Source organism: Delphinus delphis, chromosome 17 (assembly GCF_949987515.2).
Source record: "Delphinus delphis chromosome 17, mDelDel1.2, whole genome shotgun sequence".
Taxonomy (NCBI): domain Eukaryota; kingdom Metazoa; phylum Chordata; class Mammalia; order Artiodactyla; family Delphinidae; genus Delphinus; species Delphinus delphis.
The window spans coordinates 45,138,815-45,210,903 of record NC_082699.1 but is presented as its reverse complement, the minus strand read 5'-3'; the positions used below and the strand labels follow the sequence as shown (position 1 = coordinate 45,210,903).

The window sequence follows — 72,089 nt, the reverse complement described above, 5'->3', positions numbered from 1 at the left end:
TTCACTTTAATTCAATGAAGGATGAGCAGTAATCACTATGTTTTTTTAGTTATTCTGTTGTATATCTTTCTTTAAATAACTTAGTACTATACATGGAAATCCAAATACACACACTAAATAAATTAGGAAAGTTGTCCTCTCTCTCTCTCTTTTTTTTTTTTTAATGAAGAGTGACTTTTGTTTTCCTAAAAACCTAATACCCTTTGAAGCTGGGAAGAAGCACTTCAGAATTCCTTTAAAGGTAAACTCCCTCAAATACTTATTTGGTGTTTTTTAAACATGTACCTAATAAGTCAAAAAAATTAAAAATATAGAAAAGATGCTATACAAATGGCAAGTAAGCACATGAAAAAATGCTCAGCATCATTAGTCATTAGAGAAATGCATTTTAAAACCACAATGAGATAGCCCTACACACTCACTAGAGTGGCTGTAATTAAAGAGACTGACGACACTGTTTCCAAGGATATAGAACAACTGAAACTTTCATACATTTCTTGTGAAAATAGTACAGCCACTTTAGAAAGCAGTTTGGCGGTGTCTTATAAAATTACACATACACCTACCATAGGACCCTTCAATTCCACTCCTAGATATTTACCCAAGAGGAATGAAAGCAGATGTCCACACAAAAATGGGTACGTCAGTGTTCACAGCAGCTTTCTCCGTAATAGCCAAAACCAAAAAAGCAACCAGATGTCCAGCAATGGGTGAACAGATGAGGAGACCATGGTCTATTCATGCAATGGAATACTATTCAGTAATAACAGGGAATGAACTAAATAGAGCCACAAAAATTTGCCCAGCTGATTTTTGGCAAAGGTGCAAAAGCAATTCAATGGAGGAAGGATACCTTTCTTAAAAAAAAAAAAAAAATGATGCTAGAGCAATTGGACATCTATAGGCAAAAAAGAAAATTGAATCTCAAACTAGAGTCATAGAATCCACAACAAGTATACGGAATAGGTAACAATTTTAGGACTATTTATGCCACTGCTAGCTAGGATTACTTTTTAAAAAAATATAAATTTATTTATTTATTTAGGCTGTGTTAGTTTTGTGAGAATTCATATATAAAGCACTGAGCACACAAGTTGGCACCTATTAGGTATCCAATTAATTTGTTGCTGCGCGCGGGCTTTCTCTAGTTGTGGCGAGCAGGGGCTACTTTTTGTTGTGGTGCACGGGCTTCTCATTGCGGTGGCTTCTCTTGTTGTGGAGCATGGGCTCTAGGCGTGCGGGCTTCAGTAGTTGTGGCACGCGGGCTCAGTAGTTGTGGCTCGTGGGCTCTAGAGCACAAGCTCAGTAGTTGTGACTCACAGGCTTAGTTGCTCCACGGCCTGTGGGATCTTCCCAGACCAGAGCTCAAACCCGTGACCCCTGCATTGGCAGGCGGATTCTTAACCACTGCACCACCAGGGAAGTCCCTAGGATTACTTTTTTTTTTTTTTTGAATTTTATTTTATTTATTTTTTTGTACAGCAGGTTCTTATTAGTTACCCATTTTATACATATTAGTGTATATATGTCAATCCCAATCTTTTGACTACAAATGATAGACACTCTGAACTAGCAGGGGCTTAATCTCATTAACAAAAACAACAAAAATGCAGGTTAGGGGTAGTACAGCAGTTCCGAGAAGTTCTGAGAGCCCCACGCTCCTTCTGCTTGTCTGCTCCACTTTTCTTGGTATTCTGCCTCAGTCCAGGTTGGCTTACCTAGCGCTCACTATGTCCACACTCTGGCCAGCAGGAAGGGGAAGGGACAAAGCAGTGAGCATCCTTTCCCTTTCTGGATACTTCCCAGAAGTCTCACATCAAACATCTCCTTACATGTCTTGGCCATTACAAGGCCCACCTGGGTGGGTGGTAAGAAATGTGGTCTTTTTTCCAGGGAACATTGTGCCCAGCAGAATATGAGAAATTCTATTACTGTTTCTAGAAGAAAGCAAGAAGATGTATTGGAGAAAACTTGCAGACTCTTCCACAGGCCACATTTACATTTGTTTCTTCAATGGTTCTCAAGTCTCTCTCTTCTTGAAAAGTATGAACAAAAAATATGACTTTTCTATAAAAATATAAAATACCCAACACTCTAGGAAGGGTGAGAGGGAGGGAGACGCAAGAGGGAAGAGATATGGGAACATATATATATGTATGGCTGATTTACTTTGTTATAAAGCAGAAACTAACACACCATTGTAAAGCAATTATACTCCAATAACGATGTTAAAAAATAACCAAACACTGGAAATGGCCCAGATGTCCTTCAACAGATGAATGGGTCAAACAAACTCTGGTACACCCATACCATGGAATACTACTCAGCAATGAAAAGGAATGAACTATTGATACTTGTAACAGCTTGGATGCATCTCAAGGGGATTATCTCAAGATTATGCTAAGTGAAAAAAAAGCTAATTCCCAACAACTTCATACTATATGATTCCATTTACGTAACACTTTGAAATGACAAAATTTTAGTAATGGAGAACAGATTAGTGGTTGTCAGGGGTGAAAAAGGAGGTGGGGATACAGGAGAGAAATGGATATAGTTATAAAAGGGCAACAGGATCCCTCCTGTGATGGAACTGTTCTGTAACTTAACTTTAGGGGTAGACAGAGGAAACCATGTATGTGATAAATGGTATAGAATTAACACACACACACACAAATGAGTACAAGTAAAGCTGGAAAACCTGAATAAGATCTGCAGATTGTATCAGTGTCAATATGGTAGTCAATATATTATACTATAGTTTTATAAGATGTTATCATTGGGGGAACCGGATAAAGGGTGCAAGGTATCTCTCTGTATTATTTCTTAAAACTGTATGTGAATCTAATATTATCTCAATAAAAATTTCAATTAAAAAAACACCCAACACTCATTAATTGGCTCATCATCCATTCAATAAACATACTTTCTTTTTTCAAGAAACTGTGTTAGATGCTAAATCATTAAGATAAAAACACACTCAAGGGGAAAAATATCCCTCATGATTAGTAGCAAAAAACAAAACAAAACAAAAAAACCAAAACCCTTACTATTGATCTGTAGTTTCTTTAAGAATACCTGGTTGTTGTTGTTGTTGTTTTAATGTTTATTTATTTATTTTCTTATTAGTCATCCATTTTATACACATCAGTGTATACATGTCAAACCCAGTCTCCCAATTCATCTCACCACCACCCCCACCCACCACCGCTTTCCCCCCCGTAGTGTCCATACGTTTGTTCTCTACATCTGTGTCTCAATTTCTGTCCTGCAAACTGGTTCATCTGTACCATTTTTCTAGGTTCCACATATATGCGTTAATATACGATATTTGTTTTTCTCTTTCTGACTTACTTCCCTCAGTCTCTAGATGCATCCACATCTCTACAAATGATCCAATTTCATTCCTTTTTATGGCCGAGTAATATTCCATTGTATATATGTACCACATCTTCTTTATCCATTCATCTGTCGATGGGCATTTAGGTTGCTTCCATGACCTGGCTATTGTAAATAGTGCTGCAATGAACATTGAGGTGCATGACTCTTTTTGAATTATGGTTTTCTCTGGATATATGCCCAGTAGTGGGATTGCTGGGTCATATGGTAGTTCTATTTTTAGTTTTATAAGGAACCTCCATACTGTTCTCCAGAGTGGCTGTATCAATTACATTCCCACCAACAGTGCAAGAGGGTTCCCTTTTCTCCACACCCTCTCCAGCATTTGTTGTTTGTAGATTTTCTGATGATGCCCATTCCAACTGGTGTGAGGTGATACCTCACTGTAGTTTTGATTTGTATTTCTCTAATAATTAGTGATGTTGAGCAGGTTTTCATGTGCTTCTTGGCCATCTGTATGTCTTCTATGGAGAAATGTCTATTTAGGTCTTCTGCCCATTTTTGGATTGGGTTGTTTGTTTTTTTAATATTGAGCTGCATGAGCTATTTATATATGTTGGAGATTAATCCTTTGTCTGATGATTCATTTGCAAATATTTTCTCCCATTCTGAGGGCTGTCTTTTCGTCTTGTTTATGGTTTCCTTTGCTGTACAAAAGCTTTTAAGTTTCATTAGGTCCCATTTGTTTATTTTTGTTTTTATTTCCATTACTCTAGGAGGTGGATCAAAAAATATCTTGCTGTGATTTATGTCAAAGAGTGTTCTTCCTATGTTTTCCTCTAAGAGTTTTATAGTGCCCAGTCTTACATTTAGGTCTCTAATCCATTTGGAGTTTATTTTTGTGTATGGTGTTAGGGAGTGTTCTAATTTCCTTCTTTTACATGTAGCTGTCCAGTTTTCCCAGCACCACTTATTGAAGAGACTGTCTTTTCTCCATTGCATATCCTTGCCTCCTTTGTCATAGATTAATTGACCATAGGTGTGTGGGTTTATATCTGGGCTTTCTATCCTGTTCCATTGATCTATGTTTCTGCTTTTGTGCCAGTACCATATTGTTTTGATTACTGTAGCTTTGTAGAATAGTCTGAAGTTAAAAAAAAAGTTCTATAAAATTGATCTAACCAACAAGGGATTAAATTTTGGCTTTTAAAGAATATTAGGTTTTTTTGTTATAATACAATCCTTTGTTTATTTGTATATTTTTCAAAAATAGACTTGAAGGTGATATTTTAATTCTAATAGCCATTTTTAAGTTTATGTTTTGAGTCTGTCCCCTGAATAAAGTAAATATTTTTAAAATGACAAGGTCCTTTTTATGTTCAATATTTATATGTAACTGGATTATCCAGGACTTGTTTCTCTTCTCCTTTGATTCCCCTACCTCATTTCATCACTAACCAAATCTCTCCTGGGGTCCTCTGCAGAGAAATGGACATAAAGTAAATTTACTCAGTTTTTCTTAATAAAGAAATACTTCCTAGTATTTCTGGGTTTAAATAAATACTGAGAGTGTGTTTATCAGTGAATTTCATTTATTCATGTTATTATTCATATGTAGCAATATCAGTAGTCTCCAAAATGCTATTCTCTTTTAAAAATCCATTTATTTATTCATTATTCCTCCATTCAACCAGTCTTTATCAATTGCCTACAAAGAGGTAGCTAATATATTTGTCTTTCCCACAAAAATATGACTCTATTGTGGTCTAGAAGTTTCCATCTTTCCACTCTCAGCACCTGTTACATGTGGTATTTAAGTAGTTATTCAATAAACATCTGTTCAGAATGAAAGAATAAATGTGGTCTTTCCAGAACCCAGATCTGTTGATGTTGTTCTGTTTCCTAAAGACAATGAAGACAATCCATGATGATGTTGAGTGTTTCACTGACATTCCAGAATCCCCTGGTTCTGATATTATTTACTTGCCCTTCCAAAAAGGCCCTTGAGATGTTTCAGCAAAGGAGAACATTAGGGTACCATACGGAAGGCCTGTCCTAGAATGCATTCTCCATTCTCCGTCTCTCTGCAGCAGATGTTGGCGCTTTTCCTGCATTTATATTTCCCTCTATTCTCAGTCAAGTACAGCTCTCGCTTCTCCCTGACCTCTGACTCTCAACTTACTCTAATAAAACAATCAAGTCTTCTTTGTCGGCAGTTCAGGTTTGATTGTTCTTTCTAAAGCTTGACCTTTGTACTGTTTCTAATCCCTACCTTCTCATATATGTAGCCGCTGCCTAGCAGATGCGCTTTGATTTATTTATGCCACTTGCATGCATAAGCTATTGCTAGCTGCAAAGCTGTGATAGGAAAGTCACAAAAGGAAGGTGACCTCATCTTATAAATTGCTTAGATAGATCTTTTGGCCAATGGTGGTTTAGAGAAACTGTTCAACACATGTGCCCTTTCCTTCTACTGGTCCCTTACCAATTTAAATGTTCCTGCAGTTGTTACTTATTCAGTTTTTAATTGACCAAGCCTGAAGCCTGCTGACTATACTAACCTGACTGAAAAATCAATGTTTAACAAATAAGTGAGGCGTTAACTGTATGAAAGTTAGTCATGTCAAAAACACACATCTTGACTGCCCAAAATAACCATCTCATGTCCTATAGAGTGGGTTTGGTTTAAATTTCCTATCTAGTCGCTGAAATATTGAAATATTTCAGGGATTCCTGAGGATTTCATGGTTAAGAAAGTGTGTGAACTCCTCCGAAAAATAATTTCAAGTTGAGAGTAATTGCCCCAGAGGAAAGAGCAGGGAAACTAGAATACAGAAATTCTGCTCTTAGGTCCAGAAAAATTTTATATCAGGTCCTGGGAAAACTGCCAGAAATTCACATTGCCCTTGATGCCTTTTCCAGATGCCTAAAGGGGGGAATTTTTATTTTAAGTCTTCTGATATATATGCATTCTTATTGTATTTTCAACCCTTAATGAATTCCACATGTTCCCTTTGCTTATTCTTGGGTACTCAGGACTGAAATACAGGCCAGAAGGGGACAAATTTTTCTTCTGACCTTTCCACTCCATGATTGCTTTTGAATTGTAAATGATACACTTTTGAAACTGTGAGTTCCCAGCTGCTTCCATCTTGCTCAAACCGTTATCAAATGGTGGCAATCTCCAAAAGATGATCAGACATGGTGGTACCTGTACCTTTTTTCATTTTGCTTTGTACATATGAGTACCTCTCATATAAAATGATTCCTGAATTCAGAAGACATTTCTGGTAAATATCATAAGCCAGCACCTTCATTTCTGCACCACTAATCTCAATGGTAAGTTCCAAAAGTTATTTTAATGCTTAACACCAAATTAAGGTTTTTACCTTTGCTTACAAAATATAAAAATATAATATATTAAAAAATATAATTGTTCAAGAGGATGAGAAGACAAGCCACAGACTGGGAGAAAATATTTGTAAATGACTGATAAAGGACTGTTATCCAAAATATACAAATAACTCTTAGAACTCAACAATGAGAAGACAACTGGATTAAAAAATTGACCAAAGACCTTAACAGGCACCTCATCAGAGAAGACATACAGGTGGCAAATAAGCATATGGAAAGATGCTCCACATCATATGTCATTGGGGAAATGCAAATTCAAAGAACAATGAGATAACACTACCCACCTACTAAAATGGCCAAAATCTAGAACACTGACAGCATCAAATGCTGATAAGGATGTAGAGCAACAGGAACTATCATTCATTGCTGGCAGGAATGCAAAATGGTATAGTCGTTTGGAAGACAGTTTAGTGGTTTCTTACAAAACTAAACATACTTTGACCATACAATCCAGCAATGGCACTCCTTGGTGTTTACTCAAAGGAGGTGAAAACTAATGTCTGCACAAAAATCTGCACATGAATGTTTATAGCAGCTTTATTCATAATTATCCAAACCTGGAAGCAACAAAGATGTCCTTTGGTAGGTGAATGGGTGTATCACAGTTTTGTGGTATATCCAGACAATTAAATATTATTCAGCCCTGAAAAAGAAAAGAAAAGAAAATCCAGGGAACTTCCCTGGTGGGCCAGTGGTTAAGACTCCATGCTTCCATTGCAGTGGGTGAGGGTTCAATACCTGGTCAGGGAACTAAGATCCCACATGCCGTGGGGCATGGCCAAAAAAAAAAAGAAAAGAAAATCCATGGAGGAAAGCCATGAAAAGACATGGAGGAATCTTAAATGTATATCACTAAGTGAAAGAAGCCAATGTGAAAAGGTGCTACTGTATAATTCCAACTATATGACATTCTGGGAAAGGGAAAACTATGGAGACAGTAAAATGATCAGTGGTTACTGTGGGTTGCAGGGAGAGATGAATAGATGGAGCAGAGAATTTTTAGGTGAAACTACAGTTTTTAGTGAAACTACCCCATATGACACTTTAATGATGGATATATATCATCATACATTTGCCCAAACCCATCGAATGGACAACACCCAGAGTGAACCCAAAGGTACACCTGAAACTTTGGCTGATAATGATTTGTAAATGTATTTTAACAAAATACCACTCAATTTTAACAAATCAATTTTATCAGTTTTAACAAATATCCCACTCTGGTGGGAGATGTCAAAAATAGGGGAAGCTATGCAGAAGGGGGTGCTGGGGCTATATGAAAATGTCTGTACCTTCCTCTCAATTTTGCTGTGAACCTAAAATAAATTCTGCTGGATGGCTTCCCTGGCGGCGCAGTGGTTGAGAGTCCGCCTGCCGATGCAGGGGACACGGGTTCGTGCCCCGGTCTGGGAAGATCCCACATGCCACGGAGCGGCTGGGCCCGTGAGCCATGGCCGCTGAGCCTGTGCGTCCGGAGCCTGTGCTCCGCAACGGGAGAGGCCACAACAGTGAGAGGCCCGCGTACTGCAAAAAAAAAAAAAAAAAATTCTACTGGAGACTGCAACAGGAGACTTAAATGTTAAGATGTTAAAATGGTGCCAAGCTACAATCTTTGCTACAATGGTTCCCATTTTGCCATTAAAATATCATGAAAAAGTTTTTGAAAAATAAGAGTCAGCCATTTGCAAGGGGCATTTCCACTGACTACAGTGCAGAGGAAACTAAACCAAGAAACTTTGTCATGAATACTTGATCCTCTGAGAAAGAAGAGCAAAATGGGTACGAAGAAGTTAAGCCTTCACACTGTTATTCAGTCAGAATCTCCAAATCCCAGGAGAAGGCACAGTAGAATTACAGAGGACCAGGGAGGCAGGGGTGGCTGGTTACAGAATGTGATGGATAGACCCCTGGCATAAGGGGCTGCAGATAAAGCATCGTGGGGAAGCATGCTGACAGCCTTCAGCATTTAAGATTGTAGTTTTTCCATTTATCACAGCTGATTAAAGAAGAACCCCAGATAGCCTCTGATTCTTGTCAACATAAATTCTCCTCCTTGCAGACAACTGAACAATGGGTCAGGGGAAGATCCTGTCGTGGCGGTTCCTCAACAGGTGATAAATGTAAATGTCTGCAGGATTCCAGCATTTGGGTAGGTGAGTGTGTTCCTGCACTCTCCCTACCACTTTAGATCTGTTTTCAAGACGATGGTCAAGAGAAGCAGAGGAAATTTCATCTGCCAGTTGGCCAACTCTGAGACTGGAAGGAACTTCCCTTATTGACATGTAATAGGAAAACAATCACCACCCCATCATAGGATCGAAAAAAACTCTATAGCACAAGGAAACAGAGTGCTATCTGAAGACTCCAAAGAAGAGTATACAACCGAAGATGATTTACTATAGGAAAAGAAAACTTCAGAAAATGTCTCTTTGTGTACTTAATAGGATGTGGGGAGATATGGTATCTATCAGTCACTGGTAAGGTAAAAAATGTAAGGAAGCTAAAAATTTCACTGTGGAATTAAAAATGCCATTGGAGGCAAAAAAGCAAAATTGACTCTGCTGATGAGCAAATCAGTCATGTATAGGATGAATATGAGTTTTTCGGGGAACCTTCCTCACTTCTCCATGGACAGTGCTCACAGCTCTGATTTCTCAAAACACAATCTGCTTACCTTTACAAGCCCTTACTTCACTGTGCTTCACTGTAATTGCATTCGGTGTTTGGCTCTGTCCCTAGACTGTGTGCTCCTTCAGGGAGGGAGCACGATCCATGCATTTTTACCCCTCCAGTGCAGCATCATCTCTGACCAGTGGGCCCTAGTTAAGTGCCTGATGAAGGGATGAAATGAGAGTTCACAGTTGACTTGGCTTTCTTATTGGTTTACATTTTTGTTTTTTTAATCAGCATGCAAAAAACCCAGTCTGTGACCAAAGTATCATAGAACACAGGGCTAGAGTCTGGGATGTGGGGATACAGTTAAAAGGTACGGACTGAAAGTGTTTTTTGGAAAAATAAGGCTAAAGTAGTAGACAACAGAATGAGGATGGCATCAAGTAAATAGTAAATTAAAAGGTAAAGTAGTGAGACTCAGATTAATTTACTTTTAATTTATTTATTATCTTTGGCTGTGTTGGGTCTTCGTTGCTGCGCGCGGGCTTTCTTCTAGTTGCGGCAAGTGGGAGCTACTCTTCGTTGTGGTGTGCATGTGGGATCTATACCTTATATATATTATAGATATATATTATACTTAATTATCCTTATTATAATATATATGATATTATGTATTTTATATACATAGTGTCTAGCAGCATTCCCTGCTAACTTAGCTGTTATTATTCATTTGTAGATGGATATATCTGATGTCTCTGCTCTTCAAAGGGTTGTGAATATAAAATGAAACCATATATTTAAAACGTCTTTGAAAAGTATGTGGGATCTTCCCAGACCAGGGCTCGAACCTATGTTCCCTGCATTGGCAGGTGGATTCTTAACCACTGTGCCACCAGGGAAGTCCCTTAGATTGATTTAGAATTGAGTAAATGTTACTTTCTTAAGGTCATGCTAAAAGTCAATAGATTAGTCGCAAATACATAAAATATCTTTTATCACAAGATCAGGTTCCCTTTTCTTACTCTCTCACTTCTTTTCCCTCCCAACCCCCTTTTTTCTTTCCCATTTTCTCTTTTAAAAAAATCTTTACCATGCTTTGGATTTGCCAATGACATCTACAGACATTATAGTGCTAGCTCTTATAACAGATAAATCCTAAATCTCAGTGGCTTAAAAAAGAGAAGATATCCCTCAATAAAGTCCAAAATGTTCAAGGCCGACTTTCATAGACTTTCAGGGACTCAGGCTCCTTTCATTTTACAGTCCCTCTCCTCTAAATCCTTGAAATCCTCTCCATTTCAGGTGGCAAAGAGAGGTGCGTTAAGGGACCTAATAAAGGTTCAAACAGGGAGGTTTTTATGGACCAAGGCCACAAGTGAAGCACATCACTTTGGTCACATCCTATTAGTTACTGATCAGGCTCGTGGCCACACCCAATTGCAAGGGAGACTGGGCAATGGAGTCCAGCTGAGGCTCTGAGAGAGAAAAATAGGCTTGGTGAATAACTAGTCTGCCTCTACCACAAACTCTAGGCTGTTATTCCAACAATAGATAATTGTGATATAGAGCACTATGTGTAGCTCTCTCCTTACTCTATCTCTTACTTATTCTTGCAATAATCTGATGGAATTGGATATTAGTATGTCCAATTTAGTAGCCTAAGGTCATGTAGCTCTGAATGACAAACGAAAATTTGTATCCCATTCTGACTCCAAAGCCCACTGCACTATGTTGCATTTCTACAATTAAAGCATAATGTTGAAGTGAGATTATAACCTGACTGAATTGTGATTAAGCTTAAAAGATCATGTAACTGCCACATCATCAATAGAGTCCATCCTGTGAGATGTTTTTCCAATTAAAACGATGGACTTACACTAATTCACCTGAACGCTTTCCCATTTTAATGTATAACATAGATCTGAGGAGATCTTTGCAGTCTCTTGTACAGGAATGGAGCAATAATCACTGTCCTACCACTTACGGCTCCTTTGCGCTAACATACTAACAAAGTTGCATTTCCAGAGTGAACACCTTTATACCTCATACTTTTTAAAGATTTTTTAAATATATGGTTTCATTTTATATTCACAACCCTTTGAAGAGCAGATACATCAGATATATCCATCTACAAATGAATAATAATAGCTAAGTTAGCAGGGAATGCTGCTAGACACTATGTATATAAAATACATAATATTGTATATATTATAATAAGGATAATTAAGTATAATATATATCTATAATATACATCACTTATACATTATTATATTATACATATGTATATCTTTCACATTTTAAGATACTCATATAATTGCTTATATGATACCTTTATTATACATTTATATATGTATATATATGTATGTGTATACATATATCTTCATTTATTTATTTTAAAAAATATTTATCTATGCATTGGGCTGCACTGGGTCTTAGTTGTGGCATGCGGTATCTTTAGTTGCAGCCTGTGGGATCTAGTTCCCTGACCAGGGATCAAACCCCGGTCCCCAGCACTGGGAGCACAGAGTCTTAGCCAGTGGACCACCAGGCAAGTCCCCTATATATGTCTTCATTTAATCCTCAACACCATTTAATGAGTTAAGTGTTTTTATTACCAGTATTTTATTGATGGGGATATCAAGGCACAGAAGGTTAAGCAACTTGATGGAGGCAACAGAGTTGAGCAGTGAAGAAAATAAAAACAGGTTAGGCTACTACTCAAAGTCTCTAGTAATTGTCCTAGAGTTCAAGTTCATAGGTTCTATTTCTTCGTTTTCAATGATCCTTGCCATATATTATTCCTGTTCCTCACAATACGTATCAATTGGGGCTTTCATGACATTCCCTATCCTTGCTCCCCTGCAACTCATTACACTTTATTCAATGAGCATGTTGATCTGAGTATGTAAAACCTAATAGCTCCTGTCGTTTCACCAAAAAGCCTTGCTGTTTAAAGCAGGAGGCAAAAACCTAACTTAGCTGTTTCCTAAGGTAAATCCACAACTTATTTATGTAGAGAAATCCCTAAACTTCCTCTAAAACAAACGGCATATATTCTATCTAGACATGTATTTGAGATATTAAAGAAACATCAGTTTTTTTGGGGGGTGGGGAGCACGTGGTTTACAGGATCTCAGCTCCCCGACCAGGGATTGAACCCAGGTCATGGCAGTGAAAGCCTGGAATCCTAACCACTAGGCCACCAGGAACTCCCATCAATTTCCTTTTAAGAAAGATGTTTTAAACCTAGTATCTTCTGTCAAATTTCTGGTGCCTAGAACAAAACTGGAGACAAAAAAAATTTTTTTTTAAGAAATCTTTTGAAATATTAGTCATTTTAAGTGAGTCACTCCCTAAAAGAATTTGCTTGGGAGTCAAAGAAAGGTGACTTTAATATCCCAGAAACAAAACCCTGATCAATTTGTTCATCCATTCAGCCTACTATGACTCTGTTCCGATGGGGAAAATAAAAAGCACTGAAATTGAACCGGTCACTGGAAAACTCTCTTCCTGGTTTATCTTTCACTATATAAATGCCAGTTGGAACTTCAGGCAAAACGTCATTTGTAGAACAGTCTTGTGGCACAGACACTGTATCCATCATACAGAACAAGACAAGGTGCTCGGAAGAACCAGGTGCTGGACGAAGGAGGAAACATTTTATGTGTCTGCTACCGGTAAGTTCAATCCTCTGCGGAACTTGAGGCTGAACTCCTGTGAGGCTCCACTCCTGTGAGGCTCCTTTGTCAGCTGTGCCTAAAGCAGGGCCCTAGTAAGTGCTCAGTAAAGAGATGTTGGAAAAGTCAATGAGGCCAAGATGGAGTTTACACATGGGTAGTAGAAGAGCTCTGAGTTCTATAAACTCCAGACGACTTTTGCAACTGGTTTTGCAGGTCAACCAGGCACTAATCTCTTCTAAGCTCTAATACATTTAAAGGAACACGGATCAGGGACATTTCACACTGTGAATTCATCTCTTAGAACTTCCTTAAATTGACTGGGTGGAGGCCCTACCGTTTTAGGTTGGCACGTTAATGCGGCACCTGCAATTTCCGCCCTTCTCTTTCCTCTCTTCCTGGCTCCCGGTCCCTGCTCCTCGCCCTGCCTGCGGCCCACCGCCAGCTGGGTCAATCCGGGCCCCGGGAACCTCCGAGTCCCTAAAACCTTGCTTCAGGAGAAAATACGTAATCATCATTACGTTTTAAACCACTGCAGCATGAGGTCTTTAAGTGAAAGCTTTATTTGGACACAAAAATGTAACCTACGAGAAACGAGGCAATACGGTCAAACCTCTTTCTTTGCCTCCCTTCTTGTTAAGGCCTCCCCGGCCACCTCAAAGCCTCCATCTAAGGAAGCTGTCTTTTCCCCTCGGAGGTTGTAGGCTTTCTGAGAGCCTCCTTCCAGGCCTCAGCTCCGCCCGCCCGCCCCACCTCAGCCCCACTTCGCGCCCACCCATTGTCCCCTCGCAGCTGTCACTGCGCGCTGATCCCCAAATTCCGATTGGAAAACCATCCCGTCGCTCAGCCCACCCTCTGGGACCGGACGCCTCACTCTCTGCCGAGCCTTAAAAGGCCTCCGGCCGCTTTCCCCGAGCCAGCAGGTAAAGCCGCGGCGGCGGAAGGGAGAAAGGGAGGGGCCGCGCGCCCCGGTCGCCCCGCCCGGCGTGGGGGAGCGGCGGGCTAGCAGGCTAGCGCGCCACCACGCCCCTACCCGACCCTCTGACCGCGCCCTCCCACTACCCCAAGTCCCCATCAGGATGCTAGCGCCGCGGAGCCGCTCTCGTAATCCCGCCCCTCGGATGGCCCCGGGGGCAGCTACCACCGCGAAACACGGAGGGCGGGGCGGGCCAGGCGGCTGGGAGGTGGTGGTGGGGGAGGATGTGAAAGGTCCCGGATGTTGCTGAACGGGAGCCCCTTCTAGAGGGAGTAACTGGCGCAGGCGCAGAAGGATCGCACGAAAAGCTACGGTGGGGGTGGGGAGAAATTTCCTCCTGTCTGGTTTAGAAGAGTGAGCCGGCGGAGGTAGCGGGGGGATCCGAAGGGAAGGCGAGTAAGGGGTGGGGGTATTGGTGGCCAGGAGAAAAAAAAAAAAAGAGCTTCCTGTTCAGGCGCACTCAGGACAGGAGTAGAAAAGCTGGAAGCCGAGCGGGCTGGGGAGGAGTGTTGGGAACGGAGAGGACGCGCGCTCCTCCGCTCGCCCTCTAGTGCGGGCGGGCAGGACGGCCCCACGCTGGGGAGCGGCGGTTGCTCTGGGCCCCCTGAGCTGTGGGCACCAATCAACGGTTGCCATAGCAGCGTTTGACGTCATCGTGCGTGTGGCGCCCCTGCTGCCGGGGCTGGTGATTGGAGGAAACCCCGTGTCTGCGGAGCGGCTGTAGCCTGTGAGCAGCGAGATCCAGGGACAGAGTCTCAGCCTCGCCGCTGCCGCCCAGAGACCGCTGAGCCCCGTCCGTCCGTCGCCACCCACTCCGGACACAGGTAAGGGATCCGGCCGCCGCCGCCTCGCCCGGCTCCTTCCTGTCCCCGGCCAGCCTTCCGAAAGCGCGGGGGCCGTCCCCGCTCCGCATCCCTTCAGCCCCACTCGCCCGGCGGGAGCGGCGCTGGGCTGAGGCGGAGTCTCCTCAGGCGGAGACGGGCGGCGGCTTCTCTTCCGCTGGATTCGGGCGGGCGGCTAGCGGCTGCTTCGGGCTACTTGCTTCCGCATCGGCCGCGATGAGCGCCCGGCCCCGGTCCCGGCCCCCTCAGTGGGAAGGGCGCCCACACGCCAGATCCCCGGGACCCGCCCGGTCGCCGGTTCCTGGCCGGCCGAGGCACCGCCGGCTGCGATCCTTTCCCACCCGCGCCCCCGAAGCTCCCTTTTCAGCGCCTCCCCGCTGCTCGCTTCCGCCCGAGATAATGACTCGGCGGCTGCGGGCATTGCACTGGCGCAGGTGAGGCCGCCCCCTCCCCGCCGCCTCCCCCCTCCCCTGCCTCTCCCGCCCGCTCCTCGGCGCAGCCTCCGCGCCCCGCGCTGCGGTGGCGGCACCCAGCCCTCCCCCACCCGGGTGGCGGCGCGGCGGGAGGCCCGGGCACCGGGCTGCGAGCCGAGGCGGCCCGGAAGCGCCCGCCAGGTAGACCTGGGCGAGGCTGCACTTCGGCCGAGTCGGCTCCGGGGTGGGGCTCGCCCGCGACCCAGAGCCGAATTTCCTGGGTTCCGCGGCGGGGGTACTTGAATATTCCTGGCGGGGTGGGGGATGGGCTGGCTTTCTATGTCCGGGTGGAGGGGGGCTGGAAACCCAGGTAGGGATGAGGATGGGGAAGACGGTGGGCCGCGCGTCTCGCTCGTTCCCGCGGGGGCTGGAACTGAAGGGTCCTGGTCTGGGTGTGTAGACGGGGACCCCGCTCTGCGGGGCGGGTGAGCCAGAGCATAACAGCCGGCGGTGGCCCTGCTCGCCTGGGTGTGGCTCGCCCCTCCCCCACCTGCCGCAGCTGTCGGGTCCCCGTAGACTAAGTGAGCACCCGCGGTGGCCGGTGGCGGACGGACGCCGGTGGGAGAGTGGGGTGTGTCCGCGGCCGGCTCGTCTGGTTCCGCTTCTGCGGGCGGCGCTGGCGTCGGTGCTCTCGGCGCGGGCGGCTCCCCTCCCTGGCTCGGGCGGGGGCGTGCGGCTCCTCCCTCCGGCCCCGTTGGGGGAATTAACACTCGGCAGTAGGTTGGGCTCCTTGACACAGATCCGCCATGACAAAGAGGGAGACTCGGGGACCGAGCGGAGGCACCAGCTTGGGCGGAGCCAAGGAGGGGGGTTGCGGATGGCGCGGACGGAAGGGTTTGCACTTTAAAGTCGCAGTCGGCCCGTTTTCGTTTCACCCACCTCGACGTCTTAGGCCGGCTAAGGGTTAAATGGGTGCGGCCAGTCCTTGGAGCGCTGGTTATTCTGAGAAACCTAATCCATTTCCCGCTTGCATCCGAGGAGTTGGGGAGAGAAACCTTTGTACTGGTCTTAGATAATTTTCATTAGAAGCAGCGTTAGTCCGAGAGCATTTTTGAGTTCCTAGGGGAGAAATTAGTAATTTCAAGAAGAGGGGAGAAATTAGTAATTTCAAGAAGAGGGGGGTGGGGAGGTTATGCGATCACAAATTTTAGTTTTCGCATTGAAACAGTCTAGTTCCCATTCAAGCTCGCTAATTGCTTGTTCAAACACAGAGGACCTGTGCCGATTTGGTTTTTTGAAACAAAAAGTATTGTGGGATTTCCCTGGGAAGGTAAAGAAAGGGAGTCATTTCCTGTAGTGAATGACAGTGACTCTTCTGTTCATCATAAATCCTGTACCCTGTGGGACCACTGTATGGGTTAGTATCTTTCTGTGCTGCTTTAGGACCTTTCAAAAGGATATATTAAGGAATAGTAAAACGGGGGAAATTGAAAAGTCGAAGGAGCTTTAAAATGAGAAAGAATTAGGAAGTTACGATATAAGGGCAGCTCGGGTGATAATGTATTAAATTAAATTTTGACTACTAGGAACAATGCAGTAATTCTGCATTTAAACTGAACAGTGACATCAGAAACACTGGTGACACCGGGAAGCACTTAATAGATACATTTTAGTGCTCGCAGATAGTAAGAATCGAAGTTCCAGGATTCATGGGTGTTATTTTTTAAGCCTGTGTGCATATAACAAGGTACAGATAAATGAAGCCTTAGGGTCAGTTATGTATTGATCCTTGGTGGTGGTTTTACATTCACAATATATTAAAACAAGCAGTTTGGTCATTTCTCCCAGAAAATTGGCATGCTACGATCAGCTGTTGCAAAGATCAGTGGACTTGGGGTGGGGGGGATACCAACTAAAATTTAAACCCTCCTGACAAGAGTAGCTATTACCAAAGTAAAAGGACATGAATTACATTCAACTGACAGGTATCGTGATTCTGGGAGTGTGATAGTGTAATGTTCTTCATAGGTGGTGTTTTCACTAAAAGCTGCTTAATTTTGGATTATTCAGTGATATTTGAAACTGGAGTTGAGATTTTGACCAAGTAAGATAACGGTTGGTTTTTAAGGCCGCGTCTTGGTGAATGTGCTTTAACCTTATGTGAAATAAGGATCCTGAACAAAGATGAGGTAATGTAATTTTAGTTTTGCTAAACCAGTGTTAATGGCTTTAAATGTACCCTCTGCATGCTGAGCATGCCAGTATTTTTTTTCTTAGCATTCTTTTGTGAGGCTGCATTAAATTTTTCGTGTAAAGAATCTTCCATAGGTAATTAGGTTTGAGGTGTTAACATAGCTTGTTTACAAAAGGTATAATTTTCAGTCTGTTTGTTTTAATGGAAAAAAAATATCTAAATGCTACTTTTTTTTTTTTCCCGGCAGAACATCCAGTCATGGATAAAAATGAGCTGGTGCAGAAGGCCAAACTGGCCGAGCAGGCTGAGCGGTATGACGACATGGCGGCCTGCATGAAGTCTGTAACTGAGCAAGGAGCTGAATTATCCAATGAGGAGAGGAATCTTCTCTCAGTTGCTTATAAAAATGTTGTAGGAGCCCGTAGGTCATCTTGGAGGGTCGTCTCAAGTATTGAGCAAAAGACGGAAGGTGCTGAGAAAAAACAGCAGATGGCTCGAGAATACAGAGAGAAAATTGAGACCGAGCTAAGAGATATCTGCAATGATGTACTGGTGAGAATCAAACCATTCAGTTTAGCGTCGCTATGATATAGAGTTCCTGTAATGCATATCAGTTAGGTTACTCTCAACTTTTTCTTTCTTTGGTTTTTCCTTTCCTTTTGCAAATGGGTTGTTCTAGATTTCCAAGTCTTTCAGGGTGTCATTACAAAAAGATGTTAAAACAGTTGTATAAGGTAAATGCAAAGATGATTATCAATCAGTTCAAATAGATTAGTAGTGTGTTTTGTTCTAATTGAAAAGGTAAAGTAATTGTATATCGCTTCAGTTATGGTTAGAATATTTGTAGTAGTTCTAGAGCTGATTTTCTTTAAAGTACGTATATGGATGCAGGAATTTTACATACCCTGTTTTAGGTGCGATGTAATAGGAGACTCACTGTAGACTTAGTAGCCTTCCCTGGATTAGCCACTATAATGTTAATGTAATGAGTCAGCCATGCGGAAAACTGGCTTCACAGTTGCTTTTGCCTCTTCCTGCGTTTAAGTGTTGGAGGTCTCAACTTTGAACACTGACAACCACAATAAAAGATTATGAAAAACTCAAGCTTGATTTTTCCAGGTTCATTCAAGAAGTATTTTAAGTATTCAGTATCTACTTGTTGAAGCACTGCTTCTCTAAATAGCTTAAAAGAATTGAACATTACATTTTGGTTAATTTTAAAATTTTCTTACAAATGATTTTCTGTGGCAGAAAAGTTTAAATCTGAGGATAAATTGGTAGACGATCCAACCATTTAGCATGTAACAACTTATATACACTAATACTTTCCCCTTTTAATGAACCATGGTTTTTGGAATAATATTTGAAGTGGGTTTTACTAAATGATTTCTCTTGTATTTCAGGACTTCAGGTTACACATTGGGTCTCAGTATGGCAGGGCTCTGGTATATAGAGGGATGCAATATCCCCATTCCTCTGAAAATCCAGCTGCACTACTTAATTATTTGAACCTTGTTTACGGAAGAACTACTATAATGAGCGATATAGGATTATTTCTCATGTTGTGGGGTTTGGAGTTTTTGTTAAAGTTATAATGGTATTATGATTCCTTTATACTAGTCTGAGACTAATGGAATATCTTCAGTTCCTAAATTATGAGTATTTTTCTTAAATGATGATTTTCTTTAGGCTATCTTTTTAAAGAACAATAATATTTTTTATCTTAACGTGGGCGCCAGTCTTCTTGTGTGGTGTCTGTCTTGTGTGTGGTTTGTTTTTGATTGCTTACTTGAAATCTTTACATTGATAGCTATCATTCATTTCTAAGATGAGAAGGGAGTTCTGGCTTTTATTGATACTAAATGACAAATGCTCATCTTGTGGTTTGCTAAGGTAATAAGAATATTTAAAATTTGAAAATATGATGTTTTCCTATAATAAAAAACATGTTGGGCTTTTCCCACCTTGCTCTGTTTACTGATTAGCACCTGTGTACGTTACTGAGTTTTGTTCGCTCTGATATTTTTCCTCCGATTATTACACCTAATAGATCAAATAATTTTTATTTTGGTTTCAAAGAGTTTGCTACAAGTTATAATTTCCCTTAAGACAAAAGTCAATTTTAGGAATAAGTGGGGGACGCAGTAACATTTACCCTCTACTTACAGCTTATTTGAGATTCCAGGTAGGTATCTGCATGTTTTCCACACAAGAAGTATAAAAGGTCCTGTCATTGTGAGGATTTTCCTAGGAAAAGACTATAGCAGTTTTAACTTTACTTCCCTTTGGTTTCCTTATCAAGGAAAAAAAATAGGATCCGTGGGTGAGAATAACTGGATTAATCTCTAAATAGCTTCTCCTTGTTATGATTATTAAGGGGGTTTCATACTGGTCACTACCCATGTTCTCCTTCAGAATAGCACTGGCTTCTTACCGAGTCTAAACGAAATTTCCACTTCGAAAGTATAGATAAATGAAAGTTTAATTCCTTTATTATACAGAAGACTCAGAATCCTAAACAAGCTTTTGCTTCCAGCCTTAGTCTTTTCTAAAGTAAAGCTCCAGTAGTGATCTTTGCATGGCTCATGCCTCTTAACATATAGTAGATACTCAAGTATTTGTTAAGTAAATGAGCAAAAAGCCTTCTTTTGGAAAAGAGGATAATAGAACTAGGTCAGCAGCACTGCTAATTTTCCAAGGCCTTTTCTGTTTCAACTTGGGAAAATTCGATATTTACAGATACTGTGATTCGTTACAGGCAGGCTTCTTTCTTTCCCTGTCATCTTTTTTTCAGGCAGGTCATGTTGACTCTGGAAACATCTTGCATAAAATTCCTTTTCCCCTTTTTAGTAAAATGGAAGAGTAAAATATAGCAGAACTGTTATTTCTCCTAGAGAAAATAATTGTTTGAACTGATTTACTTGATGATTAATGAAAGTGTGCTTAATTATATCTCAATATCTTACTTATAAAAATATAACCAGTTATAATTTTTATTACTCTAGTTTTTTTCTGAACTTTGACTTTTAATTTGAGGAAAACAAGCAGGTAATTCCTTTTCAGAATTAACATTATTGGCTGGTGGCATCAGTGATGAACCAGACTTCATTGTTCTATTGAGTACCTGTATCATACTGGCTAAGAAAATATTCTCTTTCTTCCTACTAGGGGGAACTAACCTCCACGGTTCAAAGTTCTTCTGAAGAGCTCTTTAGTCCATTATTAGGTTACCGCCATTCTGGTTATGGGCACTTTATCAGGTGTTTGCTTAATTTATATCATTTACTTAAGCAGAGAAAGAGCAGTTTGCTTAATTTATATCATTTACTTAAGCAGAGAAAGAGCAGGGAACATGTTACTTTGGACAAAAGTTTTAGAGCATTACTGTGGAAAATGGTCACTGGCTTTATTCTTCACAGCATGGACTTCTCTTTATGCCAAAAAAATTGCAGTTTTCTTCCTTGTGTCGTTAAATTGTGAACTAATGTAGTCTGCCTTTTCTACCAGATCTTAGACCAAAAGCTCTCGTGTTCGTGGGGGAGGGGATCAACACCTCTTCTGTCTAAACTCAAAAGAAGCCAAAAAATTGGGTACTTTATCTGAACATGATGAAATGGAAAATGAAATGAGGATATGCATACTAGATTGAACCTAATTCAAACTCAAAGAAGAATGTAGTGTTGTAAAAAGAGCTCCAGGTTTTGAGTCAAACCAACTTTTTACCATTGAATAGCCGAGTGGCCTAAAGAAATCTTCCATCCCTCAGAGAAAACTGAGCTCAATTAAATGGGAATAATATCTACCCCATAGGGTTGTTGTGGAGAAAGAAAATCAGGTACTCTTAGTGCCCCAATTTATCTCAGTTTTGGGCTTCTGTTTAAAGCAGTGACAATAGTACAAACCTGCCTCTAATAATATAGAGGTCTCGTAACTCAGGAGTCCAAGAATTGGAATTAAAAGATCCAAGAAGCCTTAAAAATTGTGTATTTTTCTAGGGCAGAGGGCCCGTACTGGCCAGCAAATTTTCAAAGGTTTCATTTAAAAATTGAAAGCCACTGGTATAAGGTAAAGAATGGCTTCCTTTCACAAATCAGTAAAATCATGAGTCTGCCATTTGTAACAGTTGGCAACAGTAGTTGTGTGATTCAGTTAACTTGACTGCGTTCCATTTTATTATGCTTCTCTACATTTTTAAGGTGTGGTTTTCAAGGTGTGGTTGCTGGGCACTGGGTTTTATCTCTAGCTCATGGAAATGCCATTAAGCAGGAGCAAGCTAGGAAACCAGGCAGCTTTGGGGTCCTTCCTAGTCTGAATATGTTAACACATTTTTGACCAGAGACAGATTTTGGCCACAGGCGTTAGTTTCTGCAGAAATCCCCTGGTCAATAATGTGTTAATATGTGTCTTAGGCTTTAAAAACTGCTATATAGAGTTTTAAGTTGAAAATCACTAGGCAGTTCACTTATTGGAATAAGGGCTTCTCAGAAGACTTCTGCAGTGTTATATTCATTTTCACTACTATATATATTTACATGTTTTTGTCAATAACTGTTTTTGGTATGTTTCAGAGTACAAAGACCTTATGTGACATAGCAGATAGCAACAGTCCCTTCCAGGAAGGAGTACATTTGATAGTCTTTTTGGGAATAAAATTCAGTAGTCTTTTTAAAAGAGTTTTCATGATAACCATTAAACATTGACCCTGGTGAGGTATTTTGTATATTTGGGAAGTCTGAGGTGTGTGAAGTGTAAATGAAAGAAAATAAAGGAACAAAGAAAGGAGAGGTAGATGTTAGCCCTTTGGTGGGAAGGGGAAGAATAACAGCTTGATCAAGAGCAACAGGTTACCTGTCCTTTTTTGGCATAGCAATACTTAGATAAGAATGAAGTCTTTCCTGCCTGTTCTAAGAGGAGATATAGATGACCTGGAGATGTTTAGTGATTAGATGAGCTGTGAAGATAGTTAAAAGTGAACTAAGAGGAAAAGATGAAAGGATTCAAAATTGGACTTAAAGCAAAAAACCTGAGTAATGGGCTTCCCTGGTGGCGCAGTGGTTGGGAGTCCGCCTGCCGATGCAGGGGACGCGGGTTCGTGCCCCGGTCTGGGAAGATCCCACATGCCGTGGAGCGGCTGGGCCCGTGAGCCATGGCCGCTGAGCCTGCGCGTCCGGAGCCTGTGCTCCGCAACGGGAGAGGCCACAACAGTGAGAGGCCTGCGTACCGGGGGAAAAAAAAAAACCTGAGTAAAATCTTAAAGTTGAGGAGGAACATGCACACTTATGCATCTAATCTGCCCAAGAAAGAGGAAGAAATTGTATTCAGCCCTAGCAGAGGCTTTTGAATTAGAAAGGAGGGAAAATAAAGCTACCTTAGAGTTGTAATAGCGTATGGAGAATAATTCTGATTTTCATTTTTTCTTCTAAAAACCCAACTTTATCAGTAAAGAAATCTTACTGGTAACACCTCAATAGTGGTACAGTAGGAAGACCCAAGTTAGTTGTTTAATTGGAAAGTGGTTCAAGTATGTGTTCATACTTGGTCTAAACATTTATTTTCAATTAAAACAGATGTGTATGTTCATTTGCCCATTGCTAATGTGGAGCTAAGACCTTTTCTTTGAATATGCATAGATCCACAGTTTGGAAATAATTTACTAGACACCCCTAAAATAGATGCATCCTTTACAAAATGCTGTTTGAGTTTGCATAGCAGAGTGAGAACTTGAAAGCTAGAAGAATAATCAGTTCATAATCCTAGAAATATTTTTCTAATCTTTTAGTTTGAATAACCCAAGTGGTGTGCGTGTGTGTGTGACTCTCCTTTAAAAACTAGTCGTTTCGCGCATTCAGCTTAGTTTTCATAGGAACACTTCTTTTCATACTTATATTTCATAACACTTAAGTAACATACCATTTTAAGTAATTATAGCCAAGTATAATGGCATAGTTCGGGAAACAAATATGGGACTCTTAATAAGGCTATAACTGCTGATAGAAGCTGAAGGGAGTTCCAGAGAGTAGCCGAAAAACTTATCTGAAGTATTTAGCCCAAAGTCATGGGCATGATTGATGTTTACTTAGGAATGAAAGGCCTAATGTAAAGCCAGTCTATTAGGTAAGTAGGATTTGGTTAATCCAGCAAATTAAGTGATGGTTCATTCTATCAGAACAGTAGGTGGGAACATTGCTTTATTTAAAAGCCTTTTCCAATAATTTTGCAAGAGATTAGGGGAGAGAGGGGTACTGGTTAGATCATGAAGGGTCTACTATGTTATAAATTAAGGAATGTGGGACTTAATGGCCGTATGAAACAGGCAAAGGAAGTGACACCAGATTTTGCCAACAACAAGGTGTGTTGATAGACATGCAAAAATAATTCTGCTCTTATAAAGAAAATCAGAGCTTTTGATTTGACCATTTTTTTGGATTTCTGATCATCCAGTTCTGTTCTTTGGACTAACTTTCTCCTTTTACTAATGTCAGAAATAGATTCTCAGTGCCCTCCATCATAGTTTATCACATTCATATATTAACCTTGGGGTTTTTTTTTGGAATTGGGGCTTTAACCTGTGAAAGACAGGGTTTTTTTTTCCCCCCATGAATATATTACCTATTTTCATATCTGATGACTGGTTCTACCACGTAGAGGGAGCCCAGTATGTGAAATAGTTCTTCATTTATAATATTAAATGTTATTGGACCATTTAGATTAATTTGACCACAAGTTTTTTATTCCAAAATAGGTGATCTTTGACACATTTATATTGAAGAACATTTGTGTGTATGAGAAATTTTTTAAAAGTCAAAATTATGGGTGTTCTGATGTCAGCTAAGTTAAAAATTAATGTAGTCCATTGCAATTCTAATAAGCATTAGAATTTTTTTTCTAGAATTCCTGAGATATTCCTCTTGTGATTTCATCCTGGTTTCCATAGCTCTTTTCTTTATTATGGTTTTACATTGAGAATAAACACTGCTCTTTAGAGGATTTAGAATTGCTGTCAATTTCAGCGTGCTACAAGCAAGAGTTCATCTTCCTTTTGAAACTACCTGTCCTTTCTAGCCTCTTAATTTTTAGCACATTTTCTAGACTTAATCAAAATGACATCTTGGACTCAACTTTGACTTCATTTTCTGATTGCAAGTTATTGCTGTGTTGCCTACATCATAGGTTCTCAACCGTTTACATTGTTGATACTCATTTGTATGATGCACTCCCGTGGGTAGTACTCAGGATTATTTGCCATTGCCATTGTACTAGTTAGTAGTAGTTCTGCCCCTTACTCTCCCACTCAGAAGCATATTGGCAAGAAAGTGATGGTGTGAGGAAGGGTAAACTTGACCTAATTTTAATGGACAGAAGCTAAATTGTAAACCTTTTACAGCTAGTGGTGGTCATTCACTCGGACTTGCTATCTTTACTGTTCTTTTCCTGGTTCTATGCTATATACAGACAGCTCTTACTCTTCTTACCGTTTTATAAAACAGTGCTTTCCTTCTGTTCATTTGCTCCATCTTTGCCAGAATACCCTCTATAACGCCTTCAGCTCTAGTTTGGTCTTACTTTCCCTGACACAAGCCATTGCTGATTCCCATCTTTATGGCCCGAGGGTTTCCTGAGGGTTTCATTACTCTGATTTGTAACTTATTTATTTATTTATTTTGCGCTCACGGGCCCAGCTGCTCCGTAGCATGTGGGATCTTCCCGGACCGGGGCACGAACCCGTGTCCCCTGCATCGGCAGGCGGACTCTCAACCACTGTGCCACCAGGGAAGCCCTGTAACTTATTTTAATTTTGATATCCATGTTGTTTTTGAACTTAAGAAGATTGGCTCTATTTCTTTATTCCCCTTAAAAACAGGACCATTGACGTTTGTGGTATTTAATATGTAAAGTATGCTGAAGGAATGATACGCTTAATATTTAGGTGGCACAAATTTGAATTTGGCTTGGGAGAAATGGCATGCTTAGCCACCACATTCTTATCAGTTCCCATTGTACTAAGTACATTTCTTTGCAACACGTCATTCTCCTTTATTCTCTAGTGAGCATTTCCCTATAATGATGAAAACTTGTATCTGTAAAAATTGCTATGCAGTAGCAGTTGTCGTTTGTCACTGATATAATTTTGCATTTTCTGGCAAGGTATAATGTGACATAAGTAGTGATGTAGTATTAAATAGTCTTATATCTTGGCAGATTTCACTAATGTTTTTCTGGTGACGTTAGTTTGCTATAGTGTGGATCTTGGGGGCAACAAAGCATGGTTGAATATATCTGACTTCTACCAGTATGGTCCTGTTGTATGGCACATTCATGTTTGTTTGTATTGGAATAGATAACTAAAAGGTTTCAGCATATAAGCTTTTTCTTTCTTTCAACAGAATTTGTGAGTTTTCTTCCCTTCTCCCCCAAATAAAAATACGGTTACGATGGTATTAACTACAGGTAGGATGGCAAAGTAAGAATGTAATGACAGTCAGTCAAATGTTAATCTATAGAGTTAAGTAAGTCAAACTAAGATTTGTCCAATTGGTTGACTTGTATGCATGTTCATTCTTTTAAGACCTAGAAAAGGTGCAGTTTTTGTAGTATTGGAATTTCATTTATTTGAATTGCTTAATGAGTTGGACATCATTAGAGAAGTTAGAAATGTTTTAGTGGAGGTTAACTTCCATCTCGCAAACAAATTCCAGGATCTACGAGTTTTTTTAAATTAGCGGTATTACCAGGGAACCCAGTGGTGAGTTGAATGTTTCTCATCTAAGTGATTAAATACAAATGCTTTTCTGAGATAGACCTACTTCTCTTGTTGATCCAAGACTCATGAATTGTCAACTCATAATTATTTTTGCCCCTTAAAACAACATACATTAAACACCATTGCCCAGAATTTCAAAGGAATACTTGGACCACATTCAACCAAGGGAAACGTGATGAAAATCCTACTCAAAACACATTACCTTTAAAATGTGATTCTGGGAAATTGACAGTTGAGGACAGTGTATAGGTAGGCAGTAGTATTCTTAGAACAAGCAAATTCTCAAGTCAGTAATTTGATGAGTATTTTACTACGGTGTTTAGAAGATGTTTGGAAATGACATCAAATGGATCATAACACTTTGTTAACAGTAATGACTTTTCCCTTCAGTTTACCATTTGATAGTTTCCATCTGATAAGAGAGGATTATCATCAGACTTAAATTTAATTGGGTCATAGGGATAAGACTTGAAGAATAATCTTATGAATATTTCTAAAAAATAAACTATAATGTGTGCTGCTTTACTTTAAAGGGGTGATACAACCTAGCACAGACTATGCAGATTTTTGGTGTTTGAATTTTTAAAATTCATTTTATGACTCTGGGCAGGTATTACATCTCTGTGACTCTTATTTCCACATCTGCAAAATGGAAATAATAATAGCATCTACCTCTAGGATATTTTATATAGAGTTAATACATCCCCGTGGTAATAGTAGATAGCAAATATACTGCTTACCTTCTTTTGTGCTTCTTTGATATCACTTCATTGTGGCTTGATTTATTAATTTTGGATTAAATTTAAGAGAATTTTAATAAACTGCTTAAACTTTAAATTTAATATTTATTGATTACTTGCTACTTTATAAGCCCTGTGCATAAAGAAAAACATAATAAATATAAAAAGCCTCTGCTCATAAAAAGAATCTCAACAGCCTAGAGGGGAAAGTACTGTGTGTTGGTCAAATTCAGAAGAGCTGGTCTTCAACCTTCTTTTTTAAAAGTGGCTGATAATCTGGTCCCACTAAGGAATTATACACAACACACAATGTGCATGTGCAAGTTTTAAAAAACACTATAAAAAATGAGGTTTTTAAAACAAAAAGTGCTTTGTGATGGAAATATTGGGAAATGGGGCCTTGATTGGTGAGAAACTTCAACCCAAGTAGGTCAACGTTAATGCTAGCTCTGAGAAAGGCTCTGGGGAAGGGGACCCTAGTGTCAGACAGTTTTAGCAGTTATCACTCAATGCTCAATAATTTCTTTTTGGTACTTTTCACCATCTTTTCATCTTTAGGAGGTACATTTCGAATATGACTAAAATACTAATTTAAAAAAAAAAACATTTTAGAACACACCAGGCTTTCTATCAGCATTGAGTTTTTATGTGGTTGTCTTTTGTTTCGTTTTTGGTAAGAATCAGGGAGCCAAACTACTCTGGCTTTTTAACAGGAATTAAAATGAAATTTTAGGCTGGTTTCAACATTCCTTAAACACCATAGAATAATATATCTTGGCTTTATCAAATTCCTTGTTGCTATTTTAAAAGTTAGATGGTGCAGATTTGCCATCTATTTCTTATTAGTGGAAAATGCATTCAGTTAAGTGACTGGTCAGAGTCCTCTATGGTTCCATCCTTGAAGTTAAGAAGCTCTGTCCCTTCATATCTATATGACTTTATCATTTATAGAATACCTAAAATTTTACTGTGTGCCAACATTACACAGAAAGTCTTCAAATACGTACCAAATTAGTTCTTGACACCATCTAATTCATTAGCAGTTTTGGTGGAGCAACTGGTGGAGTTGCAATTGAAAGAAAGGAAAGCAATGCAGCCACAAGAGGGAGTAAGAGAATAATTTCTAAATTGATGGGCCTTCGTTGCAATGAAAATAGCTGCTTGCCTTTTAGAATTTTGAGACTTTAGGAATGATAAAAGTCTCAGGGGCTCTACAGAATAAAGTGAAAGTTCTGGGAAAATTCTCTGTGCACAAGGGAATTGTGCAGGACCAGAATTGTGAACTTCTCCGTTGTGCTATAGAATTTGAATTAAACTTCATATTGGGGATATTATTTAAAATGACATTTGTGGGGCTTTTGAGTTATTTAATTGAATAATAAATTGGGAGGTGAATTTTATAGAATCATTGGATTTGGGGCTTGAAGGAGCATCTACCCTAGCTTTTTCATTTTCACAGATCAAGAAGCTGAAGCAAAATAAGACTTTGTCCAGTTGTATGACCTGTATGCTTGTTTGTTAATCTAGGAGAGATCCTGTTGCATTTAATTTACGAGGAGTGCCCAATTTTTGTTGCATTGGAATTTCATGTATTTGAATTGTTTAATGAGTTGGACATTAGAGAAGTTAGAAGTGTTTTTTAGAGAAGGTTAAATCCCATCTTATAACTGGAAAAATTACCACTTTGTTTAAGTGATGGCTTTAGTTTTAGACTATATTTTAGGGTTCTGTACTTAAAATGAAAATAGCAAGAATCACACTTGAGGGCCTTGTGCCTCAAGTTCTTGGCACCTTTTCCCTTTTAGCCATCGGCATTTTTTGTGCCTGATTGGTATGAAAGCGCACTATCTATATCCTGGCCTCTTTTCCTTTGTGTTCAGGGAAGAGGGCCATGATAGTACAGTCTAAAACAGAGCAATGGGTTGTAGAGGCTTGGTCTTCCCTGTGCACACATCTGGTGAAATCAAGTCAAAGGAGACACTTGCCCAGCTATGTTTTCAAATTGCAGTCCGTAAATGTCTCATTAGAGGTTGATTCTTTTGCTTTATTATTCTGGGACTATTTACTGTTTGCTTAGTGACTTTTTAATGTATATTAATTAATGGAAATTGAATTTAACAGTATAACCAATTGTTGGAATACTCTCCAAGACAAAGTGGGAACCTCCTCTCCACCCCTCATTTTAATTTGCAAACACATCACTTATTTTTGTGACATTTTTTTCTCCTAAATACAAGTTGTACCAGGCCAATAAGGAAATTTGAAAAACATAGATGAGCACATAAAGGGTATGAGAGTGGAGAACAGAACTCACTGATAATGTTGTCTTCCAGAAATAGTCATTTTTTTTTAATCACTTTAAAAAAATTATTTATTTATTTTTGGCTGCACTGCATCTTCGTTGTTGACGGGCTTTGTCTAGTTACGGCGAGCGGGGGCTACTCTTCGTTGTGGTGCACGGGCTTCTTATTGCGGTGGCTTCTCTTGTTGTGGAGGACGGACTCTAGGCATGCAGGCTCAGTAGTTGTGGCTCAGTAGGCTCTAGAGCGCAGGCTCAGTAGTTACAGGGCTTAGTTGCTCTGCCACATGTGGGGATCTTCCCGGACCAGTGCTTGAACCCATGTCCCCTGCACTGGCAGGCGGGTTCTTAACCACTGCCCCACCAGGGAAGTCCCCTAGAAATAGTCACTATTAAGAACGTTTTTCTTTAAAACTTACTTTTATATAAGTGTAGTATTAAGTAACCAAAAGTGAAAATAGCCTCTTCTACATATGGTAATTAAACTGCCTTTCTAACCATTTATTTTTTAACTTTTTATTTTGAAATAAGTTCAAATTTTCCCGTATATCCTTTACCTGATTCCCCAAATGTTAACATGTGTAACTACAGTATAATGATCAAAATCAATAAATTAATAAAATAATGGATAAAATAAACTATTATATAACCTATAGCAGTTACAAATTATACCACTATAATTGCCTAATTCTGGTCCAGAATTCAATCCAGGATCACAGTTTGCATTTCATTGTCATGTCTCCTTACTCTTCTTTAATCTGGATCAGTTTTTCAGTCCTTGCCTTTTGCCACTTTTTTCAAGAGTACTGGCCAGTTGTTTTGTAGAATATCCCTCAGTTTGGATTTGTCTGGTGATCCCTCATGAGTAAACTCAGATTGTGCATTTTGGGGAAGAACTCCTGGAAATGATATTGTGCCCTCCTTGGTGCATCATATTAGGAGACACATGTTGTTCTGTTACCAAACCATTATCTTTAGGTAGGACATTATATTTTCTAATTTAAACAGCAGGGAGGACTTCTAAAAACACCCTGTGGTGCAAAAGTATCAATTTTTTTTTTAAGATAGATGCCCCATAAGTATGATTACTTTATCAAAGGTTAGAACTAAGTATAGTTTGCCAAAGTCCTTTTTAAATGGGTTATGCAATTTTATAATGAATGGATTACTCTTTTGAAAGGGGGAAAAATCCCAGCTCTATAACTTGTGATTTTCCTTTGAAATACATTTTCATTACTTGGCTTCATGTATTCTAATTGACAAGCTAAATCACAGCCACTAGCCCAGTGATTTAATTTGCATAGTGGCAGGTGGTCATTCTTTAGGGCTGAAATAAATATATAAATGGTTTACAATGAGTTCTTGTTAATTTTTTAAAGTTTAGTCTAAGGACCCTTACTCTCTACATTTTCTGATTCCCATTTAAGAAAAAAAGGAAAGGACAAGTGAGGAATGGTGGGGGGCGGGACGTGTTCAGTGCGTTAGAGAAGCTTTCCTGGGGTGAAATTTAGAAGGAAGGTTTTGAAATGAATGCTACTGTGAAACACAAGAAAATCGAATGAGGAGGTGCCATGATTTTTGCTTGAAACTCCCATCACTCCTCTTGGTGGCAGAGTTGTAGTACCAAAATCTAGGTGTCCTGACTTGCAAAGAAATTTACTCTACCTTGCTGCTTCGAACTGTCCTCCCACCCTATCTCTGGTGAAGCTTTGTAGTTGTTTGTCTCCCTTAGTTGCCCCCTCCAGAGGCATTACATAGTACCTGGTGCTTATCCAAGGGTCCTGAAAGCATATTAGGGTATGCTTTGGCTGCCCTTTGGCTGCTGTTTCTGAATATATGTGCTTAGTACAGCACCCAAACACCTGTCATTTTTGAGCAATTTCTAGGTCTTTAAAGAATCAGAACATTGTTCCTTTTTGAGCAAAATATTCATTATGTAACCTACAATATCAACCTCAATTTTTACTACATTTTATCTTAAGTATATATTTAGAAGTTTGGTAAGATGATGAACTTTTGATAGTCTTGATGTTAGGCTTTTCTCCTTTAAGATTGTTCTAAGTTTCCTCTGCTATATTTAAATGAAGCAGTTCAAATTAGTCTACAAATTCGGCCTGGGGATTTGATGTTTGAGTGCCTAATATGTGCAAAACGTTTGTCTTTAAGGAGCCTATAAGTAGATTAAGAATACGTATGTGAAAAGTCAAAGGTGCAAAATCATAATTATTTTAAATTACACTTGCTCTGGATAACATGTTGCAGAGCATAGGATATAAAGTTCAAAAAACAAAACTCTTCTGATGTCATCCCACTTCCTCAGAGGTAATGTCTAATCTTTTTTGTATCCTTCTGGGAACTTGCAGTGCCCACTCAAACAGTTCTGTCCTTGAAGAATATACACAGGTAGGATCATATACAAACTGTTCTGTAAGTTGAACCCACACACTTTGTTGTATATCTTATGCTTCATTCCATACTGGCACTTACCGCATTCTTTTTAACGTCGGTATAGTGTTTGATGAGTGTAGCAATCTATTTAGCTAGTCCATTGTTGATATTGACAGAAATTGGGATATTTCCTTTTGTTTTTCCTTCAGTTGAAAGCTCTTCAGACCTGAGAGGTACAGAAAATGTAGACTAAACTGAATATTTTTGAGAATTGACTTGAGGGAGAACATAGTGTTAGAGCTGGGTATATTGAAAGGTGAATGGTACAGATTACTTTAAGTCAGTCAACAGTTCTTAGAGTGATCTGTGGACCCCTGGGAGTCCTGCTGGGGGGAGATTCATGAGGTCACACCTATTTTCTGTCTCTTTTACAGATGAGAAACCTGAGGCCCAGAGAAATTTCAGAACTTCATCAAGTTGACATAGCTAGTAAGCAGTGAACTGGGATTTGAACATAGGTAGTAAGCAGTGTAAGCTTGTGCCTTTTACAAGTCTGCTGTAAGAAGAACAAGTACTAACAGAAAATGTTTCCTTTATCTTATGTACTTTGATATAATTTAATCCTGTAGGTTTGTTTTTGTTTTTGTTTTGCTGTAATTACTTCAGTGTATTCCTTCATCAGAACCTTCAGGAGGCACCACAAAACCAGGTGGGAAAGCCCAGAGCTTAGCATGTCCCCGCCCTCTTTAATCTTGTGTTTTTAAATGAAAGTTTTTTGTGCATTATTTCACCGCTCTTATTAGATACACAAATTTTTGATTACGGAACCTGAACTGAAGTACTAAAGTTGAGAGTACAAGTGCACTAAAGCAGATTTTTTGGTTGTCAAGATCCCCATGTCTTATATTTACATCTAACTGAGTAGGAGCTGTGATTGGTGCTTTCCTGTGTATATAAACTATATTCTCATTTAGACCTCGTAGCGGCCTTTTGAAGTAGATTTTCATTTTAATCATTTGTAAATATATTTTTTATTTAAAAAATCATTTTATAAAATTAAATTTATTTCTTTAATAGATGAGAAAACTAAGACTCTGAGAGATTAACTTGCCTGAGATCTCAAAATTGATGAGAGTGGGATTTAAGGTCTTCCTGATTTTAGTTTATACTGTTTCTATTACACCAATCTGTTGCTCCAAGAAGTGCTTGGATGCCCAGAGGTTAGGGCCTTGCCACCAGCTCAGGCTGCAGTTTTGGTGTTTTAGATAGTTTGTAGTCTTGATTGTTCCTACAGATTTGATATTTTACTCTTCTTAATTTCCAGCTGTAATCATATTAAAGGACAGTGAGAGAGGTATATCACGAGAATAGAGATGGATTTTCAGTTTACAAACTTTTTATTAGAAATATTTGACCACAGTTAGAATTGAATGTTTATTGAAATTCCTAGTGGGGGCAGGTTGAGCCTAGCTCAAGAAGGGCAGTCAGAACTAGATAACCTGTCAGTTTGTGTGGTTCCTTAATGTTAATCCACTCCAGAGTCAAAGCATTGATGTTATGTAGACCATCTTTGGATCGAGCACGTGCTAGAAACTATTGTTAATATATTCTGCCCTGGGTAAATTGACTGGCTTGGGGGAAAAAATCATTACTTGACCCCATATCTTAAGTGTTCTTACAACCTAAGAGGTTAATTGTACATGGTGCTGTAGAGGAAAAAAAAATCTTTTAACTCTAAAATCTCAAGCTCCACATAATTTATCCATTGATTAGATTAAGGTTCAGCGCCCTCTCCAGAACTATAGCATGTATTTAGCTCTGGATTATAAACCATTTACAGAGACATTTCAGATGTGGGCTTCATGCTTTCAATCCCACATAATGTTAAATGGGGATGGCTACTGTATAAAGTCAGAATATGCATTAACTCTAATTCAGCAGATTAATTTTAGGTATTTTTAAATGGCCATGGTTATCTTTAAAGGACAGTAGCTGTCATCAAAAACATTTTTTTAAACTGCTTGAGGGGAACTACTGTGAATCTCTAAAACAAATTCTATTCGGCAAGATCCGTATTGACACTATATACAGTACAACTGCTCTTCAGACAAGTAACTACTCCCTCCCTGTTGTGTGATAACATTTTAACGTTCATATTTAGCATATAATGCTGATGTGAAAATTTTTAAAAAATCATATAGGTAGTGATTATAAAAAGATTTAGCTTTTTAATTTTTTCTACAAAATATTCATACCATTTTTCCATTTTCACTAGTTCTTTTCAATTTCATATTAATAATTCATAATCAATACCAGTAACTAAGAAAAAATGCTTCCATCAATTGTGTGACAGAAACTGCTATCTGTTTAATAAAACTGAGGCTCCCCTCTAATTCCTGTGCACACAGCTAGACCAAATTTCCCAGTGTCCCTCTTAAATGCAGGCGAGTGACTGTTTTTACCAATGGAATGTACATGCGGGCCGTGGGTACTGACTCCAGGCTACATGCTCCTTCATGTTATTTTTTTCTCTGACTGGCTAAAATGGAGATCAGCTCAATATTAACATTGTAGTCTCAGTTAAGTGCTTGAGTGTAAGATGTTATTAAAGTTTGTGTTTGACCTGAAAATCCTTTTCTGTTATAAATTACATTTAGATTAGAAAGTCAGTGTTATATGGAGAATTTTACAAGTGGAAGGTTCATCAGTAGTCAGCCTAACCATTATTTTATAAGTAGAAATTGTGACACCTCATTTGCTTCTTTCCTTATATTAATGCTATGTCTCCTTTTAAATTTAGATTCTCACAATGTCCCACAGTTGTCATCACCTCCACTTTACTACTACAACATGAATGAACTATAGGAAGTTGTATACTTAGCACAGGGTATTTTCTGAAGTTTTTGTATGTTGAAAATAGCTATTAGTTCTTTCCTCTCTTCATTTTCTCTTCTCCAGTTTTTCTTGTCACTGCTGCTTTCTGATAAGTGCTGCTTCCTTTTTTCCCCCTGTTTTTATTTCCATCATGGTCTTCTCCCTACATTTGCCTTTCTCCTCTGGCTTTTAAATCCGGAAAATTGAACTTTTATTTCTCTTTGGTTAGTTTGATAAATTAACATACTTAATCACCTCTGTAGTGTTACAATTAACTTAATTCAGTGAACTCTATATCTTCCATATCTTAGAGTTGAATGAGACCACATCTTATTTGTGAATCTCCTCTAAAAAATAGTGATTTTTCTCATTTCTCCTGAAAATCTCTGTAAGAAGAGTAGAACTTGCTATCTGACGAGATGGCCTATTCCGAATTTGTTTCGTAAGCTTTCTCATACTGAGCAGAAATCTGCCTCTGCCCAGATTTAACTAGTCTTGTCTTCTGGAGCCATTCATGTCATATTCTTTCAGTTTTCATGACTGTTTCCAGTTTTCATCAACACTCTTGCTTGCTTTCCTGGATACTCTCCAGTTTGTCAAATCCTGACTTGATACTTTTGGCGGGGGATGGGGGGGTGGTGAGCCATGCAGCATGTGGGATCTTAGTTCCCTGGCCAAGGAATCGAACCCATGCCCCCCCTGTGGTAGAAGCCTGGAGTCTTAACCACTGGACTGCCAGCGAAGTCCCTATTTTTAAAGGAACAATATACTCTAGGTTTGGTTTCCTCAGCACAGCGTAGAACTGAATCATCATCCTTCATTTTGATTTCTAATTGGTATCTTGGAATCATATTCTCCTTCTTAGTAGGCATATCATCCTGCTGAGGCAGAGAAAACGTAGAATAATGTTGTAGAACAGGTCAGATTGCCTGGTTGGAGTTGTACTGTCACAACTTAGCTGTGGTTTTTGAGCTTGGCGCCATTTGTTGTCTTCTATGAGATGGCGATAATTGTAGTTTGTACCTCATAGGTAAGGTTATGGAAGGATCAAATTAATCCATGTAAAGTGATTAAGTATCAAGAATGGCATGTTTATTATTGAAAATGATGTTTTTATTATTTTTCTCAGTTGTCTATTGCTGCATAACAAACCGATCAAAACTAAAACAGTGATTTATTCTGTTTTGTAACTCTGTGGCTTGTCTGGATTCTTTTGGACAGTTTTTCACATGGTGTTGGCTGTGGTCGCTCATTGCTGTTTTCAGCTGGGGCTTAAATATCCAAATGGCTTCACTAAACATGTTTCATGACTGGGGCTGACTTGACCTTTCTCTCCAGCAAGATAGATTTTTTTTTTTTTTTTTTTTTGGCTTCCGTGGTGGTGCAGTGGTTGAGAATCTGCCTGCTAATGCAGGGGACATGGGTTTGAGCCCTGATCTGGGAGGATCCCACATGGCGCGGAGCAACTAGGCCCGTGAGCTACAACTACTGAGCCTGCGCGTCTGGAGCCTGTGCTCCGCAACAAGAGAGGCCTGCGCACCGCGATGAAGAGTGGCCCCCACTTGCCACAACTAGAGAAAGCCCTCGCACAGAAACGAAGACCCAACACAGCAAAAATAAAATAAATTAACTTAAGAAAAAAAGAAAGAAAAAAAACCTTAAAAAAATTTTTAAAAGGATAGATTTTTTTTGTTTTTTTTTAATGCTGGCTTAGGGTTCCAAGAGGGCAAAAGGGGAAGTTGCTAGTCCTCTTAAGGATTAGGCCTAGAACTGGAACAGGAGTCATTTTCACCGCATTCTGTTGGTTAAAGCAAGACAACAAAGTTAACTCGGACTCAGGAGAAAGGAAATGAATTCCACCTCTTGACAGGAGGAGTGGCATACATGAACAGGGATGGTAGGGGAACTGGTGGAGGACATTCTGTTCTTTCATAGTTAGCTTTTTGAACCAAATTTAATCTTTAATCCAGTCTATCTTGCTTTTTGTTTTTTAAATTTTAATGGTTCTTACCTTTATGTCATCAGAAGATTTTAAAAGTTCGTCATTTATCCCTTTCTCAACTCTTTTATTTAAAAAATTTCTCATCCCTTTCTCAACTTCTTTTATTTTTAACAGCTTTATTGAGGTATGATTGACATACAAAGAACTGCACGTATTCATTTAATGGGTACAATGTGATGAGTTTGCTTTTTCAACTTCTTGTAGTCAGCATTTTACCAGAAACATTCGCCACTGTTGATCCTTCGTCCTTTTAGTCTATCATTAGGCCAATAAACAGCCTGACTACTGGTATCTTGCCTTCTTGTTACTTGTAGGTTCTGGTTAATAGCTTTAAAGTAGTTTTTGCCGTTGTTATTGTTTAAATCAGATGTTATGGCTAAATTCAGTGTTCAGCTTGAGGGAAGAGGTGCTTAATTGCTAATTTAAAAATTCTCAGTGTGGGTTACCCAAATGTAAAACAACAGTTTTTAGAGATATAGAAGTTATTACTCATAAAAGATGAGTTACAATTTCTTATGACATTTATTGACACCTTGCCTAAATAACTTCTGCAAGTTTTCGGACGTATACTTTAAAGTTTTACATTTTAAGTGATTCACCCTTAACTAACTGCACATGTTTGTGGCCCTCATCTTTACGTATATACAGTGGGTTAGATAAAAGTCATTGAAAAGTGAAGGACATGATGAGGCAGTGTTATTCTGTTTCTGTTGTCTTCCCTGCTAGACATTTTATCCTCAGACTTAGAGACTGTCTTGCTCACTATTCTCAGTGCCTAGCCCGGTCCATTTAAGTATTGAAGAATAAATGAATGTAAAAAATATGTTGAAGCAGTAAAATACGAAATAGAAATGCCTAGGTAGAGAATTGATTTCATGGTTAGGCTTTTACTTGTTGTCACTTCTTTCGTTTGAAAATATTCTTTGTCAATCTTAAATATATATAAATGAGCCAGAGAGCAGTTCACAATCGAATTGTACATGGAACCTTCTTTAGATTTATATATATTTTTCCCGCTATTTAATTTGAAGTGATTTGTGAATTCTGGTTAATCTCAATACACTTTTTCCTTAGTTGGACTTCATAGTCTAACTTTTAGCCTAGCCAGTCAAAAGTGGAATTTGTCCTTCAAAGTGTGGAGTGCCACAGGTTAAACCTAGACTTCTGAATCCAAAGCCATTATGCTATACCGTCTCCCATAGTGGAATGAATAATGCATTTTGTATTAAGATATAAAACTTGAAAAAGCCTGGTCATTTGTTTCTTAAGTTAAAAAAAAACACTTACTATACTAAATGGAACTATCTTTTGCTGTTTAGGCAGATCCGCAGATCCCCAAAGAGCAGCTATAGTGTTCACAGAGTGTTCATGCCTCAAAGAGGATGATGGTGTTTAAAGGACAAAATGACGGGAAGTTTGAATTTTGCCAAGTCTTAGGTTATAGGCATTCCTTCTTCGGAGGAAGCAGTGGTCTTCCAAGCCCAGAGGGTTCCTTTATTTCTAGTTTGGTTGAGATTTCACACTAGAAGCTGCCTCACAGTTTAAATGAATCAATGAATGAATGAATTCCAAAACACTTTTGCAGCTGAGAGATCTTTGAATATGAAAGTCTGGGTGTGGTGTAGTAAGAATTTTGTTATCCTAACCAAAGTGGTCTTCTGATTTCAGGCCAACGGTTTCAAATATCAGTTAATAATCACAGGAAACATTATTTCAGGTTGAATTCTCATCTCCAACCCTTTCCTGTAATGCATTGCAACCTGCTCCTACTGCCAACTTGGAACTACCCACTTCATCTGAGTATCTGTTGCTTAAGTTGCAGAAAGGGGGAGAAGCCGGGTTAAAGCTTACTCTCCCACTCACCATTTGGAACATAATGAGGTAGACATACAAAGTTAGAGTTACTATTTAAAAGCATTTTTCAGCCTGTTTGGCATATAAGTAGGTGCTATATAAACTACTGGGTTACTACCAGAAGAATAGAAACCAAGAATTAGATACCCTTTTTCCTTGTAAAAATTGAGAATTGTTTGGGGCTAAGCCCAGTTGAAAATTGACTTTCACCTTGATTCCTAGAGTGTATTTAGTAGGAAGAAGTGGAGTGTTTAAAAAAATTTTTTTTGCCTAATTCTACTACTGGAATTATCTTTCTCCCCCTTAAAAAAAAATACTAGTTTATTGTGCCTTATCCCCCTAATACAGTGAAATCAAGTTTTTCTTTAAATCCGTTGTAGAATATAATTATTAGCATGTTAGGATTTACTTAGCTTAGATTGTTATAGTTTTGAACAGAATTACGTAGAATGAAGTTTAACCCGTTTGGGGTGATCGGTAAATATGTATCTTATTAGCTGAAAATCACTTTAATGAAACTAAAGGTTTACTCTTCAGATCTTTAATTCTCATACTCCTACCAGTGTCTTAATTTAGTTAGGAAAAATAAAACTTTGAACAGCTTTTTACCTGTTGTGAGGTATTACTTTAATTGTAGTCTTATAAATGACGTTTTGTTCTTTTGTTCTGTTTCCTCTGTCATGGACTCTGGTAGTGTCTATTATACTATCGGTTTCTGCTTAAGTCATATATTCCTCCAGAGTACCAAAAAGTTAATCTCTTATGTTCTTTGCATTCTAGTGTCATGACTACCTTGAAAATGAAAAGTTTGCCATTTTGTTAAATAATATAATAATAAAGCATAATAACAAATATAATATTATGAGCTATCATGCTTTCACATTCATTGAAACATGCAGTCTTTATCAGCATGTAAATTGATAGCACTGTGGGGGAGATGCCAATATTCAAATTATCATCCTTAAATAATAAGCTGAACACTAATTTCAAATTTTAAGTATTACTGTCCAAAGCATTCTGCTCTTAAACCACAAATTTACGAGTCTACAGCATTCAAAAATTGTATTATTGGCAATGACTGGGTATTAAAGTTTTATAACTTAGGCTATAGTATGCTCTTAAAAAATGCAGATTCTTTCAGTTTTGTAAATATTTTAGTCTTATTATGACTGTTTCTTTTCTTCCCAAGTCTCTTTTGGAAAAGTTCTTGATCCCCAATGCTTCACAAGCAGAGAGCAAAGTCTTCTACTTGAAAATGAAAGGAGACTACTACCGCTACTTGGCCGAGGTTGCTGCTGGTGACGACAAGAAAGGTATGCTGCCTCAGCCTGCGCTGGGCGCCTAGAAAATGACACGGCACGGAAGGAGTCCCTTCTGGAGTTAGAGAATTGTTCTGTTGTTTTTTAATTGTTCAGAGCACTAAATGAAGAGTAATAATGGACTTTGCGCTCTCTCTCTCTCTCTCTCTCTCTCTCTTTTCTTCCTTCCCTCCCCTCCCCTCCCCTCCTTCTTCCCTCCCCCCCCTTCTTCCCTCCCCCCGTCCTTCCTTCAACTAAACAGTTGACCCTTGAGGAACACAGATTTAAGCTGCACAGGTCCATTTACACAGAGATTTTTTCTGTAAATACTACAGTACTACATGATCCAAGGTTGGACATGAAGGGCCGCCTACAAAATTATACTCAGATTTTCGACTGCATGAAGAGTTGTCATCCCTAAACCCCTTGTTGTTCAAGGGTCAACTATATATCTACTGCTGAATAATTGGTATTCTGAAATGTATGCTTGTTAACAAGCCAATTTTATGTATAGGAATGTTTCCTCACAATTTTAATAGTGGTTATAGTATAACTGTAGAGCAGTACAAACTAATTATTAAAAATAATACTGAGATGGTTAGAGTTATTTTGTCTTGACATTGATCAATGGCTAGTGTAGTTTTCCAAACGAAGCTTTTCTTTTTTTTTTCTTTTAAATTGAGGAGCCTTAATCAGTTAAGGTTGCTACAGCTTAATATTTCAGAGTTTATAATTGGATAGTAAAGGTTTGGTTTGAGGGGTGAAGGTGAAGTGCAAACTTTTATCGATACATTTTGGTGCATTTTATTATCCAGGGATTGTGGATCAATCACAGCAGGCATACCAAGAAGCTTTTGAAATCAGCAAAAAGGAAATGCAGCCAACACATCCTATCAGATTGGGTCTGGCCCTTAACTTCTCTGTGTTCTATTATGAGATTCTGAACTCCCCTGAGAAAGCCTGCTCTCTTGCAAAAACGGTATGTATTTTTTACCTGTTATGTGGAAATTTAGTAATCATTATTATTGGAGCATTGAAACGTATTTTTTTTTATCACAGGCATTTGATGAAGCCATTGCTGAACTTGATACATTAAGTGAAGAGTCATACAAAGACAGCACACTAATAATGCAGTTACTGAGAGACAACTTGACAGTAAGTACATACCAGCATCATGAGCAGTTAACATGGCGAAGAGATTATAGGCATACCTCTGTTTTATTGTGCTTCGCAGATACTACGAGTTTTACACATTGAAGGTTTGTTACAACCCTGTGTTGAGCAAGTCTATGGGTGCTGTTTTTCTCAAAAGCGTTTGCTCATTTTATGTCTCTTGAGTTCACATTTTGGTAATTTTCAGTGTTTCAAACCCTACACCAGCAAAAATTTCAACTGCTGAAGGCTCAGTTGATGATTAGCATTTTTTAGCAATAAAGTATTTTTTTAACAAGGTATGTACATTGGTTTTTTTTAAAGACATAATGCTGTTGCATACTTAATAGACTACAGTATGGTGTAAACATAACTTATATGCACTGGAAACAAAAAATTCGTGTGACTCAGTTTATTTTTATATTCGCTTTTTTTATTCTTTTTTTTTTAATGTAAGATCCTATCTGCTTTTAAAACTCTGAAGAAAACCATCTTACAGAAACTGAAATATTAGACTAAGGACTAAAAATGTATCTTTTCATTAGTTACATATACCCATTGTTAAAATTCTGGTTTTTAAAATGACTTTGTAATTCATGGTTTTGAACTTTCAATTACATAAGCCGTTTTATTTTTCATTTCAATATAGTTGATTCTTTTCTTTCCATTTTAGTCACAGAAGAGTTTTGCTTTTAGTATCAAAAGCATACTTAAGTTCTCTTTTTTTTTTAATAATTTTTATTTATTTATTTGGTTGTTCTGGATCTTAGTTGCAGCAGGCGGGCTCCTTAGTTGTGGCTCTCAAACTCTTAGTTGTGGCATGCATGTGGGATCTAGTTCCTTGACTAGGGATCGAACCTGGGTGCCCTGCATTGGGAGCATGGAGTCTTAACCACTGCGTCACCAGGGAAGTCCCTTAAGTTCTCTTATTTATTTATTTATTTTTGGCTGCGTTGGGTCTTCGTTGCTGCGTGCGAGCTTTCTCTAGTTGCAGCAAGTCGGGCTACTCTTAGTTGTGGTGCGCAGGTTTCTCATTGCGGTGGCTTCTCTTGTTGCGGAGCATGGGCTCTAGGTACTCGGGTTTCAGTAGTTGCAGCACGTGGGCTCAGCAGTTGTGGCTCGCGGGCTCTAGAGCGCAGGCTCAGTAGTTGTGGTGCACGGGCTTAGTTGCTCCGAGGCATATGGGATGTTCCCGGACCAGGGATTGAACCCGTGTCCCCTCCATTGGCAGGAGGATTCTTAACCACTGCGCCACCAGGGAAGCCCTCTCTTCATATTTAAATTCCATTAAAAACAGTGACCATAAAGTTGCTTCTCTATTTTTGTAGCTATGGTAGGGCATTAATAACTTTAGTTACAAAATTTCAGATACTCTACAGAGTCCAAGTGGACATCTATTTTGCCTAGTCTCTTAGTAAAAAAAAAAAAAATGACTTACTGTGGCAGGTCATGATTGTCCTTGGTATACTGCAGACTAAAAAAAAAAACCACAATGCCAGTACCACACTGAAAAAATATATAGTTAATACCTTAATAATATTAAATTTCTAGCATTCAATTTCCAGTTGTCTTTTTGTGTTTCTTTGTATTGTCTTTTTTTTTTTTTTCTTCCAACAGTTTTTTATTTACATTGGGATCCAAATAGTCTATATATTGCAGTTGGTTGATATGTCTCTTTGGTCCCATAGGTTTTCACATTCTTCTCCTTCACATGAATATTAAATTTGAAGTTTTGAGGCTTGGGTGAAAAAAGTAGCAAGTATCTTCTGTGTGCCAGATAAAGAGCTAGGAATGAAGATTATAGTTTAGTGCTACTGGTTTTTATTAGCTTTGGGGCATTTGTTTTGGGGACTGTACATCATCATTGTATACATTTAACTTTTCTCAGCTTTATTTTATCTAGCCCATTGCCAATTTTCTGAACCAGTTATATTCTCAGCAGTTTTTTGAATGTCATTATGTACTTGTTTATTATTAAACACTGAAAATTATTTTAGAAAGTATAATTGGAGGCTCCCTACACACTCTGGAGATTATTTCAGTCAAGAGGATAAGGTATAGAGTTCCTTAAGGAATGAATCTTTTTATGTATATCAAATGAAAGAAGCACTTAAGTTTGTTAGCTAATTTTAATATTAAGAATTTTTCAAATTTTTCTGGTTTGAAATGATGAGATAGTTCTGAAGGGTAGAACTTGAGACCTAGTCACTACTGAGTTGTGTTATCACTTTTTGAGAAGGTCTGATCTGAAATATATACTTCTAGCTGAATCTTGGTATCAGTATAGCATGAAGAGCGTATTACAACAGCTGAGTAAGAAGAAAACCAAGGTTCTGATTCTGATTCTGTCACTATTTACTATGTGCCTTCTCTGAGCTCTTGTCGTATTGCCTGTTATCGTTATAGGTTGATTGGATCGCTTATCTGTCAAGTAAAGAAATTTTGTCAAAACTATCTAGTATCTGAGTCTGGATCTGGTTGACCAGTATTGTTAACACATAACCCTAGGAAGAGAAATATAAATATCCTTCATCAAAGTTTTAATGTTTATATGGAAAAAACAGGATCCATGAAAGAACTGGAAAGAGATGATAAAAAAATAATTCCATCTTGTCTTACAAGACCACCAGTTTTATAGAAGCTTACAGACTTCTAGGTCATTCAGATAACTGTATGATGTTCAAAGAAGTCTCCTTTCCAGGCCAGTAACATATTTGGTTAATAAATAAATAAAACTAATGGGTGATTTGGGGGATAGAAAAATATTGGGCTTTCCCCCCCTTCATTCTGCAGTGTATAAGCAATATAAAATTTAAGGTATCTTGAAACAATCCTTTTATAATTTCCTCTAAAAATCATTATAGAGTGCTAAGACTTGTAAAAAAAATATTTGAAACAGCTGAGATAATTTTGAAATCATCTTTTTAAGCTGCTGAAAAACTGTAACAATCTAAAAATTAGTAGACACCATAGGCCTACTACTATGGGACAATTCAGTTTTTACCTCTTCGAAGATTTGGTTCTGACCATACTGTTTTGTGTTCATCTATTTATTTTGAATCAGACAAATTCACAAAGGTAGTTTTTGTGTTTTTTTTGTAAACTAAAAATGTTAGTTAAATTTGTATTTTAGTTCTGACTTGATCCTGACTCTTGAGTTTCATAGAGTGTGGTATTCTCTTTAGAGTGGCAGTCTAAAGTCTACCAGGGGAAAGTAGTCAGCCTGAGCTCCTTGAGCATGGGGACTGAATTTGATGATTCTGGTTTAGTTGCACTAAACTTACACATCCGTCTCTCACTGGGGCTATTTGGGACAATCTACTATTCTGATAGCTATTGATATTTAGAACTGTAGTGTTTCTATGATTTCTTCTACTTTTTCTTCACCTATGAATAACCAAGAATTTCCTGTATCTGACTTTGTTATTTGAAGACAACTCTGTTGTGTACTTACTATGCTTACAGAATGATTAGGGAGGAAATAAATGTATTATGTTGATGTCTTTTATATCTTTTTTTAAAATTTATTGTATTGAAGTATAGTTGATTTCCAATGTTGTGTTAATTTCTGCTATAGAGCAAAGGGATTCAGTTATACACATATACATTCTTTTTCATATTATTTTCCATTGTGGTTTATCACAGGATATTGAATATAATTCCCTGGAGGCGTTTTACATCTTGAAGCTATCTTAAATGCTGCAATTTTTTAAAGAAAGCCTTCCAACAAAAACTGCTTAGATTCTGGTACTTTGGCATATATATTAAGGTTTTTTTAAACTGAAATATACTAAAATTTCTCTCTCTCCCTCCCTCCCTCCCCCCCCTTCCTCTTTTAACTAGTTGTGGACATCGGATACCCAAGGAGACGAAGCTGAAGCAGGAGAAGGAGGGGAAAATTAAAAGGCCTTCCAACTTTTGTCTGCCTCATTCTAAAATTTACACAGTAGACCATTTGTCATCCATGCTGTCCCACAAATAGTTTTTTGTTTACGATTTATGACAGGTTTATGTTACTTCTATTTGAATTTCTATATTTCCCATGTGGTTTTTATGTTTAATATTAGGGGAGTAGAGCCAGTTAACATTTAGGGAGTTATCTGTTTTCATCTTGAGGTGGCCAATATGGGAATGTGGAATTTTTATACAAGTTATAAATGTTTGGCATAGTACTTTTGGTACATTGTGGCTTCACAAGGGCCAGTGTTAAAACTGCTTCCATGTCTAAGCAAAGAAAACTGCCTCGTATTGGTTTGTCCTGGTGGGGAATAAAAGGGATAATTGGTTCCAGTCACAGGTGTAGCTGTGGGTACTTTAAGGTTTGGAGCACTTATAAGGCTATAGTAGAAATAGATACCCCATGGATATTACATGTTAAACCATGTGTTATCTGTGGAATACTCAAGTCTCAATGTGCACACCATTGACTACAGCTACAGAAGCGTTCCTTTAGTTGTGACTCAATTTACTCTGGATAAGGGCAGAAACGGTTCACATTCCATTATTTGTAAAGTTAACTGCTGTTTGCTTTCATTATTTTTGCTACACTCATTTTATTTGTATTTAAATGTTTTAGGCAACCTAAGAACAAATGTACAAGTAAAGATGCAGTAAAAATGAATTGCTTGATATTCATTACTTCATGTGTATCAAGCGCAGCAGTAAAACAAAAAACCCATGTATTTAACATTTTTTAGGTTTTTTTTTTGCTTTTGTGGGTTTTGTTTTGTTTTGTTTTTGTTTTGTTTTTTGGGTTTTTTTTTTTTTTTTGATACTTGCCTAACATGCATGTGCTGTAAAAATAGTTAACAGGGAAATAACTTGAGATGATGGCTAGCTTTGTTTAATGTCTTATGAGATTTTCATGAACAATCCAAGCATAATTGTTAAGAACATGTGTATTAAGTTCATGTAAGTGGAATAAAAGTTTTATGAATGGACTTTTCAACTACTTTCTCTACAGCTTTTCATGTAAATTAGTCTTTTGGTTCTGAAACTTCTCTAAAGAAAATTGTACATTTTTGGAAATTTATTCCTTATTCCCTCTTGGCAGCTAAATGGGCTTTTACTAAGTTTGAATACAAAGTTTATCATAACAGCAAAATACTACTAAGATAGCTACTACTGTTCCCAACCATGTCCCTACTTCCCCATCCCCCTGAAAAAATTTTTTTTTTTTTTTTTCAGAGACAGGGGGATTGAATGAAAAAAAAAGTAATGTGTTCCATTTAAAATTTTGGTATATGGCATTTTCTAACTTAGGAAGCTGCAATGTTCTTGGCCCATCATGACATTGGGTAGCATTAACTGTAAGTTTCGTGCTTCCAAATCACTTTTGTTTTTAAGAATTTCTTGATACTCTTATAGCCTGCCTTCAATTTTGATCTTTTATTCTTTCTATTTGTCAGGTGCACAGGATTACCTTTTTTAAGCCTTGTGTCTTGTCACCAACCGTTCCTACTTGGTGGCCATGTTCTTGGGGAAAAGGCCGCATGATCTTTCTGGCTCCACTCAATGCCTAAGGATACCCTGCTTCCTTTGCTTGCATCCCACAAACTATTTCCCTCATCCTATACACTGCAGCAGATCTCTCCCTAGTTGATGAGATTGTGTTTATCTCCCTGTAAACCCTACCTATCCTGAATGGTCTGTCATTGTCTTTGCCTTTAAAATCCTTCCTCTTCCTCTCTGAATAATGATGGGGCTAAGTTATACCCAAAGCTCACCCTACAAGCTATTTCCTCAGTACCTTGCAGAAAACACCAAACAAAAATACCATTTTAAAAGAGGTGTATTTTTTTTTTCTTTTAGAATGTAAGCTCCTTGAGAGCAGGGACAATGTTTTCTGTATGTTCTATTGTGCCTAGTACACTGTAAATGCTCAATAAATACTGATGATGGGAGGCAGTGAGTCTTGATGATAAGGGTGAGAACTGAAATCCCGAATACTGTTTTGTTGCTTGTTTTATTATGACCTCAGATTAAATTGGGAAATATCAGCCCTTTGGGACAATTGTCCCAAATGTTACATTCAAATAAAAGTGCAATGGAGGCCTTGGGGTCTTTCTTTCAAGGAGAAAAAGATCTCTTATGCATTTGGGACAACATCATAATGCATCTTCACACACAGCTCTTTTCTTTTTCTATTGATTTTTCCTGACCCCCAGGCCAAGGACATGAAATAATCATTTTATAGCTATGGAGAATGAAGTAAGACTGAGGAGATGGGTTTTATTCAAGTAAATTATAAATAAAATCTAAAGCTTGTCTCATTTGCCTATTTATGTGCCTCAGTCTTATCTACTACTTTGATTCTGAAATAAATTGTGATAATACTTCATTAATATTAGGTGTTAATAGGTTTCTACATAGTAGTGCCCAGTAGATAAAGGAAGATTTCCACCTGAGATTTTTTTGCCTTGAGATTTGAACAATAAATTTTTATAACATTTCTTAAATTGCCCCAAATTCAGGCTTCATGTCTGTTTCTGTCAACAGTTTCAGGAATTTGGAGACTCCAGCAATGTAATGTATTTGGTGTGTGTGTGTAGTATTGGAGTTGTTAAATGTATTATGTCCACTTCAGAGTTGTGCCTTGAGAGTGGGCAGGAGTGTGATCAGTTAAAAGGATGGATTTTGCTGCCACTTTGGCCTATGGTCTTGGCTTTTCCAGTTAATAGCTGTTAGTTTTTTGTGTGATGAAGATAGAAATTGGTGTGGGGGAGCAAAAGAATTAAAAGAATGTAATGTCAAGTGGCTTAGTAACTATAGGAGCTCAGTCCTTTTCCTGTCTTCCCTAAAAATAGTCACCAATCCTGCCATGGCCCAGTACATATTTTAAAACTAGTTAAAGCCAATTTGTAATCTGCAATCTTAGATTATTTGAGGTCAGGTCTCAACTTGATTGAATAATTTGGGAACTCTAAAAATGGTGAGATGTTTAAATATCTTCAGGAGGCTCTGAATGTAGATCTAAGAATGTGACCCTTTTCAGCGGTGGTGGCATCATTTAAATGGTTTCTCTCCATTAGGAGAGAATGGCAGTGTGTTTGGATTCAAGTACATCATAGTCACTGCACGAGAGCCTGCAGTGTGTGAGGAACTTTAACTGGTGCTAAGAGATACACACCTTCCTGTGGGAAAAGGTGAAGGAATCATTAAATAAATTGCTTTATTATACTTCGTTATACACCATATAGGAAATTACAGTGGTGGAATTGAAATATCTACAGTCTTAAGGTGGTGGCTTAGATGGGGCCCTTGGAAAATGGCTGGACTTGGATACTTTTCTGAAAATTGCATCTGTAAAGTACTTTTCTGTTATTTTTAGTGTGACCTATAGCAGTCACAATCTCGATTAATTCTAGTTCCTTTTAATAGACTGGAGACCTAAACATAAGATACTGCTGGGTCTTTGTAGGATTTTTGTTTTTTGTTTTTTTAGAAACTTTACAACAGGCCTCTAAGGAAACTGATACTCTTGGATAACAACATGGTATTCAAGAACCCAACACAGTGGTAGATCTGCTTTAAAAGTCTGAAAACTAACCTTAAAAATGTTGCTTGTATACATCCAAGTCTGGTTATGCTACTCACCTGGGTCCTTTGATATGTATGACTGTCAACCCCCAAGTATTTCAAAACTTGATGGTAGACCAACTATTTGGAAGACATATGCTTCTGACCTGTGTACCATAATTACTCAGTTTGTAAGAATATCCAACCATCCTGCTGGTCAAGCAAGCATATGTGTCTTTTGGATGCAGAAACCAAGAATATATTGAATGCATATATTTAGGCACAGCTATTATCAATCCTAGGTGATGCCAGGGACTCCGTTGGTGATGAGTACTTTTTTTCTTATAAGTCCATTTCATAAAATGTCTGAAAGACCAAACTTAACTAATGTTAGTCGAAGACTTGTCCGTAGTAAATTTATTTCCAATTCAAGAACTTCTAAAACCTATCAGTATTTCAGTAGGGGCTTACATTTTTTTTTTTATTATCGGAGGTTGGTTAGGGCCAGTCACTGTTCTGAGTGATTAAGAAGGACTTTTCAGAGAAGATTTATGTTTGAGTCAGACTTGCAGAATGGATGGTATCCGACGGAGTATGAACAAAGGCATCAAGATAGGAGAATTTAAAGACGACTTCCGTGCACTCACAGGTGAGGAACTCTGTGAGAGAGTGTAGGAAGAAGAAATAGGCTCTGCTTTCTAAGTAACAGGCAAGTGGCTTTCACTTTTAATGCTTTTGATCAAATCAGGGTTAAAGTGCTTATTCCCAGCACCCAGTCTCTGGGATTCTAATTTCTAAAGCCCAGGGATATGCATTTACTTCATGAGCTGTAATATCTTAGTGTCCACATTGCTGAAATCTATAGGAGGAGAGGGAATGTGTAACGTTTGGGAAAACAAGGGCGTGTAAAACCATGGCGGCCCCCAGCCCCCAAAAATGAAAGCTGTTTCTAAACTTGAGAACTTCAGTCTGCAAAACAAAAGTTTGTGGATCTGCTCAGCAGATCATGTTTCCCAAGCAGAGATTAATGATAAAGTTTACCTGTCACAAAAGGTTTTTCACATTAATGATCCTGGTTTAGTTTGGAAACAGGTAGGTACTTTAGAACTTCTAGTGTGTCAAGAGAAGAAAGGTAACACATGATTTTATGGGGGTTTTTGTTTGTTTGTATTTTTAATGAATGCCGTTTCTACTGTTTTCCTTAACTCCTGCCATGCATAAAAATCAAATCCAGGGAATTCCCTGTCAGTCAAGTGGTTAGGACTCACTGCCGAGGGCACGGATTCAATCCCTGGTTGGGGAACTAAGATCCCGCAAGCCACGAGGCGTGGCAGAAGTCAAATTAAAAATGAAAGATTTAAAAGCAAACTTTGGAATGTTCATAAGATGTAAATGAATAACTTGCTGACCTTGAAGTTTGTGAGGAAGAATCTCTTAAGATGGACATAGAAAACCTAACTAGAAAAATTATATGTAAATTCAGGATCTTTATATATGAACGTTAATATAAATTCAATTGCATAGAAATTTTTATATCTGGAAGTGGAAAGAAGCACCTGAGAAAAAACCTAGTGGACAAAAAGTTGGTATAAATATATAAAGAATTACAAGAAAATAGAAAAATGGACAAAGATTTTAAAAGTGCATTTTTATAGAAGAGATATCTGATCAATAAATACATGAAAAGAGGCTTAACCAGGAAAATGCAAACCAAGACCACAATCTTGATTAGCATAGTTTGAAAGTCTGGCCATACCAGACGTTAGAGAAGTTGTGGATGGAGATCTCATACATTGCTGATGGGAGTTTAAATTAGTACATCCCTTTGGAAAACAATTTGGTATTGTGAAGTTGAACATTCCACATCTCTACAACTGAGCAATTCTCTGTTGAGCATATCTTTTTTAAGTATTTAAAATACTTGCATGTGTGCTTTCAGGAAATTGAAAAAGATTATTCAGAGCTGCACAATTTGAATTCGAATAAATTGGAGACGATCCAAATGTTCATTGAAAGGAAATGGATATTTTCCTGATGACATCGTCTTCATTTGTGAAAATAAGTCAACTATAGTCCAGTCGGGAACATGGTTGAATTTTAATAACAATATTGAGGGGAAAATAGCCCCAGTAAACTACATAAAACAGTACAATATCTTTATAAAGTTCAAAAATGAGCAGATCTTATGCTTAGGCGTACATATATGTGACAAAACTTTCCTTTGCCAAGGGTATGAATGACAAGTACAAAATTTAGAGGTTAACTGGAGAAGAAGCAGGGGGACAGGCTAGGTCAGGAAGACAAGGTAAGTGTAAGTTATCAGCTTGGGAGCAGGGCGGTGGGTTCACAAATACTCATTAGAAAGATCCATTCAAGAACGGGTGAAACAAGGACTATGATTAATCCAGTTCTGGGCATGAGAAGTCACAGAAAGGAAAGGAACTAAATGAGACAGTACAGTAGGCCAATAAATTCATTAGTCAAAGGCTTGCTTGAATGGTAAAGAGATTGGCACAGTTTTAAAATATGAAAAATAGCAAGTTTGATGAAACAGCATGTGAAACTGTCAATAGAGACTTAAAAATTGCTGCCCCATACATTACACCCTAAAACTGTCCTACGATCCTTTCCATTTAACTCCGCAGCAGCGTGAAGCAAGAACCAGAGATCTGGGCAGAAGAATGACTGAGCTGGGAAGGCTGTATTAGGAAATACGGAAGCAAGTGAAAAGTGAAGGGTTTCGAAAGAGGAAAGTCTTCAAGAACTTCTGGTAGCACGTTCTGAGTCTGTCCTTGTGAGGCCTGAGGAATTTTGTCATACCAGCCAAGCCAGCAGATTCAGCCTAAGGTTCCTCACTTCTTAACCTTTAGAGGAAACACTGCATTCAGTCCTGAATCACTGAGGCATCTCCTATCGTACCCTATGTATAGCCAAGTCTTAAATTTTTCAATATTTTTTCCTCATCTTCTCTTGGATTGAAGAGTTCTTAATTGGCTTCTGTAGGGAAAGTCTACTGACTTGAGTTTAAAGTACAAAATCTACTTATATGATCCATAAACAGTACTAGGTCAAATAGACATATGGTTGTTGGTCCTTTATTTTCTTTCCCAGGATTTGCAAGAGAGGTGTCCAGAAAGTCATTTTTGGTGACTTTAGTCCATACTTGGAGGGTCTTATGAAGGATCAAGGTAGAAGAGCCAGAAAAATTGGAAATGAGACAATTTCTTTGGAGAATGCTTTAGAGTGCTGGGCATGTCCCTCCAGCATCACCTGCCTGCTCAGTGGAGGAGAGGAGGGGGGCACTTCACAAACTATTCTGGAATCTAATATACGACACAGAGTGAAGCTAGGCTCATTGGAAATTCTCAAGTCGAGATAGTGTCTAGCTGGCAATGCTGATGGCAGAGCCGTGAGAAGTAACTGCATTAAGAAATCGTCCACTCTCTCAGGGTTTGTGGAGGCGAAGAATGTAGACGTGTTTCCAGGAAGCCAGAATCAAGACAAGGAACTTGGCCTAAAAGGGCTGCCTGGATAGGATCCCTGTACCATAGTCTGAGGGGCAGAGCAGCAGCAGCTGATGGTGAGAGTGCTCAAGATCTAACCTGTGACTTGTCTCCAAAGAATCAGCGAGTGACTAAGAAAGTTGGCTGTAACAACTGTCATGGTCAGAGGAGAGCAGTGCCTAGTTTCCTTCAGGTTCCATCCTGTGAGACCTTTTCCGCCCTCCACCCAAGGCAACCGCGGTGGAGCGAGTGCAGCCAGTGGCTGAGGGAGGAGTGGGCCAGGTGAGGACATGGAGAATGAAGCTGCCCACAAGTCCCTCCAGTAGTGGACCACAAAGGAAAGGAGCTTTAACAGGAAGTGCAATTAGATCTTCATCCCCACTTATAAAACGATCTCAGCTCAGTGAAAAATGACAAGGGTGAGTCTGCAAAAGACAAAGGACTAGCTCACCAAGAGCTTGAGTGAAAGAGCCATCTGAAAGAAGTTATAAAATGTGTTTGATATATTAAGAAGGTGAAAGAAAGAATAGAAACAAAAATGAAAAAAATTAAAAAGACACTGAAAAAAATGAATTGAACAGGTAGTTGAGTAATCTGGCCAGTAATCTAATTTAGAACTAAAACCCAGCTCAACAAACTAAGAAAACATGTTCCTATTTCCTACTTGATTTTTTTGTTTCATTTCTTTTTCTTTCTTTCAAGGAACTTTAAAGCAAAACACTAACAATGAGGAATTTTACTTTTCCCAGGAAATAAAATCTTTTCTGCCTAATGACACAAAACAGCAACTATTTTTTCCTGAGAATAAAGTCTTGTCTTTTATTAAGAAAAAAACATTTATTATATATTGTATCTTATTTTTTAAATCTTGATTGTATCATTTAGCAAAACTTGAGAGTGGCCTCTCATCAAAGAAATAGACTCAACATTGTGGAACTTCAGGTAATTTGGAGTTAAAGGCCTTTTTTGGTTGCATATTCTTAACTAGAGTAGCAAACGTGAAATAGTCTTCTTAAAATTTTAGACTTACAAAAAAGTTGCAAAAATAGTACAAAGAATTTTTATGTACCTTTCACCTAGATTTTCCAAATGTCAATATATTACCACATTTTTCTCCTTAAATATTTTTTTCTGAATCATTTGAGAGTAAATTTGAGAGGTATGATGCCTCTTTACCTCTATATGCTTGAGTGTTTATTTCTTTAAAAAAAGATAGTCTCAGGAATTCCCCAGCAGCCCAGTGGTTAAGGACTCAGCGCTTTCACCTCCGGGAACTAAGATACCGCAAGGTGCGCAGCACAGCCAAAAAAAAAAAAAAAAAAAAGTCTCATATGAAACTATATAATTATCAAAACCAGAAAATTTACACTGATGTGATACTAATATCTAATCTGCAGACCTTATTCAAATCTACCAGTTATCCTACAAATGACCTTTGTGGCAGAAGAAAAAAACTTTTTGTCTGGGTCTCAGATCCAATCCAGGATCTTCAGTTGTATGTATTTAGTTGTTATGTCTCTTTAGTTTCCTTTAATCTGGAACAATTTCTCGGTTTTTGTCTTCATGGCATTTTGAAGAGTACAGACCAATTAATTTATAGAATGTTTCTTTTTTTATTGTTTATTTTTCCCTGATGTTTTCTCATTAGTTTCAGGTTGTGCCCTTTTTCAGGAGTCCCACTGAAGTGATGTGAGCACTGGGACACACTTTCAGGTACAGCCCTGCTCCGCCCAGGCCTCTGGTTGTCTTTATAGAGACAACTGCCTTCCAGCTCACACATGGACCCCAGATGTCTCAAGCTGCCTTTATTTGTTGGTCATATTCTTTACTTCAAAGGATAAAGTCAAAATCCGCACTGTCCAGTGCAGGAGCCACTCGCCACAGGTGACTGTGAAGAACTTGAAATGTGTCTGGTCCAGACTGAGCTGTGCCGGATTTCTGAGGCTTAGTATGAAAAAAGAATGTAAAATATCTCATTGATAACGTTTTTATCAATCAAGATGTTTTTATCTTGATTATAGGTAGAAATGATAATGTTTGCTGCATATAGAATTAAAAGGCATATATTTTAAAAATTAATTTTCCCTTTTTGTTTTTGCGGTACGCGGGCCTCTCACTGTTGTGGCCTCTCCCGTTGCAGAGCACAGGCTCCGGACACGCAGGCTCAGCGGCCATGGCTCACGGGCCCAGCCGCTCCGCGGCATGTGGCATCTTCGCGGACCGGGGCACGAACCCGTGTCTCCTGCATCGACAGGCGCACTCTCAACCACTGCGCCACCAGGGAAGTCCTAATTTTACTTTTTAATGTGACTACTAGAAAATTTAAAATTACATATGTGGCTTGCATTCTATTTCTATTAGACAGTGCTTGTCTCAGAAGTAAAAATCACAACTCTCAAATGTGTCATGAACGTGTCAAGGATTCTTTGAAACTCATTAATTAATGAGGGAACCAATATGTGAGAAGCCAAGATGTTAGGATTTAACAACGAAATTTAATAACAAAATGTTAGGACACAATGGCTGGGTTAGATATAAAACCAGTTAATCCTTAAGGGTTATTTGTTCCACTCAACAGAAATTATCTGCCTCTTTACTGGACAAAATTTATAATTCATTTATTTATTTATATTTGGCTTCGTTGCTGCGCGCGGGCTTTCTCTAGTTGCGGCCAGCGGGGGCTACTCTTTGTTGCGGTGCACGGGCTTCTCATCGCGGTGGCTTCTCTTGCTGTGGAGCACGGGCTCTAGGCGCAGGCTTCAGTAGTAGTGGCACGCAGGCTCAGTAGTCGTGGCTCGCGGGCTCTAGAGCGGAGGCTCAGTAGTTGTGGCGCACGGGCTTAGTTGCTCCGCGGCATGTGGGATCTTCCCAGACCAGGGCTCGAACCCATGTCCCTTGCGTTGGTATGTGGGTTCTTAATCACTGCCCCAGCAACCACTGTACCACCAGGGAAGTCCCTGGACAAAATTTATAAATTAACAAGTAACATCACTAAGTGTGGGACTTTTAATCAATAGGAAACAATGAGATGTACTAAGTACATTCCACTGGACCAGTGCTTACAATAGTATGTGGGTTCTTAATCACTGCCCCAGCAACCACTGTACCACCAGGGAAGTCCCTGGACAAAATTTATAAATTAACAAGTAACATCACTAAGTGTGGGACTTTTAATCAATAGGAAACAATGAGATGTACTAAGTACATTCCACTGGACCAGTGCTTACAATAGAAATAAAATACAAACCACATACGTAATTTTAAATTTTTGAGTTGCCGTATTAAAAAAGCAGGTGAAATTAATTTTAGTAATAAATTTTATTTAACCCAATATATCTGAAATATTATCACTTCAACATGTAATCAACATGAAAATTATTAATAAGCTATGTTACAATTTTTTTCCATGCTAAGTCTATGAAATCCAGTGTAGATTTTCCACTTACAGCATGTCTCAATTCAGAGGCAACCACTCAGAAGCTCAGTAGCCGCAATGGCTAGTGGCTATTGCATTGGGCAGGGTAATTCCAGACACTCTTGGGTGGTCTTTTCCTGCTATGATATGGAAAGGATGTGCCGTCCACCTTATCTGCCTTATTTCCAAATGTTGGTTGTTTTTCTGACAGTACCCAGAGCTTCATATGAAATAGGTGGGCTCTAAGGATGTTTGGGATGCAAAAGTTCATGCAGTGAATCTGAGTGTGGGCTGTGGAGACAGTCTGGGATCGAATCCTTGCAAGGATTGAATGAGATGATACACATCACATCTAGCTCAATGTCTGGCACATAGGAGGTGCTCCATAAGTACCAGTGGCCCCTCTGGCAAGGGAGAGAGTCACTCAGATGAGTCATTCGTCTACACAGAATGGCAGTGACTCGCCCCAGCCAGGGCTAAAGTACTGCTGGCTGAGAAACCCTTTTCAGAAACTTCCCCTGTTTTTAGTACTCACTCTTCCAGAATTCTCTGCAGCCTCCAATGGGGCTCGAACACTTAGCTCCCTCCTTCTCCTTCTCCTCAGAAAGGCTGAGAAAGGGAAAGTCAGCTCCTAAACTCCCTCAGGCAGATCAAGTCCCCTAAGACCCTAGCAGCAGGCAGAAGGCACAACCGTGCCATCCACTCCACAGGCGGTGTGGAAGTGAAGCCCAGCCCGGACCCAGCCCACAGAGCCGACTCTTCTCCCCGGTCTGAGAACTGTCCATTTGATAAAAGAGAAAGTGAGGTCAGGGGAGTCTGATAAGAGAGGGCCACACCCTTTAGTGAAAATGCAGGTGCATGAAAAGCTTTCATAATACGTAAAGGCAGGCCTGATATTCAGCCATTAATGCCATTCCGGCTGTTGACAGCCGCTGCCTGTTCTGATGCGCTGGTGCCCAGTTCTCTCCAGTTAAGATGTTGTTATTCAAATAGTACCTCTGGATGGAGGTGTCCTTTACGGAGCCTCTCAAGATGCCTCATTATGCCAAGATGGACCTACGGTCCTTCACACGTGCTACTACCTTGCCCTTTCCATCTCTCTTCCTACCTCTTCTCCACGAGATTCAACATCAACAAACAAGCCAGCTACTCCTCCGTAGCTTGCCTGGCCCTTGGAAGAGAGAGTTCCCGATAGTACGCGCTCTGTTGATTGGACCAGAGATGGTCAGCTGAGCCCCAAACAGCTGACCATTGGCTGGCTAGTGAGTTGGGTGTCCTGGATTGGAGAATTGAGCTGGATCCATCAGCTTCTATACACTGTGGCCAGGTAGTGATAAATACACAAAAACAAAGCAAATCAAAAATGGTGCTGGGGCTTCCCTGGTGGCGCAGTGGTTGAGAGTCCGCCTGCCGATGCAGCGGACACGGGTTCGTGCCCCGGTCCGGGAAGAGCCCACATGCCGCGGAGCGGCTGGGCCCGTGAGCCATGGCCGCTGAGCCTGCGCGTCCGGAGCCTGTGCTCTGCAACGGGAGAGGCCACAACAGTGAGAGGCCCGCATACCGCGAAAAAAAAAAAAAAAAAATGGTAGTAGAAGTTTATTTGGATTCTGGGCTTGGAGCCTATGACAGCCATTTGGGGATCACTTATAAACTGATGAGCCAGCAGAGAAGCTGATCTACAGAGGAGAAGGAAGAGACACACAGAGGGAGTCAGAAATGAGAAGGAGGCAGGGAGGGAGGGAGGGAAGGAGTGAGAGAGAGAGGGGGAATGAAAGAGAGAGAGAGAGAGGAAGGGAGGGGCAGGGAGCCTCTGTGTCTCCTCTACACTTTCCACTGTCCTGTTCCAGATTAACGACCCTGGGCTACATAACTCATTTCCTGGCTTAGGTTCCAGGAGATCTCTCAATTCCTAATTTGAAGAGATTTCTATTCCTTGAAGACAAATGCACCTTGGCTACAATATTATTCTTTGAGACTCGGATTGAATGCCTCCTTGTGCAAGGACTCCCCTGTCTCAACAGTCACTGCCCTTGGCTGTCTCCTCTCTTGACTCTAGGCATCTCCAGGTCAGGGGCTTGTTCTACATTTCTTTGATATTCTCAGCACCCAGCACAGAGCTCGCTAAGTATCTGTTGCCCTATGTATGATTGTTGATTGAGAGAATTAAATATACCTTAGTGTTTTCAGCCTCCGGAAGAAAATTCCTTACCTTCGCATGGCTTTTATAGTTTATAAAACATATTCATCCCCAGGCTTCTAGCTTAGAGATGAGCTGGTCAGTGTAACTATATGTTTGTGTTCTTCTAGAATGATACCGACTTAGAACCGACTGCTGGGGAGGGCTTCTGGGGCTGCCTCTCACTTGACAGAAGCGGGCAATAGAGAAGTTCAGTGACTTGCCTGACGTCATGCAGTTGGTGACATGACTGAGACCGTAAGTCGGGTCTCCTGACCCCGAATCGGGGTATTTCCTGTGCTCGTAATCTGAATCCTTGTATTTATCTCCACCTTAATGAAATAGGTTGTGATGACCCCCCCAAATGCTAAGTCGATCCTTGAAGAAGGCTTTTTAAGGGCCACCTCTGAAAACCCTCACCTTGCTCCAAGGACTGACTGCTCAGCGAATCTAGGGCAAGGTTTTAAAGAACATCGGCTCCCTAGGAACTAGGGCGGCACTGCCGCTCAAAGCAGCACTTGTCTCCCTGGTTGATCTCCCGGACTGTAACCCCACACAAAACCATAATAGTCAGGCCTCTGAGCTCCACGCTGTCCCCATTCCCCAGAATTCGTCCTCAACTCATCCATCGTATTGCCAAAGCATTCCCAGTGATTCCCACCCGACTCACCATTTCTTGGTACCACCAGGAATGCTAAAGGAAACACTCAAGCCCCAGAAGCAAGCGTCGTATTTCCCTGCTTCTGTTAGCCGCTCCTTCCCACCCCCCCCCAGCATTAACATGTGGGATGTCTAGTCCTCAAACTGTTACCCTTTAATCAATACGCTCCTGATAAGAGAACAATTCTCTACAGAATTTTAAGTGGAGTCTACAAATTCTAAGTGCTCACATTAGTGGATTTTTTCCTACATATAGGATATTACACTACTAGGAATATACATATTAAACCAGTAGTCTGGGTATATTCCAATTACTAATGTGATTAAAACCATTTTATCATTTTGGAAATGCTGCCAAGTTTGTCAAAGAAAATGGCTTATCCTCGGGGCTTCCCTGGTGGTCCAGTGGCTAAGACTCCACGCTCCCAATGCAGGGGGCGTGGGTTGATCCCTGGTCAGGGAACTAGATCCCACATGCCATAATGAAAGATCCCGCACGTGGCAATGAAGATCCCGCACGGTGCAACTAAGAGCCGGCACAGCCAATAAATAAATAAATAAATGGCCCCCCCTCCCCCGCAAGAAAAAGGCTAATTCTCTTATTCTGCACTCAGTCCTCCATGGCAGGCCAGTATGTGTGATTTTTGACAAATGCAAAATGTCCTTTGAAGCTCTCTACAACGGGGGAAAAAAGTCCCCAAATTATGAGAAATACTTTTTTATGCTCCACAAAGGCAACTACCTTTATTTTTGTATTTATGTGAAATTCATGTAACACAATGTTAATCATTTTATAGTGAACAATTCAGTGGCATTTAGTACATTCACAATGTTGTGCAAATACCACCTCTGTTTAGTTCTAAACAATTTTCATCACCCCCAAAAGGTAATAGCATGTCCATTAAGCAGCTGCTCCCTGTTTCCTTCTCCCTCTAGCCCCTGGCAACCACCAATCTGCTTTTTTGTCTCTGTGGATTTACCTGACCTGGACATTTCATATTCATGTAATCATAGCATATGTGGCTTTTTCTGTCTAGCTTCTTTCACTTAGCATGATGTTTTCAAGGTTCATCCACATTGCAGCAGATATCAGTACTTCACTTTTTATAGCTGGATAAGTTTCCATTGTATTCATGTACGGAGCCTGTCTGAACTCGAGGGGACAAGACACAGACCTCAGCTATCTATGGGAGGAGTGTCAAAGAATTTGTGGCCATCTTTAAAGCACCACAATAAGTAAAATGAAATCCTTTTTTTCTCTTGCACTTTTTGTGGGGGGGGGGGGCTGGAGGGCGTTGCTGAGCGTAGCTAGTTGAATTTGCACAGTCTTAGTGTGACTAAGTGGGCCTCCACTGTACTTCGAATCATGGCTTCTCCGCACTGAGGGCCTCCTATAGGCCAGGCACCTGCTTTATTTCTCATAATCACAATGCCTTCAAGTGTAGATGCTGTGCTATTTCACAGGAGAGACCCTGACAGGTTAAGGAACTGTCCGACGGCCAGATAGTATCAACCGCCAAGCCCCTGACCACCACCTTGCCATGCTGCGTCTAGAGCTCATTCCCCTCTTGGCTTCTGCCTTTGCCCATTCAGGCTACTATAAGAAAATACCAGAGGCCGGGTAGTTATAAACAACAGGAATTTATTTCTCACGGTTCTGGAGGCTGAAAGACTGACAGCAGGTGCAGACATGGCCTGGTGAGGGCCCTCTTCTGGGCGGTAGACTCCTCCCTGCATCCTCACGTGGTGGGAGGGTCCAGGGAGCCCTCTGGGGTCTTTTATGCAGTCCCTTTCACCAGGGTTCCACCCTTATACCCTAAGCACCTCTCAAAGGCCCACCTCCTGATACCATTATACTGAGGGTTAGGAATTTAGGGGCACACAAACATTCAGTCCATAGCAACTGCTCTTTCTGGTCGCCTGACCTTGAATCCTACCCTGTCTAGGTCACAAATCTCACCCTGTCCCTTTCCCGTATCCTCCTTCAGCACATCAAGCAACAGTCACACCTCTCAGCCTGACCTCACCTTCTTCTCCTTCTCACCTCGAGCTGTGCCATCCAGCCCTACTTAATTGCTTCTGGTTGACAGACTATTCCAGCTCCCATTACAGCTCTGTGCCTTTGCACATGCTGTTCCCTTGACTGGAACGCCCTCGTTGTTTTTCTCCTTGGCAAACACCTACTTATCCCCCAAGTCTCAGCTCCTCTGTGAAGGCTCCCTGGTGCCCCCATGTAGAATCAAGAACTCGTTCCCGTGGGTCCCTGTGGGTCCCCGTGGTGCCTGCGGGGCCTCTCCTGTAGCCTTTGCCTTCCCATCTAGGCATCTCCAGGACTCAGCATCGCGCCTGGCCCTGGGCCTGCAACACCTGCTCCTGAAGCGGCTGCCCCCTTGCCCAGCCCCTCGGGCCAGCCCCCTGGACGGTGCTCCAGATCTGCTGCAGGTCATGGGGCCCCGGGCCAGATGAGGCAATTCTGAAAGGCACACAGTGTCTGGGGCAGTTGTGCAAGGATTTGGTGGAGGAGGGGTTAGAGTTCTCCAGTTCTCTTTTGCTGAGATGCCGGATGTACATAATCTTTTCCTTTTTCTGGTAAAAAAAAAAGGACAAAAGTCTCTCCAGAACTTCGGACATCCCTTGTTTGGTCCATTTCTTTTCCTTTACCTCTGTTTCTCCTGCAATTATTTTATCTTCTTCTCCTTTTCTGAGCCCTGGGTGGGGGAAGAGGCCCAGGTTGGAGAGAAGGACAGTGAGGGGAAGAAGCAGAGGGAGGAAAAAAATTGTACATTTTTTTATCCTGAGAGAATTTTTTTGTCTTCTGGGATTCCCCTCTACAAACAAGTGCACGGAAGCCAACATTTTTGTTTTACTCAAGGGCTTTCCCTTTTCTTGAGAATTTTCCTGGGGAGGGACAATAGTTAAATGCCAGAGTTTCAGGTGGCCTGACGATTGAGTCAACACCAAGTTAAGAGAGTGGGAGCTGAGAAAAGGGTGTCTGAGAAACTTGCAGATAAAATTTGTTTCAGAAAAGCCATTCAGCGCTGGTCTCCTTCCTGGGGTCCCTGCCCCCTTTTAGGGGCATACTCAGCCCCTCTAATGCCAGAGTTGCTCCGATCTAGTTAAGGAACACAGTGTGACTGTAAGGAATCTTATTCCTAGAGCTTGTCTCAGGCAGGGTGAGAGGGTCAGAATTTATGAAAATCATTGCATTTCTGTGACATTCCTTCATTCGTGGATTCTTGTATTTATTCAGCAAATATCAGTTGAGCACCTTACATACCCCAGGTAGTGTGCTGGGCCCTAAATTTTCACCAGTGAACAACAGAGACTTTATTTGCCCTGTAGCTTCCAGGAAGAATAGATATCACCATATATCACACATACTTCCTGCCTGATTTCTGCCTGTTCTCCTTGAATTGTAGAGCCAAAGAACTTAGAAATGCCTAGTTCAAGGCATGTGTGTTCCAGGTGAGAGAAGAAAGTGCCAGAGAGTTCGATGATCTGCTCAAAGCCACTCCAATTGGTAAGTGGGAGCTGGGACTCCTACACAGATCCTTTGAGAACTAGTTCTGTGCTCTGGCGATGACCCCAGAGACTGAGAAAACACAGGGTTTTTTCCCCTTAACCTTTGAGATACATGAACATTGTAGCAAGTCCACTTTCCTGATGTTGATTATCACCCTAACAGATGCTCTGCGGGCTTAGCATCTGTCAGGATGGTGCTTGCACACATCTTAGCAGGGCTGGTGCTTGAGCACACTAGGTGAACAGAAGTGGTCCGGACCCTGTAGAAGCTGATGAGACTAATGGCGGTGACACAGGGCACTATTGTCCAAAAGCCCTGGGCCTTCAGGGCCAGCGGTGCCTACCTGAGAGCGCTCTGGAGCCAGCTGGGCGCAGACAAGGCATGGAGCTCCAGGACTGAGCCGGGATGCCCCTGGGGCCGGGCCCGGGAGACAAGCAGAATGCAGAGTCTTCTATATGAAGAGGGCCAGGAGTCATTGCAAAGAAGAGAAAGCCAGGTCTGGTGTAAACCGCTCTGTTATAGGTTGAACTGTCTCCCTCAAAAACGTGTTGAAGGGCTTCCCTGGTGGCGCAGTGGTTGAGAGTCCGCCTGCCGATGCAGGGGACACGGGTTCGTGCCCTGGTATGGGAAGATCCCACGTGCCGTGGAGCGGCTGGGCCTATGAGCCATGGCCACTGAGCCTGCGCGTCCAGAGCCTGTGCTCTGCAATGGGAGAGAAAGGTGTTGAAGTCCTAAGCTCCCGTACCTGTGAATGTGGCCTTATTTGGTAATAGAGTTTGTTTGTTTTCTGCTTCTTTTTTTCCTAGCTTTATTGAGATATAATTAACATATAACATTGTGTACATTTATTTATTTGATTTGATACACTTATATATTGCAAACTGTGGTAATAGGACCCTTTGGACCCTTATTTCTTAATTATTTGGAAACAGAATCATCAAATGGATAATCAAGATGAGGTCAGTAGAGTGGGTCCTAACCCAATATGACTGGTGTCCTTATAAAAAGGGGAAATTTGGATGTGGGGACAGACCCACTCACAGGGAGAGTGCCGTGTGAAGATAAAGACAGATATTGGGATGATGTGTCTATAAGCCAAGCAACACCAAGGATTGCTAGCAAACCACCAGCAGCAAGGAAAGAGACCTGGAACAGAGCCTTCTTCAGAAACCTCAGAAGGAACCACCCTTCTGACACCTTGATCACGGACTACTAACCTCCAGAACTGAGACAATAGATAGATCTCTGTCATTTTTAAGCCACCCAGATTGTGGTATAGTTGACCCTTGAACAACACAGGTTTGAATGGTGTGGGTCCACTTACAGGTGGATTTTTTTCAGCAGTAAGTACAGTATGACATGATCCCTAGTTGGGTGAGCCGTGGATACAGAATGGCAGGTACAGAAAGCTGACTATGGGATTTTGGTCTTGGAACCAGTCTCCGTGGATACTGAGGGTCGACTGTACTGTGTTACATCAGCCCTTAGCAAAGTAGTACAGGCTCCAACTGGAGTGAGCAGATTAGAGTGGGAGCTGGACACTGCTTGAGAAATGCCCAGAGTCCTGGAGGAGCCATCAGGGATTCACACTAAAATAAAGAACATCACGGGGGAAGGGGGGAGGGATAAACTGGGAGACTGGGATTGACATATACACACTACTGTATATAAAATAGATAACTAATAAGGGCCTACTGTATAGCACAGGGAACTCTACTCAATACTCTGTAATGGCCTATATGGGAAAAGAATCTAAAAAAGAATGGATATATGTATATGTATAACTGATTCACTTTGCTGTACACCTGAAACTAATACAACATTGTAAATCAACTCTACTCCAATAAAAATTAAAAAAAAAAAAATAACAGGGCTTCCCTGGTGGCGCAGTGGTTGAGAGTCTGCCTGCTCATGCAGGGGACATGGGTTCGTGCCCCGGTCTGGGAGGATCCCACATGCCGCGGAGCGGCTCGGCCCGTGAGCCATGGCCACTGAGTCTGCGCGTCCAGAGCCTGTGCTCTGCAACGCAAGAGGCCACAACAGTGAGAGGCCCGCATACCACAAAAAAACAAAAAAAACAAAAAAAATAACATCACTGGGTAAGCCCATGATTCTGGCCAAGGTCCCCTGCTGCTTCCAGACCTGGTCGGGGAGAGTCACAGACCCTTTGAAAACCTGGATCTCCTCACCATCTCTGCCCACAGGGGCCTTGAGCATCTCTGAAGATCAGAAATGCCTCCACTTTATTGGGGGCAAAATCAATTTCAATTGCTGTCAGCTTGTCTTCCAGCTGTCAGTTTGGGCCAGAGCTTCATATATTTCCTATCAATAATTCAATTATATCAGCAGTAGAGGCTCCAGGGCTTCCCCGGGGAGCCAGCGAACACCATTCATTATTAAGCTCCAGCCTGGATGCCTACCCCGTTACTCCTCCCTTCCTTTCTCAGCCCTTCATTTTCATCTCCTTTTTCTACTCTTTCTCTGAGTCTGTTCCCCATCATATGGTGTGGACACCTTTCAGATTTTGTACAGTTTTCCACACCCATATGCTGTCATCCTACACATGCAGAGATGCAAGAGTCTAAGAGGAAAGATGTAGTTAAGAATTCTTCCAATTCTTCATCATACTTAAAAAGGCTTTGTGTGTAGGAACATTTATAGGTTTTTGCTTGTTTGTTGCTCTTTTTTCCCCCAAGATCCTTGTGAATTGTTCAAACAGGGCATCTTGGCCGGGCAGCTGGGGAGAAGGACCACAGGCTTCCTTCTGTTGGCTCCTTTGTACACCCTGATTGCCCGGGAGCCCCTGGTTGTGTGAGTGGTGGAGAAGAGGAGTGAGTGGGTTGCGTAGACTGTGTAGCGGCCACTGGAGAGGCGCAGGGCCAGGAGAAAGGGATCAACCGTGGGCTGGCTGTTTCCCACCTGGCTCCTTGAGCAGGACACAGCCTTTGTTAGGGGCCGAGGACCAGCACTGAAGGAACTGGCTTCACCAGAGACCTCGTGAGACTCCGGGCTCGTCTCACACCAGGGATCAGCGGCCAAGACTGCACCTGGGGCAGCATCCGTGACAAGGCCAGTCAGCAGTGGCAATGGTGAGACAGCTTTCAGTGGCATCTCAGGCAGTGAACAGTAATGAGTGGGATTTGGAGCATAAGAGGAGTAACATTGGACAGTCCATGGTGACTGCCAGCAACAGACAGTCTGGTTTGAGGGCACATAGGGGCTCCTGCAAGTAACTGGGAGAATTGAACAGAGTGAGGGCGGGGACAAGGCCTATGGGCTTGCAGTCAAGCAGCTGGGGGCTCAGGACCACTGTATTTTGGAGATTGACGTTAATCTGATCTCTTTGGAACTCATAGTCTGTGGAAGTCTGCAACATACGACTTATATCCTAAATACAGGGTGATTAAAGAAACAATCGTTGGTCACTTTCACTTTCAAATATTTATTCTTCAGTGTTCTGGTGATCTATAGCTAGGAAACAAAACGATATATGAAATCTTCAGATTAATGACTGGCCACAGTATTACAAAAAAAATAAAGAATTTAATGTACAGTATCCCTTCCATACAAAGGTCTCGTCTGATTTACCTGCCTCCTTTGTGTACAAACATTTAACTATCTCCCATTGACAGTATTTATTGAAAGTGACTGTATTGCACTAAAGTCTATTGGTATTATCTATTGTAATAAATAAAGCCACTCATTTGAAAAACTCAGTTCCAAACACTACAGTTTATTACACAGAAAGTAATGACTCTCAATATGAAAATGAGGGCATTGAAGCAATCTACCGTGACAATATTTCATTTATGGACAAAAGTACCTTTAAAGGAGATCTCTGGAAAATTTCTAGCAGAAAGGTTTAAAATAGGACTGCATTTTGCAATACAGTTCTATGCAGCTAGAAATCATTACAAGGGGAAGCGATAAACAAATGAAATAAAATGTCCAAACTACTTATAGTTAAGAACAATTTAACTTGTTCTAGTTGCTAAGGGGGCTTATTTAAAATGTAAATAAAATAAGTAAAAAGCAATGTACCTTCTAAGACTAAAGAAATTACAAAGGATGTTAATTTTTCAAGTTATCATGTTAAGAAAACATGATGGAATCAGACAGATAATTGAAAAATTACTTACTAATTGTCAAGATGTCTTCCTCCCCAAATGGTCTAAGAGGACATTAATCGGTAAGCATTTTGTTTTAGATAAATATTTTTACAAAATGTGCTTTCAAAGTCCCCACTGGAGTCCCATCAGCTGAATCATGTTCCTTTAGAGTTAGACTATCAGAGCTGAGTTCCAGGGTCTTAGGAAATGTTTATGGGTCACGAAGGAACAGCCGTTTACTTCCCAGGCATTAGTGTTCACATCCAGTCACTTGATCTCCATAGGTGGGCTACTCTGTACTCTCCTGTGTGGGACACGTCACCAAGGAGTCTGGTCTGGTCAACTTTAGCCTTCAGCCAGTTTTACCGCAAAATACACTCTCAAATTCCTTTTTAAGAGAATCTCCATGTCTTTCCTGAATATATTTCAGGAACGCTGTGGTCCACTGCAGAGTCGTTGCCTTATCGGTCTCGGCGTTGCAGAACGGGACTAAAAGATTCAACTCATCACAACAAATGCGGATTCTGCGCCTTCTATCTCTTTCCATGCGGTTGTGCCTCTCCCTGCGCTGGGACCTGCCCCGCTGGGGCCCGCTCTGGGTCTGCTCCCCGAGGGTGGCCTGGGACGACTCCACCGACTTGCCAAGCACCCTGCGCTGCTGTGGAGCCTTCACCCACATTCTGGAGCTCTCCAAGGGCTCTTCGTTCTATGTTTGTGTCCAACTGACGTACCCTACTCCGACTCCTCTTATTTATTGCTTGTTTACATAGCGCTTCTCCTACTTTAATCCAAATCTGCTCAGGCAAAGCTTGGATGCTTGGTAGCTTCAAGTACAGAACATAAGTTACTAGAACTCTGTGTTTGTGAAAGATTAGAATTTCCACTAGTAGAGCAACTATTTGCAGTAAACAGAGGGTATGTAAATTGCAGAGCAGTAGTTGCAGCAGCAGTTTTATTTTTCACTAATGTTGTACATTTGTTTTGTTGCTGATGAAGAGGAACATTCATTAATTCGGATGGATGGCGAATAAGAGTTACCAAATTGTTGAGCGCCATGCCGGGCTCGGGGGCATCCGCGCCGCGCGGGGCTGGCGGGGGCTCGGCTGGGATGCTGTTGAAGCGGTCCTCCAGGCGGACGCGCACGGCCGAGTTGGCCCGCGCCTCGGGCGCGCCCTCCACGTTCTCCTTGCCGGCGCCGTCGGGCGCCTTGGGCCGGCGTGCGTCGGCGCCCGGGCCGTCGGCGCCCGGCGTCTTCTCGGCGGCGGGGGGTGCGCCCGCCTCGCTCAGCAGCATCATGCGCAGCTCCTGGAAGTCGATGTGGCCCAGGCACTGGTTGGCGCCCGCGAAGCCGCCATCGGCCAGCGCAGGCGGGCACAGCACCGGGTACACGGGCGGCGCGCCCCCCGCCGCCGCGCCCCCAGCCGCCGCGAAGACCCCCGCCTTCCGCGCCAAGAGGGCCGAGTTGAGGCGCGTCTCGAGCTCGCCGTCGGCCGCCGCCACCTCCATGTGCGAGTAGAGGATGTGCTGCAGCTGCGTGTACTCGATCTCGGTCATCTCCACAAGGCTCAGGTCGGTGGTCGTGAAACTCAGCCCCGCCTCGCCCAGCGCCGCGTCCGCGCTCTCGGGGCCCGCCGGCCCGCCCGCCTGCGGCGGCTCCGGCTGTCCGGGGCCCGACATGCCGGCGCCAACGGCGTGGGGCGCGCGTACGGGCCGGCGGGGCTAGGCCGGGCGGGCTCTACCATTTCTTTATCTCTAAATTAAGGTAATAATATTTACTGGTATCAGAAAGTATAGGCTATTTTATGCTGCAGTAACAAAGACCCCCAAATCTCAGCTGCTTAATACCACTACAGTTTATTTCTCACTCACGCAAAAAGTCCAGCAATTCCATAGTAGAGCCGTGGGTCCAGTGATTCTCCAGGGCAGCTGTTCTCCATGAGTTGGTTCTTCTTTCCAGGGTGCGTTGGTCTTAAGGCACCTCTATACCAACATGTGCTTCCAAGATCACTGTAGCAGGGGAAGAGAGTTTAAATGCTTCCGTGCAAAAGTGACTCACATTTCATTGGCCAAAGCAAGTTAAATGGCTAAGCCTAGTTTAAAGGGGGAAAGGAAGCATAATCCTCCCTGCCAGAAAGACAGGAGGACCTGACAGAGTGGTGAGCAGCAGTGATGTCATTTCACTACTCCAGAGGGTAGAGGCGATGATTAAATGAGATCAAGTCATCCCTGAGAACCACACAGCCACATTGAGAAGAGATTTCTAGAAGGCTAGTTAGCCCCATTCAACAATTATTCCTGCTCAGTAACCTCAGGGACACAAATTTAACTGGTGAGTTACATTTGCAGGTTTTGGAACTTCCATGGTGTCTTAGTCCATTCAGGCTGCTATAACAAATATCACAGACTGAGTGGCTTATAAAGAAAATTAATTTATTTCTTACAGTTCTGGATGCTGGGAAGTACGAGGTCAAGGCACTAGTGTCTGGTGAGAGCCTGTTTCCTCCTAGACAACCGGTTGTCTTCTCACTGTAAACTTAAATGTCAAAAGGGGCAAGTGAGCTCTCTGGGTTCTCTTTTTCTGAGGCCACTAATCTCATTTGTGAGAGCTCCATTCTCATGACTTAATCACCTCCCAAGTCTCCACCTCCTAATACCATCACCTTGGAGGTTAGGATTTCAACATGTGAATTTTGGGAGGACACAAACATTCAGACCATAGCACATGTTCATTCTTAAAGAGTTGAGACTCTTAAGTATCAAATTTGAGAATACAAAAATTTTGTTAGCGTAAATGAGTAGACATAATGACTTCAGAAAACTCACAAAGTCTATTAAATGTTTCTTTCCACTTCCTTATACTTTCACCCCTTCCAACTGAAACCCCCAAAGCGAAACAGTAACCCAAAACAAAGCACTTTCTCTAATAGGTAACACTGACAGTCACTCATAAAAAGCCCTTTCCTTGTGTTTAGGGACTTTGCACTGGCTGTCACCTAGCTTCAATTTTCCCCAGGAAGGATGTCAGTCGGGATGAAAGCACATTCCAACCAATTAAGATTTTAGGGCCCTACAGAGATTGTTTTTGATTAAATTGTGGGTTTTCTACTCATGCTCCCCTTGAAGAAATTTTAAACCACTCACTATTTTCCAGGCCTGCATGACCTAATGGGGAGATAGCTGTGTACAGTTTTAAAATGCCTTCAGCGTTCTTGGGAAAGGCTACTTAATATTTAGCCAACTACTTTTTTCCCTTTAATCTCTGTAATTACCTTTTTGTAACAGAGGCAGGAGGAGGGCTGGTAGCCAAACAAGCCCAACAAGCGAAGAAATACTAGGACAAGAAGGGAAAATTAGACAATCAGAGTGAGGTGGAGAGGCAGGACAGACACGGGAAGCTAAATGCTGCCCCAGACCTCAGAGGGAGGGGCCAGATGGAGGCAGTCAGGGAGCAGAGATATTAAGAAGGAATTTGACCCTTTTAGCAAAAAATTATCCAGAAAATATATACTTTCCTGCTTTAGTATGTGGACGGTGCAGGGAATAATAGAATCACTAATGACTGCCTCATCCTACACCAGCCTGCAATTATACTCTCATTTGTGAGTGCATTGAAATGATGGCTTCCACCTCCACTGGTCTGGACACTCCACCAGATGAGGTCTGGGTCAGGCTTTGTTCACCGTGGTAACCCCAGAGGCTAGCATGATGCCCAGCACATGTAGCTCTTAAAATGGTGCCTGGTAAAAAAAAAAAAAAGAAGAAGAAGAACGGTGCCTGGTAAGTGTTAATACCAGTGAGTATAAAAATGTTGGGTATCATCATCATTATTGCTCATATAAGCTAGAAAATGGTTTTGGATAAATCTCTGACTTTGCATTGCTTTTTCTCTTTGTAAAAGAATGTAGCCTGGGCTTCCCTGGTGGCTCAGTGGTTAAGAATTTGCCTGCCAATGCAGGGGACATGGGTTCGATCCATGGTCCAGGAAGATCCCACATGCCGTGGAGCACCTAAGCCTGTGCTCCACGACTACTGAGCCTGTGCTCTAGAGCCCAGGAGCCACAACTACGGAGCCCACATGCCACAACTACTGAAACCCATGCACTCTAGGGCCCATGTGCTGCAACTCCTGAGCCCGTGTGCCACAACTACTGAAGCCTGCGCCCCTAGAGCCCGTGCTCCGCAACAAGAGAAGCCACCACAATGAGAAGCCCACGCACCACAATGAAGAGTAGTCCCTGCTCACCACAACTAGAGCAAGCCGGCACGTAGCAATAAAGACCCAACAGCAGACAAAAGTAAATTAATTAAAAAAAAAAAACTTTAAAAAAAAATTAAAGAAAAAAAAGAATTTAGCCTAAGCTAACCAATAGTCTCTGAAAGTCATGCTGTTTTAAATGTAGTGAAATTACGATCCAGAGGGGCTGGCAGGTTCCAGCTTATCCTCATTCTTCCCACATCTGTGACCAGCTCTTTTTTCTGACCATTGGCCCTGCTGACCAATAGCAACTTCAGGCTCAACCCCAGGCACAGAGGTAACAACCTCTCGTGGGCTTATCCACCAGCCTTGTGTGGTCCCTCCAACTGCTGGGCATTCCTGGCTCCCCAGGGTCCCTGAAAGCACTGACTGGTCCGTCCATGCCAGTGCTTAGGCTGGTCTTCCAGCCCTTTCTTTTAAACCCCTCTTTCTCAGTTTCTTCCACAATTGTGTAAGGTCTTATTCATATAACAAACCTCTTATTTTGTACCCTCAGTGGTTCTACTTCCCTAATCAAATTCCGTTATGGTTATGGTAGCTGGTCTCCAGACCTGCACCCGTGTGCCACCCAAAAGTTACAGCTCTGTGAAGTCTGCCTGGCCCTGTGGCTCTCTTGAATCAACACAGACCACAGTAGAAGTGACAAATATCTCTTCTGGCCCTAAGGCTCAAGAAGGCCTGGCGACTTCCTCTTTGGCACTTGTAGGATCCCCCAGGCACCATGGAGGAAGTCCAGCTACCCTGCTGGAGAGACCACATGGAAAAGCCTGGAGAGGGAGAAGCCCTTCTCTTATATAGAGAAGCCCTCCTTCTATATGAGAGATAGCCCCCCCCCCACCTCAGTGTCCCTCTGAGCCCAGCCTCCCGGTCACCCTCACCAAACACGGGGATGAGAAGTGGAGATGCAAGGCGCCATCTTGGATATTCCTGCCCCAGCTGACATCTGACTGTAGAGGCAAAGAGGTCCTGAGTAAGACCAGAAGAAGAACTGACCAGCCCCACAACCCACAGAAGCAGGAGGAACAAGAAAATCATTGTTTTAAAACTCTTTCTATTTTGACATAATTACAGACTTACAGAAAAGATATAAAAATAGTACCCCCAAAAAATCCCATATACTTTTCACCCAAATTGCCCAAATGTTAACATTCCATCCACCTACCCTCCACCACACTAAACTACTTGAAAGTAAAACGTGATAACTCTTTATCCCTCTATAACTCGGTGTGTATCTCTCTAAAAACAAGAAAATTCTCTTTCATTAACACAGTAGAATTACAAAATCGGAAAATCACTTTTTTTTTTCCTTTGCGGTACGCGGGCCTCTCCTGTTGCGGAGCACAGGCTCCGGACGCGCAGGCTCAGCGGCCATGGCTCACGGGCCCAGCCGCTCTGCGGCATGTGGGATCTTCCTGGACCGGGGCACGAACCCGCGTCCCCTGCATTGGCAGGCGGACTCTCAACCACTGCGCCACGAGGGAAGCCCAGAAAAATCACATTTTTATAATGTATCATGTAATCTACACACCTGGCTCAAATTTTGCCAGTTGTCCCAAAAATGTCCTTATAGCAAAAGAAAATCCTGGATCACACATTACATTTGCTTGTCATGTCTCTAATCTCCTTTAAAGTGGACCAGTTCCTCTGGCTTTCTTTGCCTTCCATGACATTGACACTTTTGAAGAGTTCTAGCCAGTTAGTTTGTAGACTGTCCCTCAGTTTGGGTTTCTGTTGTTTCCTCATGATTAGATTCAGGTTATACGTTTTTGGCAGGAAATACTACAGAAGAGATGTTGTATTTTTTTTAGCGCATCGTATCAGGAGATATGCAATACTGATTTGTCCCATTACCGGTGATGTTGAATATGAACTTGGTTATGATGGCGTGTGACAGTTTTCTCCATGTTAAGTTACTATCTTTTTCTTTGTAATTAATAAGTGTCTTACAGAGAGATTCTTTGAGACCATGTAAATATGCTGTTTATCACGATACTTTGATCCACTAGCTTTAGTATCCATTGATGAATTGATGAATCAGTTATTACCATGATGATTGCCAAATGACAATTTTCTATTTTCATCATTCCTTCTGTGTTT

The 72,089-nt window shown here is 40.7% G+C and overlaps 1 protein-coding gene and 1 pseudogene across 2 annotated transcripts; one reads left to right on the top strand and one right to left on the bottom strand.

The window, feature by feature from the left end:
• Window positions 1–14,547: 14,547 nt before the first annotated feature.
• On the top strand, window positions 14,548–46,885 carry YWHAZ (tyrosine 3-monooxygenase/tryptophan 5-monooxygenase activation protein zeta). Of its 2 annotated transcripts, XR_009516632.1 has the most exons (7): window positions 14,548–14,840; window positions 17,713–18,017; window positions 39,573–39,696; window positions 40,497–40,660; window positions 40,741–40,836; window positions 44,677–46,142; window positions 46,242–46,885. XR_009516632.1 is itself a non-coding variant. In XM_059994997.1 (6 exons), the coding sequence occupies exons 2-6, from the start codon at window positions 17,724–17,726 to the stop codon at window positions 44,734–44,736; spliced, it is 738 nt and encodes a 245-aa protein (XP_059850980.1). In that variant the 5' UTR covers window positions 14,548–14,840; window positions 17,713–17,723; the 3' UTR covers window positions 44,737–46,885. The 2 variants fall into 2 exon arrangements, 1 of the variants encoding a protein (XP_059850980.1); XM_059994997.1 differs by having other exon boundaries at window positions 44,677–46,885.
• Window positions 46,886–66,004: 19,119 nt separating this feature from the next.
• LOC132440261 (transcription factor-like 5 protein pseudogene) lies at window positions 66,005–67,414 on the bottom strand (annotated as a pseudogene).
• Between the last annotated feature and the right edge of the window lie 4,675 nt (window positions 67,415–72,089).

Coding starts and splice junctions, on each gene's coding strand:
- YWHAZ (XM_059994997.1), top strand. CDS start 17,724: ATGGATAAAAATGAGCTGGTGCAGAAGGCCAAACTGGCCGAGCAGGCT. Junction 39,697..40,496: donor TGCTGGTGACGACAAGAAAG/GTATGCTGCCTC, acceptor TTTATTATCCAG/GGATTGTGGATCAATCACAG. Junction 40,661..40,740: donor CCTGCTCTCTTGCAAAAACG/GTATGTATTTTT, acceptor TTTTTATCACAG/GCATTTGATGAAGCCATTGC.